The sequence below is a fragment of the Parus major genome, chromosome 1, assembly GCF_001522545.3.
Source record: "Parus major isolate Abel chromosome 1, Parus_major1.1, whole genome shotgun sequence".
NCBI classification, from domain to species: Eukaryota; Metazoa; Chordata; class Aves; order Passeriformes; family Paridae; genus Parus; species Parus major.
Genome location: NC_031768.1, coordinates 66,164,791 through 66,236,879, shown reverse-complemented (window position 1 = coordinate 66,236,879; position 72,089 = coordinate 66,164,791). Strand labels below are relative to the sequence as shown.

At 39.5% G+C, this 72,089-nt stretch overlaps 2 protein-coding genes across 3 annotated transcripts; one reads left to right on the top strand and one right to left on the bottom strand.

The window, feature by feature from the left end:
• The first annotated feature begins 29,580 nt into the window (after nucleotides 1–29,580).
• Nucleotides 29,581–37,795, top strand: RFC3 (replication factor C subunit 3). Of its 2 annotated transcripts, none has more exons than XM_015644109.3 (9): nucleotides 29,581–29,719; nucleotides 30,956–31,093; nucleotides 31,624–31,691; nucleotides 33,348–33,445; nucleotides 33,721–33,902; nucleotides 34,140–34,276; nucleotides 34,404–34,502; nucleotides 35,506–35,575; nucleotides 36,812–37,795. In XM_015644109.3, the coding sequence occupies exons 1-9, from the start codon at nucleotides 29,633–29,635 to the stop codon at nucleotides 37,001–37,003; spliced, it is 1,071 nt and encodes a 356-aa protein (XP_015499595.1). In that variant the 5' UTR covers nucleotides 29,581–29,632; the 3' UTR covers nucleotides 37,004–37,795. The 2 variants fall into 2 exon arrangements, with proteins under 2 accessions (XP_015499595.1, XP_015499605.1); XM_015644119.3 differs by lacking the exon at nucleotides 29,581–29,719 and adding an exon at nucleotides 29,835–30,001.
• Nucleotides 37,796–45,837: 8,042 nt separating this feature from the next.
• On the bottom strand, nucleotides 45,838–57,115 carry LOC117244349 (probable tRNA methyltransferase 9B; the record flags this gene model as incomplete). Its single annotated transcript, XM_033514082.1, is given in 4 exon segments — nucleotides 45,838–45,969; nucleotides 45,971–45,990; nucleotides 54,060–54,127; nucleotides 56,865–57,115. Coding segments are annotated over 4 exon segments (471 nt in total), but the record flags the coding sequence as incomplete, so codon positions are not given.
• Nucleotides 57,116–72,089: the final 14,974 nt, after the last annotated feature.

The following is a 72,089-nucleotide window of genomic DNA, read 5'->3' as shown; positions in this document are numbered from 1 at the left end:
CCCAGAGCTGGATGCAGCACTGCAAAGTGGAGTAGAGGGGCAGAATCCCCTTCCTCAACCTGCTGGCCAGGCTTCTTTTGGTGCAGCCCAGAACATGACTGGCATTCTGGGATGCAATCACACACTTTGCTGGCTCACACCCAGCCCCTCATTCCCCAGCACCCCCAAGTCCTTGACAGGGCTGTTCATCCCCATCCTGTGTTGGTACCAGTGGTTGCCCCAACCCAGGTGCAGCACCTTGCAGTTGGTCTTGTTGAGTCTCATGAGGTTCCCATGGGCTGCTTCTCCAGCTTATCCAGATCCCTCTGGATGGCATTCCATCCCTCAGGTGTGTCAACTGCACAACTCAGCTTGGTACCATCTGCAGATTGGCTGAAGGTACATTCAGGTCATTTGAGTATTCTTGTGCATGTTTATATGCTTGAATGCTCTACCCTTTTTTTATGAATTATAACCCTATCCTGAACTATGGCAGGATGCATTAAAATTCCTGATTTGAACTTAACACCCACATTGAACCACTTCCTTGCCAATATACTCTCAAATTTTGTTTCAACTCTATTTTTAATATTATTACTGCAGGCTGCTTTAGTCAATATAGTAGCATATATGGAATCCAATAAATTGTAAAATAGAATACACCTTGTCATTAACATTGTCCTAGCAAGTAGGGAACATATTGTTCTGCTCTTTCTAGTGTCCTCACGTAATAAAACCACAGAAAATACAAGCAATTTTTCCTTTAGCTAGAGAGAACATTTCAAGAGAAAATGGCAAATTCTGTCACATTGGTGTTAAAATCAGACTGTGGTGGTCATAAGAATAAGAAATTTTGTTGGGTGAAAGAGAGAAAAGATGCTTTGTTCTTAACATATCCCCTTCTATTTTCCACAATGCTGCAGCAAGCTCAAACTCTCTTTGTATTTCTTTGCAGCAAAGTTGTCAGTAATGGCTTCTGCAGAAAATTTTAACTGTAGAAGACTTGTACCAAACTTATACAAGTCAGTACTATTTTTATTTTCCATGCATGTGAATTACTGGTGCATGCAGTGGTGACAATAGCATTTCAACATGTGCCTCACTTCAGGAAAGCGACACAAAATACTCAATAAATATCTAAAAGTTGGGCACACAGAATTTGTTATAAAATACAGAGCACTAAGAGGATCACTCAACATAAAAAGAAAAAAAAAATTTTCAAAGAAAACCAGAAGTAACAAGCATGGGGTTTCTATATTCCAGTATGTAGCTTGAAACTGAAGACCAGTGGTCTTATTATAGTAGAGTTCAGAGCTCTCAGCAAAGTGTTTTCTCTTGTATTCTGAGAATAACACCTGTCAGACACAGCCTATTACTAGTAGTAAGAAGGATGTACAAAGAGGGGGTACTCAGAGAAATATGAAGTGAGAGATGTTCAGTTCTGACTCAGGTACACAATGACCAGAAATCACAGCAGCCTGCTCTGTAATCCAATTGCTCTTGTTAACTACAAGATTGCTGCATCCTCCAGTCTCCTGAAATAGCCTCTTACCAACTCATTATAATATGACCCATCTGCTAGATTTGTAGAAAAATGAGATATTCCATCATCTTTAAACACAGTCCTAGAGCCTCTGTCCATGTTTAATGCCTCTCTTGTTCTCTGAGATATTACCTTTGTGTGGTTTCTAGAGTCCTGGTACTAGGTCTGTATATACAGTAGCAAAGGACCTTTGAGATACCAGAAATTCTTTAATGTGTCATCCTTATAGCCAGGAAGTCCTTGGAGAAAAGACAATGGATAAGTGAGAAACACATGAAGTAAAATACAGAGTCCAGCTTGGGTAAAAAATGTGAATAGTCTGTTTTAAGTGTCATGTATCACACCAGTATGTGACAAGGCCAAAGTATTTCATTTAGGCGAGGAGTGGTGAGAGTGGTGAGCTCAGCTTTAAAAGGGGATGGACAGAGATAGCTAGATCCTTAGTCTATAGAAAATATCTTCTGGGCTTACTTCTTCTCCCACTGGAGAATTACAAACATGAAGGAAGCATTCAGCACAGATTTTATGACATCTGCTTCAGAGAATACCAAGAAGAGATCTCACTGTATCTCAACACATTCCCATCCTGCAAGTGTGCAGCATTTAACCTTTTCTTACACAGGGAAGCACATCCCTGGAGATGCTGTTCTCACCAAGAATCTCTTCTGGTATAAGCAGGTGTGCAACCACAGCAGTGCTGCTTAGCTCAGCTTGTCCTTCGTAGCAGAAGGTTGAGAGACAGCCTCAGGCACCTCAAGTGTTGGCTATTAAATAATTTGCCTTAAGTACAAGAGCACCACCTTGTGATCCCTGAATGCCAGCATGCCAGCTGGAGGAGCAGGATGGCAGCAGTGGGCTCCTGCCACTCCCAAAAGACTCCTCTGTCCGTGGGACAGCCGTCACCACGCAAACCTGGATGCGCTCCTGCTTCACTGCTTACTGCCTTAGCAATGTGAAAGACCACAGAGACAAACGTGGAGCAACTTACCACTGATATTTGATCTGAGAGAAGATGTTGTCCTGCTAACATTCCCTGGTGTGTGTGTGTCTGGGAGAAGAACAACTTCCAGTGCAAGCAATGTTACACATCCACCCAAAAGGATGTGTCAGTAGCAGTAATAAATCACCTGGCTGCAGCTACAGCCACCAACCAAATCCCCATACAGCACAACAGGATGCAAGATTTATTAAACTGGACTGCTGTAAACCAGGCAAAATCTTAGGCTATGGCAACAGATTTATTTTTCTGAGTTTTGTAGTGCTAACACTGGTTAGACAGCTCAGTCTTGCTCTGCATAGATGATCAGCCTTTGTTTTTTGCTCTGTCTTCAGTAGGACCATTAAAATGTCCAGACACAAGTTCCAGCTCTTAATGAAAAGACTTCAGACACAAAAGAAAGCTATTTTCCAATTTTTAGAAATCAGCACATTCACTCAGAGATGCCTTTCATGTTTTAGCTAAATTTCCATTGCTGTGGGGAATTTTAAAAAAGTTTGTACAAATTGAGGGTGTTTGGCAAATAAGGTGTAAAGGCCATATATAAAATGCAAAACAGTGCCTAGGTGTTTTCTGAAACAATATTCTGGGACAACAAAAATGTGGCCTCAGAATCATGTTTGCAAAAGAAAAGTTGGCAAAGCAAATCAAGAAGTCCTGAAATACTGTCCAGAAATTTTATATTTTTTAAAATATAGCTGTGGTCAAATCAATGAAAAGCACTTTTGAAGTGCTGAATTAATTTTAGTCCTATTCTGGTAATTATGTTAGGAAAATGAAGGAATGTAGAAAATCCAAAACATCACCTCCTACTCATTTGCATAGAAAAATTGGAAGCCATTTGAATCCTTGCCATATTATTGAAACAAGGTTTTTTTATAAATTCAAATAGTTAGGAAAGGATTACAAAAGCCTTGAGGTGCCTGTGGCATAGCTCAAGCAGAATTTAGATGCCTGCATTCAAGGGAGTGAGTCACAACAATTCTGCCTGTGGCAAGCATACCTGAAAGGCACCTAAGCTGTCATCAGTAAAGTTATTTAGGCACCTAAAGAACTTCTAATGTGTATTCCCAGAGGCCTTCTTATCTTGGATGAGATGAGTGTCTCAGCAGATATTTTGTTTCATGGTGGGTTTAAACATTCTCTAACTATTTGGTGGGCTGCCTAGAATCCTTTGTTTATTAGGGATGGTTGCACAACACCCAGCCTGTGCCAACACCACTGAGCTCAACACAAAGCAGGGAGTTCATGTGCCTGCTGCTATTCCAAAGTCATCCAAATGAACACCCCTGTGTCCATTATCTGCCCTGTGTGTAAGGTGAGGAACACACCATTGCTGTAGACATTGTCCTTTAGCACAATTATTCATACACAAGCAGCAACTGAGGTGGCTGCAGGTTTTCAGAGCCATAAGCCCCTCTCACTCAGCTGTCAAAAGGCATGGGATAGGGAGCTTCACTCATCTCTTGTTTCAGCATTTTCTCTGCATCCCTTTGCTTGGCACCCTGGCTGTTGTACATCCCACAGTCTGGTGCCTAACTCAGCTGTATAAGACAACCAAGGTGAATAACTCAGAACTGCAAATTTCTGCCTGAGGTGGCACTGGAAAGTCAGGTTGGATGTCATCATGCTGGGGACCCTGTGTATCTGGGCTTTTGATGACTTTTCATCCTAACATGTGTGAGTAAAAATCCAGATTCTGGCATCCACTTTTCCAGAAATGCTACATAAAGACAACACTGTCCTTGCACATTCATTCCCTGCGATAATTCCGGAGGCCTTACAGAGCATCTGTATGAATGGCATTTAGTGATCAAAGGAATAATCTGAAACTTTGAGTTATTACTATTTAAAAAAAAACCAAACAAAAACTGCTTTCGAAGGATACCCATTTTAAGACTAAAAGACCCTAAATGGAGCACCCTAGATCACAGCAATCTTACCAAGTATTCCTTCTGCTATACTGAAAAATGCCCTCATGAGTCTGAAATCATTACTGGGATGTTTTTAGGCACCAGACAGCGTGGCAATACTCTCTGTAAATAAGAAATGTTCTAATTATAGAGCAGCAATACAAGAACTGTAATGATGAGGACCAAACCTCGTATGTCAGTATCTCAGCACTGTGGCTGGGAAGGACCAAGGGGACTTGTCACTCTGCAGACCCACAGTGAGTTTTATAAGCAGCTGAAGGAGGGAAAGAATGGCCAGTTTGCATCTGTCATCTGACCACCTTAGGACTGATATTTTTTCCCTTTCAGAATTAAAATAACAGGCTCTAAAAAAATGTGACCAGAAATATGATTAAAAATAACACATCCATTACAGACATACTCAGAAACATGATTAAAAATAGCATATCCATAAAAAGCAGCTCTTAATGTTGTGAATAAATATGTTCACATCAGTTGGCAGAATTTTTTCTTTATATGAAAACACTTGAAAATTATTGTGCCCCAAAACATAAGCTATGGAAAATGCTCCTTTGTTTAGGGCAAGAAGAGAGACACAGTAAAATGAAGGTCATTATTTCATTAGTTATCTGTTATAATGATGCTGTTCCCTCTTCATACTTTTTCCCATTTGTTTTGGGGTATTTCCCTACAATGGGCCAACCTAGTACTATCAAAACCACCCCAGTGGCAGATGTCCAGCAGCCTATTCCACCTTCTCACAGAACCCACAGTCCTGACCACTTGCTGCTTGGGACAATCAGGCACCACCCCATCCTGAGAAGGGACTGTCACAGGCCCAGGGAGAGAGGTGGAAATTAAAGTTACAGCTAACAGAGCTTCCACAGGTACCTGAAATGCTGCACTCATTGTGGCTCTGTGTGTATTTACCTCCCCGTGGCAGCTCTTCGAGTTCTGAAGGTCACGAACACTCACAAATACTGAGCATTTAGTAGTAACAACCCACCAGAAATGTCAAAGCCAGGAAGTGAAATGCTACACCCACAATTCTCTATGCATTGTATTTCACTTTCACTAAAGCATAACAAAGCAAAGCAAATAGCCTCAGAAAAGTTCATTTAGCCAGTTAGAGAAAGATTTATTTTTTTTTACTATGATTCTGGCTTATGTATGTATCCATTTTCTCTGCCTGACCTTTTCCAGATCAGCTTCTGCTGCTCAGAAAATAGGCTGTCTTTTATTCATGCAGAGTTTCCACCCAACATCAAAGGGGTTTGCATGTGTGGATCAAGAGATCAAAGGTGCTGATTATCTCCCGAAATCTGCTTGGTTGTGCCATTCAAATTAATACACTAGTAAGAGCTTTGCTAGTTACTGTATTAAAGAGAATGCTGAGTTTGGGAAGTTTTGCTTGCAGGGTTTGTTGCCATTCACAGGTTTGAGACAAAGTCGGCTGCTAAGTATCCCTAATTTATCTTCTTTAGCAATTGGTGGTACATTTAACTTCTTTTTTAAAAAGTGAAATTGAGAACTAGGAAAAGTTTGCAGCCTGTAAACAGGCACTCTCAGTCTGTTGAGGCTCAAACAGATGCACAATTCATGAACCGAAAGTACATGATATAACAACTCAACCATTTATTGACTTGATGAAGCAAAGCTTGTTACTAACAATAGGCTATTCAGACCATCTCTCTATTCTGATAAACACACTAGGACAAGAAACGATTTGGAATTCTGGTTTTTGAAATACAGATGAACCCAGTTTAGCTCTTGTCATAGATGGAAAACAATTTCTGGTTTATTCTTCAGATAATTTTGAACTTAAAGTTGTTTTTAAAATACTTCTGCAGCTTTTCCTAGAGAAAGATATTCCAGTGATATGGAAAAACTTTACATTGGTTCATATTCTCCACGAGCTTGCTCATTTCAAGGTTATAACAAAGTTCATCCCAAAAATGATCTCAATAATTAATGGCAGTAAACATCTGTGTTCCTAATACATGGAATAGTTCATAATGTACATGACTCATATTTAATTCATTCAATCCAAGTCTTTGAATTATCAAATGGAAAACAAGGAGCTTGGAACAAAATTGGTGCAATGCTTTATGAAAAAATCAGCTTTGAAAAGCCGCAACATTCTGAATAATCTCACAATAATTTAAGATGGTCTGCAGCAACAACAAAAAACAGTAAATGGAGATCTTGTTGCAAATTGTGTTGCAATCCATGTCAGATTCTCAGTAGTGCTGGAAAAGGATGTATCTTTATATCTGAGAAACATGCATATTGAAAAGCAAACAGCTGGATGAAAACAAGTCCCAGTCAGTAGTGATACAAAGTTTAACCTCCTGGTTTCACTAGCAAAACTGGAAAACGTGCTGCAATCACTGCATCACAGCAGAACAATGCACTGAATGTACAGCAGTTTAAGACCTGCTATGGATGTAGTTTTTTAATGCAAAGCAGACACTAATTTTTTTTTGCATGATTAAGAGGTGTTTGGGGAAAGACACAGCTGCATAAATGAATAATATTCAGCCAAATGACTCAGGAGGTCACTGCTGCAGAAACATGTTTTTATTTGGGTGGGAAGCCATTATATATGGAAGCCCTTATAAAAAAGCATTGAGACTCTTGATTTCCATTTAATTTGACTATATAGACACTTTAAGTATCTCCAACAGGAAGGATTGGTGCATACCCATAGAAACCGTGATGTACTCCAGAGTGGAGAAAATTCTCTTGGGAAATCCCAGCACAAATTCACTTGAATAAATAAGCTTTCCCAGAGAATTATATCAAAGTTTTAAATTTGTTGGTAGTACAACTTAATTACAAGCCTCTAGATTATCCTTAAGTGGAAACTGCTTTTGTCCTTCATGTGGTACTTGGTTGATTTTTGATGACACATCCAAACAGACATGGAAACATGAGCATGAGTGTCAGGATGCATCTCTAATCCGGTGGGTTGGATGTCCTCTTGGAAATCTGCTGCCTTGGGTTCTCAGTAATGTTTCCATGTCAAATCATGTCATCAGGAGAGGAAGACTACTTTCTCCTTCCCTCTTGCCACATTCAGTGGCTGAGATACTAGTCCAGGGTATGGGAAGCTTTAACTTGGCCTTCACATCCAACATGAGCGGTATGTCAAAATCCTGGAAAACAAGTCCTGAAACCTTTGGGTTAATTCAGCCCAGCTGAGGTGATATGAACTGTTCCCATCCAATGAGGCTGGTTTCTTGGATTGCCCTGTAGAGGCAGGGCTGTGGGTCCCTGGCAAAGGGACCTCTTTGGTCCTAAGGCAAACTCTGGTTGCCAGAGTGGCACAGAGTGCACTCAGAGTGCAGAGAGAGCAGTGGCAGCATGTAGGTGGCCCGTGGGCTACACCACCCCTGTCACTGCCTCTGCCAGGCACTGAGGGTGCCTTGGGATCTCTGTTGTGGACAAAGCCTTGGCACTGAGTCCCTAGGAAGGTATGTTTGCAAGGACACAGGACTACAGTGCCAGGCTTGCTGCATACTTGCAGTGGTGTGGCTTTGGTAGAATATTTCCCTGCCTACCTGGAGACTGTGTTTGCGCAAGGGGTATCTGTTGGGAAACAAAAAGCCATGTACAGCTCAAGGCTCTTGGAAGTAGTCACCAAGAGCAGAAAAGCCATAGGTGCCTTGCTGTGCCTGCTGCTCTCACATCAAGGTCAGGCAGGAAGATTCCACTATCAGTCCTTAAGCAGGAACATGAAGAAGGTAGAAGCTCATCTCCTAGCAGAATGCTGGGGTTAGTTCTCTTACTTCCCAAGAGATCAACTCTGGAGATTATCTTCTCTACTGCTCTGGCTTTTTGATGTGGGATTGCAAAGATACCTCACATTAGCACTTTCGATGTACACATTGCTTTAAACACAGCATATTGTTTGTGAGATCTTGTAGTCAGACAGATTTTATTAAACAAAGAATGTAGCAATGCCATTATTTGTAACTGGATATTGCAAAGAGTATGTGGGTACCAAGGAGAACACATTTCTAATGCAGATCCTGTGCCAAATCATATAAGGTCATAAAATTCCCGAGAAGTATATTTTCAAATCATTATTGTTTTCTGCCTTCAACAGTTCATGAAAGCTCAAAAGAGCCAACTAAATTTCTTTTGAAAGGAATTACAAATTCTGAAAAATCAATAAATACAACTGTATTCCCAGCAGAACATTTTTATACTGTGCTAGACAAGGATGAAGATGCATTTCCTATAAACTTAGCTATGAAAAAGACAGCTCAGAGACTACAATTTAATTACTATGATATAACAAGACATCTGGGAAAATTGCTAGATTGGCAGATTTTGAAAGCATGTATAAAGTGATTTTACAGAAAAAAAAAAGTAGGAAAGGATTAATTTTTGTGTAGGGTATTTTTTTTTTACTATGGAAGTTTAGATGTTTATGTGGAATGGAAAGTTTGTTAATATTTTATAACAGGAAACAAAAAATATTTTAAACTAAATGACAGGTATAACTCAGTAGAAGTATGCTACTTCAGAAAAGCAGGCATGCTTTCATAGCTAAGTATTTGTTCTTCTTTTATTGTATGGATGACATTTATAGCAGATTCTATAGCACAGTGTTCGTTAACGTGAAGAACCAACAGTTGAAATTATCACTCTCTTATCCTTTGAAAAGTTTACTGAGGAGTGAATTTATCATCAATGACATTTCTGTATAAATAGCATTGCTAATTTTTCTAACCTAATCATATGTTCCATGTTCTCACAGCATTTATTTTATTATCAAAATAAGCAAAGTAATCATTGATCTTGTTTTCTCCTTGAATTCAGAACATCTTTTTTCTTTTCCACTGTGTTTCTAATGCTGGTGAAATTCCATTGAATTTATGGGCAGCTACTCCGCTATAAAACTGATATAGTAAAGTATTAAGCTTTTCTAATCTGCTTTTCTTTTATCACCTCAGATAAATAAGACTCTTTATAGAAATACTCTGTTTTTTTATGAAAACTCTCCCTTGTCTAGTTTGTTGTTCAGAAGCTTTAGTAGATGTTTATCCAAAATTGAACATAATGGTTGTTCCCTGCACACAGATAAATAAAATGTCACCAATTTCCTTTATCCTCAAAATTCACTTCTATTCCTCAAAATCTGCAGATACTTCTTGTCTTTACATCACACCCTAAAAGTAACTTTGGGAGATGTGTGTAATTGGTCAGTGTCACCAGCTCACCGTTCAAGAGCTGCCCAGGTCTTTGCAACACCAAAATCACAGACTTTAGTTATGAGAGGCCTCATCAGAGGCACCAGTATGAAACCAATTTAGATTTATTGCTCTAGGTACCAATAGGTCTTCAGCGCTTCGATTCATGAATGAAGTAGCAATAAAATCTGGCATTGAGAAGTACTCCAGGTTTGTTGATTTCCACATAATGATGCGGACAGGAGGACGGCACACACCTGAGGCCCATCAGTCCATGAGACAGTAAACTCCAATTCTCCATTCTTTGCACCATGATTTTTGGTGTCTGATGATCCAGAGAGATCTGCAGCCATCACCTGGACCACATCAACAAGGGAAGCTTGTTGAAGGAATGATTTTGCTTCCGCTTTAAAGTGAATACTATGTAATCTGGCAAAATCCCTCTATTGGTGTAATCAATAGCTGTGGAGAAATCAGAAATTATGACCTTTTGAACACAGTTGCAGCCAACAGACCTCAGTTAAAAATGTGATGCACAAGGAGCAACAGAGGCTTGTCAAAACCCCTGCAGATTCTTGACTCGGGGACAATCAAGATTGTGTGTGACATTGGCACACTGGGACCAAATCATGCTGGATTTCCTGTCCATCAGTGGCTTTTGTCCTCACACAAGCAGCATTCCTAAGCAGCCAGTCATGAAAACCTCCTAGCAGCATTGTGCCACCAAGGCAGCACAAAGTAGCTTGAGTGTCCTGCTGAGTGAGGCAGCCAAGCCCCTTGCCTGCCCAGACACAGTTTTGGAAGGATCTGATACATTCCGTACTCACATGATATTCATTACTGATTCTGAGCACAATATAGCAAGTGTTACTCCGTGCTAGGGTGACTACATGTCCTGTACTGAACATTGTGATAAACAGAGGGTTATAATAGCCCTTTGGCAAGAGCTTGTGTCTCTCTCAGTGACAGTATCACCATTAAAGCTACGCCTGTAGGCCTAATCTCTCTGGCTGCTCTTTTTAAGCCGGCAGTCTTTTCTGAAGTCCATTTCCCTTCCTTGCAATGTTATAATTTTTAACTGACAAAGGGTGAAAAGCTCAAACATTTGCAAACAAACGTGGTAAGACAGTCCCTACCCTGCAGATAGCACCATTTACTTTGGATATAGATAAATTAATTGCTTAATCTGAACTTTTGTCTCCTTTATCAAAACTTTACCCGCCCTGGTGCTCAGTCATCAGTGCCAGACCTGTGCCGTGGGAGCAGAACAAACCCCAGCCTGACCTGGGGCAGGGGAGGAGATCAGAGCAGTCCCAGCTCTGGTCAGGGTCTGACACACTGAAACTGCTTCTCACTCACCATCAGCCAAAATGAACTGCTCTATATACAAAATACTTGTTTTCTCAAAATCTGGCCATGCTGAACTGTTGATATGACCTTCTCTAAAGTAAATGGCTAAATAATTCAGACTTTGTAAGGAGCTGAGAGGGAAACACAGGTGAATCCCATTTTTTTAAACTTCCATATTAGTAAAGAAAGGCACTTTCAGAGAAAAATAAAATAAACCTCCTTACAACCTTGTCATTCGAATGCTTCTTTAGACAGCTGGCTTCCCTTTCAAACATGTTTTATAACAAAAGCAAATAAGCTCAAAAATTTTGATGGTAACCCATCCAAAGTGCTTGGAGTTTTTGACATGCTTTCACATGTACTTTTGGCTGCTATAAACAGCAGGTTAGTGTCAACGTGAGTTCCTCCTGTCTGTTGCCCTTCTGAGTCCCCAGGAGGCAAAAGCACTTCATGTTGGTCTTCCTGAAGGTCACATTTGCTCCTGCTCACACGTTCTGCAAACACAGAGCTCGGTTTCATATCAGTCAGGGCAGGGGCACTGGTAAATCATCAGAGGAGCTGTTATTACTCCAGCACTATTTTGAGATTCATTCTCTCTGTGTCCTGGCTAATCAAACTACGCACTAATTCTTTTCTGCTTTCAGCAACTGTGATCCCGTCTGGACTTCCCATATACTTGAAGGAGAATAAAATCAAATGTTATTTACGAGAAAGTTTGAATCCTTCTCCTGGACCCTGTGTGTTTGTGTAATGGTTTTTTCATGCTTTTTTCCTTCATGCCTTTGCCCTTTAATAATGTTCTACTTGCGACTGCACAAATAGGATGCTTTCACTGGGACTACACTGCTTGTCCAGAAGTTCAGAAGTTCAACCTTTCAAATGGTACATACAAAAGCAAGAAGCGGTGCAACCCACAGGTGCAGGTAGGAGCAGCTGAAATTTTAGGCATGCATAAGCTGAGGCCAGTGTTGGAGAGAATAGGTCCCACTCCTCACAGTAGCTGTACATTTACATACTCTGACAGGCTTCTGGCACTAGGCAGCTGAAAATGATGAGCTGTCTCAACAGATTAAAATTAAATTCTATTGAAGAAAACAACATACAAAAATTATGTTTCTGTATAATCTGTGTGATTAAATGTTACTTGTTTCAAAGCTAATGTTTCTGTCACTTTCAATTACAGCTTTTGGAAGCTTTATTCTGCATCATTTAATCTCTTTAAATAACTCTCCTGTTCAGCTTTGTCATAGGGATTGGCACACTTAGTATGAATATTGCACTGCTACTAACTCCTACAATAACATCTCTGACTCTGATATAGAATTACGTTAATCATATCTGCTCTCCCTATCATGTCTAGAAGTTGGAAAAAGGAACAAAAAATCAAATGGTGTCACATGCTGGACCTTTTTTACTGGTCAAATTATATTGAGCAGGCTCATGTCAAGTATCTGTGATCTTCAGATGATGATGTTACAATTTATAAACAGTGACAGACATTTCTTGTTGGGGAATGATTTTCAAAGCTTTTTTAAAAAAAAAATTAAAAAAAAAAGTTATTCTAAAAGCTGAAGGGTTGAACAATTTTCACTTGGTGTTGCCATTTCCAAATTTTGAGGCAAACACTGAAACTCAGTTAAATTTTAGTGAGGTTAAACAAATGACAACTTGTTCAACTAGTTTGAAACTCCTGGTGTAAATTAAGTTAGACAAAAATTCCTATATTTGTTGACAGAAGAACATTTGAATTAAAATCAATATAAAAACTCATCTCCATGTCTACGTTTGGCTGAATATTTTCTTTTATTTGTCTAAGGAAATTACGATTTATGTGCGAAAAGGAGGCTACATTTGCAATTAATGAGCAAATGGAAGAAAGCGGGGGAGGGAGCTTTGCTAGCAAAAAAAAATAAAAAAAGTTTTTCACCAAAGGCTGCTCTCCAAGGCGAGCTCTGCCACCTCGTGGGCTGCAGCCCTCTTACAGGGTAGTGCCCAGAGCTGGGGGCAGGAGAGCACAGTCGTATAGGAACACGTGGGTCTGTAAAAAAAACAAACAAACAAACGAGCCGGTATCTAAAATAAATTGTAGAAAATATTTCAATAACATCAGGGGTTCGAATCATAGTTATTAAATCAGTCTCTCACTGAAAAGGAAATTATGTCAACATGATAGCAAGGTATATTGGTGTATCTGATTTTTCCAACCATAATTCCTGGACTGTAGCTTTTAAAGCAGCATTAGATCTAGTGCAGATACTCGGTGTCAGTATTACTGGATCTATGCAAGTCCTGACTCCCTGCTGCTGTGCTCCAGGCAGGGGCCCTGGCACACTGGCTCACATGTACATCAATGCATGCAGACCCCAAAGCATCACAGGTTGCACCCTAGCAGACCCAGATATACCTCTTTTGTAGATGTTTGTTATTTTTTTCTAACAGAAGGTCACAGAACCATGCAAATCACTGGGGGTTTTTTTCAGTTTGCTGACCTAAACAGAAACCTGAATCAATTTACAAACAAACAAGGAAAATCGATTTTCTCTTGTGAAATGAGGAGCTGGAAAAATAGTTTGGATCAAACCACGAAACTTCTTTGACTGGAAAGAATAATCACTAAGCGGTTGAAAATATAAGCTGAGAACATTATTTAGTGGATGTTCCATTTCAGAACTGCTGTGCTGCTCTGACATTTCTTGCATTTTCAGGAAGCCATAAAATCAAGACAAAATAAGCAAATACTTTCAGTGGCCCCCAGTTTTAGCATGTTCCTTAATCAACAGCTGTACTCAAGGAGCACAGACAGCTTTGGTCTACGACTTGAGATCCTAATTGCGACCTTCCTAGCTATCAGCACCAAATGGGAAGGACTGGAGAAGTGTGGGGAGACCCCTTGTTGTACAGGGGTTTCATCAGTGTTACCTCAAACAACAATCTCATCTGGTGACATAAATATAGCTGTCACACTCACATATATGCTATTTTATATTATATTTCAGCCATGTGGACCCACCAACAGTTTGCAGGTAACCTATCACTAGAGGAAGAAACAGATTTTTGACGTTTAGTTTAACCATTTAAACTGAAAAGCCACGGGAAATAAGAAGAGGAGAATGTCCACGAAAACGCCACATTTACAGGGACTAATCTTTTTATTACAGAGTTTGACTATTACTGCCTACACAAATATGCTCAGCTCTCAAAGGAAGTTGTTCCTTTGTCATTTCTCTGTGACAAAATTAAAAAAAGAATGAACTGGAAGAAAATTCTTAGATATATCCATACAGCTTTGATCATTTAGGGGTCATTTCCAAAGTATGTTATGAACTTCAAACATCAGGTGCTTTTTGGAATTGTAACAACTTCTCATAAGACAAATCTCTGAATTTTGAGCACTTGACAAATGGCTAATGAAAACAAGGAACTAAAGGAGATGCATACATAATGTATTGCTTGATTTTGTTTCTCGAGTGGCCAAGCATATAGACAGTTGTGCCGGAATTACTGGATGTCACTGTAATAGAGTTAAAAATATAAGGGGGGGGGGAAAGTGTATTTCAACAGATGTTAAGCAATATACTTGGAATGACATTTATCTATTATATATTTTAAATGATAAATTAAATATATGAGGCATCAGAGATTCTAGGTGACTTTGCTATTATAGCTGCTTTAGCATTGAAGGCAGATAAAATACTTAAAGGGTAGCAGTACATAAGGAAGATGTGATTCTGCTTCATTTATTGATGAATCATACTTCCTTGATGGGGGCTAGAAATAAACCACACTTCTGTGATGATACAAAAGTAGGAAACTCTATTTCTACTAAATATTTTTCAATGAGCAGTGCTTTTTAAAATAAAATAGTTATATGAATTCTTGAGGTAATACAGATTTTCCTGTTAGCCGTAGGGAGTTTACATGACAGTTACATTTTTTTATTTTTATTTATTTTTATATTTTTATTTTTATAGTTTCATTTTTATAATGTTAATTTAATGGCGTGATTGATGAGATGGTTTTGAGGGTGAACAAGTCATGTAGGTAGCTTGGATAAGGAATGCAGATAAATGTTTACCATTAACCAGTTGGCAGCAAGAACAAATCTCTAAATGATGGAGCAGAAAGTTAAAGATCTCCTGTAGGAGCTGACAAAACCTCAGAATTTGATTTCAAGTGAAGAAAAAAAAAATCCTGAAGAAAGCCCTTTTCTTTCCTAGCACCACTAGCAGAGCATTTATTACATATAGGACAGTTATATTTTTAATAGGCACTACACATTGCATTTGTAGCCACAGAGAGTTAAACAAGAGACCTGCTGGCTCCCCAGATACATGGAAACAGCAGTCAATGGACTCCAGTTCTCTCTGCATTCTGTCAGCAGCTGTGTAACTCCTACCTTTCTCACTTCAGAAGGACTGGCTGCTCTAGGAAATATGAGGTGTCACTGAACCATTTAAAACATGGCCAGTATTCACCATCATAACATTCATATTGTAATGGGAGTATTTTAATCTTGGAAGCAGAAGCACAGCAAGGCAGATTATTTGCATCTTTTCAGGCTGGCTAGAACTGGGAGCAACCAAGATCAACATTACTCAAATTCAGCATCTCTCTGGTGGTTTTAAAAAGTACTTGATGGACCACTTCCCTTGGTTGTTGACAAGAATCGACATCATAGAACTGTTCCTGAATCATATCATGATTCATGATCCATGATTCATATAGTAAGTCTGATACGTTAGTCCAGAGAGAGGATAGCAGAGAAATACAGATAAAGGCCTCAAAGAACCCACAACATGCTGCCTTTTCTGATTGTAGAGAGGGTAGATTCTGTTTGGCTTGGGGATGTGGGGCAATGCTTGCAAAAGGTAAAGTCAGGACCAGAGAAATACACACAGCTGCAGACAGATTTGTATCACTTTACCTATGGGGAAATGGCCTGAACATTTAGGGCAGTGCAATAAAATGTCCTGTTCTGTACTATAGACAAGTACTTAAATTTTTGTTAACATTGGAATTCTGCCACAGTAGGAAGCTTCCATGCTGCACATTACTCTTGTGTCAGCCATGGTAATAAAACATCCACCTCCTGAAATTTTTTTATGAGCAATAATTTATTTTTACATTAAAAAAGCACTTTAGATTATTTTTAAACAAAAACAAACACGTGAGTATGAGTAACAGCAGCTATAGCAGAAGGATCTAATTTGTTTTTCTCATCCAGAACCCCATGAAGTGTCATTTTTCTTTTTCACATCCCTGTGCTGTTCAAAACACCAGTTTATAGAGCTTACAAATGCACTTTCCTTTGGAGTCTGGTATGTATTCTCCTGAGGGTCTCAGACAATTACAGTAAAAAATAGAAGCATCAATTGCAATATTTTTGCACAGCATGGTATTACTCCTGCTGAGGTTTTAATTTGCGTTGAGACTGCATACATCAGCAGATTTTCAAAATTACATTATGAACTGATATTTCATTCGACCTAAAATTCTGCTTAGTTTCTTGTTGTACCAAGGTTTCCCAGACACCAAAATCGGTGGGATTCCCAAGCTCACAGGCAAAGGAACTTTGGATTTGGGATTCAAGAGTAATTATGGAACCTTGCTAGACTGGGGAAGCAGCAAGGGGCTAAAAATCTTCCTCTTCACATCACACTACCACTACCAGCAGAAAGTGTTAGAGTTAGATACAAGACAATATTAAGTCCTGTCACAGAGGGGAAGAGAACAGGGATGGAAACTAGTTGAAGAAAGGGAAGAAAAAAAATCTTCAACCTATGTTTCTGTACATTGCCTTTGCTATCTTGTATAAGCCAGATTTTTCAAAGCCATCTCCTGTTCTCTGCAAAATCTGTGGGATTTTTACTCTACTTGCAGTGACATGAAGACTGTTTGAAACATCCTCCATTCTAATCAGTGGGAACACTTGAATTTACATAGATTTGAATTAGATTGCATATTTGCATTTGCTTTTAATATAATAAAGAATCCCCAGCTGAGAGAGCTGGGTTTGTTTAGTCTTGAGAAGAGGAGGCTCAGGAGGGACCTCATTGCTCTCTACAACTCCCTGAAAGGAGATTGTAGTGAAGTGGGGGCTGGTCTCTTGTACTACATCTGCAGTGAGAGAACCAGAGGAAATGGCCTAAAACTGAGACAGGGGAGGTTCAGATTAGATATTAGAAAAAATTTTTTGCTGTTAGGGTGGTCAGGCATTGGAGTAGTTTGCCCAAGGATGTGGTGGAGTCATTATCCCTGGATGGGTTAGAGGGGCATTTGGATCTGGCACTGGCCGATCTGGTTTAGTGGCTTAGGGGTTACAGTCATACTTCTGGCTAGACTGGATGATCTTATAGGTCTTGATGATTCTATGATTCTATAGTTCTATGTTATTAACTAAGACATTAAATAACACCGGCCCCGGAACAGAACCCTGAGGGACAACGCTGACATCCATCAGGACTCTGAGCCATTGATCACTACCCTCTGGATGTGACCTTTCAAACCATTCCTTATCCACTCAATAGCCCACCTACCAAATCCATCTCTCCATAATTTAGAGAGAAGGATGCTGTGGGTGGTGGTGTCATAAGCTTAAAAGAAGTTCAGATAGATAATATAATAATATAATATAATAATAAAAAAGCTCTCTCCTTGTGCACTGAAGTAGTCACTCCATTGGAGAAGGCCACTAGGTTGGTTAAGCAGAACTTGCCCTTGGTGAAGGCATGCTGGCTGTCTCAAATAACCTCCCTGTCCTCTGTGTACAGTTTGTGGAAGGATCTGTTCCATGACCTTCCCAGGCACAGAGGGGAGGCGGACATGTTGCTGGTTCACAGGGCCCTCCTTTCTAAACTTTTTAAAAATGGGTAAAATGTTTACTGTTTTCCAGTCACTGGGAATTTCATCTGACTGTCATGATTTCTCAGATATGATGGGGAGTGGCTTGGCAATTACATCAACCAATTCCCTCAGGATTCTGGGATGCAACTCAGCAGTTCCTACAGAATTATGAACCATCCTCATGGTGGTCATGAACATGATCTTCCCTTGCAGTCAGAAGCATTTTGCTCCCCCAAAACACAGTGTTTACACCTTTCATGATAGGCAAACATGATAACCATGACACTACAGAAACTCTTGCTCCAAATGAAATTCTGTCCAAATGAACCACTATGTAACAGAAGTTATTTTAAAATCCAGGATTTCCTCATATGACATATAAACATCATAGATGACATTCAACCAGATCAAGAATAAAGCAACATTTAAATGGAACACACTTTGGAAGAGAACATATAGTCAGTCCAAAGAGTAGATCTACATTAATTTAAAATGAAAAAAAAACCGAAAAAAAATCATCTTATTACTTCCTTAACTCTTATGTCCTGCTCAATATCTTAAAAATATTTATATAGAAACTTGTAACTTTTACAATTCTGACAAAGTTTAAATTTTGCTAATTACATCTGCTCTCCTCCTTGACCTAATCCTAATAAAGATGACTTAATTGCAGAATAACTTATTCTATCATGGCTGTGTATTTCTTACACAATACACAATATTCTACAATATAATTCCAAGGCTTAAAAAACCATAAGATTCTAAATTAGAAAGACAGCAGATCAACAGATAAAATTTTGTTTCAATCTCTGATCACTGTCTGATATTGCAAGATGAAGAAAAAGCCTTGTTCTTAACCACCCCCCTATTTATCAGTTACTGCATGGGAAGAATGAGTCTTTCAGATCTCTTTGGGCAATCTGCTTATTTGTTGATGTATAAGATCTAAATAGCTTTATTTTTTTGCTTTTTAATAAATTTAATGGGAAATAATTAAGTTTACATAAATAGTTAATCAAAAGTGTTTGACTGTTGGAAACAAAAAACCTTTGGACAATCCCTTTATTCTGAAGCCAAAATGACTGACAGCAGCATGTACAACAGGGGAACAGAATGCATGATGCTGTATTGATGAATGATGTCAAGAACCTGCACCATATGGCATTCAATGATAAACACAAGTTGCAAAACCAAAAGGGAGAAGAAAGCAATGACTCTTTACCTGAGGGTGCTTCTGTAACATTTAGCAGAACAGCTGGATTGCCCAAGAATGAATATTCCACTATATTAGTAAACATATTGCAAAGTTAGTAAGATTTTAAATCTAGTAAATTAAAGTTCCTTTGTGCATTATAGATAAAATCCTGAACCGATGGAAATCAACAGCAAAATAACTATTCCCTTCACTGTAATAAAAATCTTTCCAATTTCTAGATTGATTTAGTAATTAAAACTTTTAATAGTACCAGAAACTTAAATGGCATCATCTTTTAAATTTGCATATCTGACTTTTCTCAGGGGTTCTCTGACTACAGGTACAGGATTGACTTCACATGATCAGTGAAGCTGCCTTCTGAAGTCAGTGGAAGGTCTCAGAATTGTTTTGACAATCACCAATTTGATAAAAATTAGTTTCCTGAAATAATGGTATACCTCCTCGAAAAAGATGAAAACTTTAAATGTCTATTATAAATACATGAAAATCTCTATTAGAATCAGAAGCAAATTTTTTTGTATATTTAGTACAAGATTTAGATAAGGCACAGCATGCAAGATAAGCCCTTGATATGGTCCTGATTTTTTTTCATGTCTACATCTTTGTCCTTTTACACAAAAACATCTAGTGCCTATATAAGCTTGTGAATTCACACTTGTGTCTATGTGCAAATAAATTTTCCTGTGCTACTGCTATAACTCATTTACTCTTATTATGTTCTCTCCTTGTTGTTTATTAGCACCATTTGTTATGTCGCATTTAAAATTAGATTGGGAGATATTTGGGGGAGGAATCATTAGCAGGTTGCAATCAGAACTCTAATTATGCTGCTACTGGAGGGTGTTGAGGAACCCATAGCTGAGTGAACAGATGTACTCATTTTTAATAGGGGAAGTCATGTCATAGTAAATTACAGCTCCATTTTCTAGAATATGGGCCTATTGAAGGATTTGCAGGTAAAAAGTGGTAGCAGAGCTGAAATTGAAAAGTGGTGACATATCTGACACGCTAAGTGCAGACACTTCATGCTGCTGCTCAGACACTGCACACTGATGCAGAATGCAAATAGGTCCACAACTACTTCCACCAGCTACCAACAAAGCTTTAGAAAGGCAGACCCTCTGGAACAGATAAAGCAAGTGCTGACAGGAAAAGTTACAAGAGAAAGGAAGGGTTTATTGCCTGGCAGTGTTAAAGAATTAAAGCAGCTTTTTCTGGAGGCAAGACAATTTACTAGCAGAGGCACTAATGGCCTAAAAAGCCAAATTTCTGCTTCCTAGAAAAATAGTCTGCTCTGGCTGAGTGGAAGAATGACAGGAAAGTTATAGAAGAGCCTACTAAGCTAAGCAGGAAGCTTATGATGACAAAAGGCCCTAGGTCTGCAGGTGCTGAAAAAATACATGACTTGATCCTTTCTGGACTAAATCCCCACAGAAAGCAATGGAAAAATAATGAGCAGTCCGAGCAGCAGACTCTGTATTTCTTGAGTTCACCGGATGCATGCACAGTGACAGAGATGAGACTGAAGATAAATATGGGAGAGCAGTGCAGCTGGACCAGACAACTCCAGCTGAGTATCCTATCTCTGACAGCAGCCACAGAAGGTACACAGGACAGAGTATATAAGTGGGGCAAATATAGAGGGACAATTTCCCTGAACATTCTCCCAGACTTCAACAATGCTGCTAAGGGGCTCTCTGTGCCAGGTGTAGCTTCCACAAAGCCAGTAAACTTTGCAGCTTTTTCTTCTCTGCGTTTATGTGGGCCTAAACTTCTGTAAACTTTTAGCCTCCCCGGTATCCTGTGTCAAGGACATCTAAAGCATAACTATGACTTGTGAACAACCACAGTCCTCTTGTTTTGAACCTTTGAAAGTGCTACTTTGAGTTTGTGCCCCTTAGTTCCCAGAAGCAACATAAGCAGCTTGCTTGCTATGCTGATGGTTTTCCAGGAGGCCATCAGCAGGCTGACCAGTGAGTGCTGCTGGCTGCTAGGACCAGCTAGTCATACAAGGCTCATTTTCTTTTATTTTGGTAAATGATAAAGGCCAAAGAAAGTGTGTCATTCACATTCACCAAGACTAAGCATGTTCCTTGGCATCATTTTGTACCATTCTGATACTTCCTAAGCCAATGCCAAGGCACAGTCTAGAGCATGTGCTGTTTCTAACAGGCAGTATAGAGAGACTGCAGCCCGTTCAACTTCCTTCATACTATCCCCTCCTTCAGCTCCGCCCTAGCAGGCATTTCATGCCCCAAAAAGCCATATGCATTTATGTTATACCCCAGGATATATGTATGCTCACCTCATACTATGAAAACTTTGGTAGGATGAAAGATGTAAAATATTACTGTGTCCATTCATTCAATTCAGCATGTCCCATGGATGGGAACAAACATTTTGGTGTCTTCCTCCATAAGCTTTGGTGACAGCTCATCTAATTTCCTGAGTGTGGCCATTCTCTGCTTTCATTTACTACTACAGGTTTTTGTTGTGATTAGCAAGAAAAGGCCACTTGCACAAGTAGAACTGTACAAGTTTATGTAGCCTTCCAGGCATGGTCTGCAGGTAGTACGTTTAGAGCACTCCAGGGGAACCCATTGGCCAGAAATGGGTACAAAAAGATGTAGTGGCAGCCAAAAAGGAAAGATATGCTGATCTTGCTCTGTACTCTTTCCTATCAAGCTTATTAAATTATCCTAAAGGTACAGAGAATTTATCACAGTTTTGACCTCTGATACAGATGCCTAATTACCCATCACACAAGGATATTACAAATTGTAAAAGAAATGACACCTAAGTGCAGAGGACATACTAAAAAAAAAAAATGGGTTCCAGAAAGGAAAAATTTGTAAGAGGCAGAAAAAGTGACAGTCTGTGCTTTGAATGCTACTCACAGCCACAGCATCCCTATAAACAACTGACTTAAAGAACTGTTTCTAAGTTGGAAGGTTCCTCATTAGATAATTTAAAAAATATATAAATTGTTAGCCTATGCACTTTATTTCTCTGTCACAAACAGTGCGGTCACATATGTGCAGCTAGAAAATAATCCATAAATTTTAATAACTGCATCTCCAAAGCATGGACTTAATGGTTCTTCTGTAATTTTTCTCTAAAAAAGTCCTTTTTCTGTTTCTCTGTTTCTGCTGCATCTCTTCTGTATTTTTCTTTTTATTCTTGGATTTCTCAGTCTCCTTTGGACTGAATTCTTCTGGGATCCTCCCTCATGGGGAGCCCTGCTTATCTCAGTTCTTATGATTCGAAGAAAACTCCCAAGCTCGTTAGAATCTTGTTTCTCGTGTTTATTGAAGGATCCTTACAAAACTTAACAGGTCTCTCCAGGCAGGCTACACAAGGTTAATGTTTGCAATCTGATACATTTCTTTCTTCTAATGGTACAAACAAGGCCTTGTGGCACACTTTGTGTCTGATGCACAAAATGGCCCTGAAATACGCAGTTCTTTTATCTTTATACCTATTTTTACCCAAATAACAATGGACACATATTTTTTTTCTTTATGACCCAATGACCCATCACCTCTGTGATGCACTACGGCATTTCCTGTCCAATCACTTACTATTACCCAAAAACCTCCAGGAGAAGAACATGAAGAAGAAAGAAGAAGGGACAAGAGACAACACCCTAAATCCTCCGTCTTGTCTCCTGTTCTCTAAACTAACTTTTTCACCCAGTGATTAAAAAAACTTTCTAATCTACACCCTTACACTGTTAGCTTTTTCTATCTAACTTTAACATTTGTTTTCATGTATCACCATGAAAACATGCTCATGAATTTCATATTATATGAAATTCAGTGTTTTTCTGGATCTTACAACTAATTATCAGAAACAAGGGCACACACTCTGTATTCCAGACTCCAACATCTTCAAGGCCTGCATCATTGGTTTAAGCTGGTTCTTCCAGCTGAGAGACATCTGAGGCAAAACAAAGTAAGAGCACAGCTTTGTCATGAATACAGCAAATCATTCATATGAACTCAATTCTACTTGCACTAAAGCTTAAAAAGATGCTCTTCACACAGTTGAAAATGAGTTCACTGAAAGGAAGTGCAAATTCAGACTCATACCTGAAGAAGTGGAAGGACAAAATAGATTAAGAGAACGAAAGTAAAATATTTAATCTACTAGACTGCTCCTCAAGGTGTGCTTAGCATTTACAGCTGGGTTCTGCATTGCCAACTTTAAAAAACCCACCAATTTTAAAGTGTCTGTGTGTAAGAAATGTAAGGATGAGAGGAATGATCAGGAGACCTTATGATACTGTCCTTGTTTTTGTTTGACAGAAAGAAAAGCAGTAGTTTTGTCACTGTAGTGTTGTAATGCTGAAGAACAGAAAGTCAATCACTTAATCTCTGCTGGTAAAACCTTCCAGCACCAGGAGCTCTGGGACTGTGGTTCATTCCCACTCACATCAATAGCAATACAGCTGTATGAAGACCTATCAATACCAATAGCTTTTCATAGTGGGTATTGTTCTGTGGTAATTTTCTAAGACCTCAGCTAGGTAACAGTGTTATGTACACAAGTCTCCTGTTACCAAAGGTGGATAAATCTGTGGTAAATGTTTTTCAAACTAAATTTCTACTCCAGATTTCCTCTGTCGTTGTGTATTGGACATTTTAATGTATAAAATCAGGAAGTGTAGCATGATGTAGCTTGTTATGTTGTTATAGATGTGTTTATAACAGAAGCACATTTACAGTGAGGATGTGAGAATACACTGCTTTTAAGATTCCACCTACTGACACATGAACAGGGCTGGCCTCAGAAATAGCTAGTAAATCTGAATAAATCTCTGATGACTGACTGACATCAAAACAGAACTTGAAAGATTAGCAAAAAATTATGGAAACTGACATTGAACATAAGATGAAAGCTCTTCTGAAAACAGAGAGTCTCTGGAGAAAACTAGGAAATTCAAAAGCTTTGGTATGTCCATTGATTCAACAAAAATGTAATTACTCTACAAGGGAAAAGACAAATTAGGAGCAAGACTGCTGTGGCTTGAATAAAAGTGTAAATTGTTGATTTTATAGGAGATGAAATTATGATAGTCAAGATGTGAAATATTACTGTGTTCATAAAACAGAGCATGTACTATAGAACCTTTGAGTTTCAGTAAATGTATGAAAACCGTGATTAGGACAAACAATTTAGTGTGCCAGTGGCAGAGGATAGACACAGGTTTGGATAACATTGTTTTCTAGTAACTTACTTTATAGGAATTTAATAGAAATCTGATTTTTACATGCCACACTTACTGCCATCTCTGGAAATACACCAAGATGTGTTCAGAGGTGTCTTAATTTAATTTATTAGCATTCTGTGAATTCAAAGGAGTGGAGACACTTATCATCAAGAGAAAAACTTAAATTAAAAAACAAGTTGTGAAAAGTTAGAAATCCAGAAGAAACTTATTTCCCTGCTGCATTAGTAAGGATATAACAGGCAAAGGCATCTAGGATGCAATTTATTTCCTCTCTACTCATCTAATATTTTTCAAAAGTGCATTATCTGTCATTTTTTTCATCGTAAAAGTAACTCAGGTCAATAAAAAAAAATTCTAGCTCAAGTCCTGATGAGAATGGAAGCAAAACAAATAATCCTTAAATAATCCTTAGTCCACTGTCAGTGACATTTACCCTTTTCTAGAAAAAGACAAAAAAATCATTTGTCAACATTGTCACAAAACTGATTTCTAATTATAAGACATTTCTTTATAGAATTAAATATCTGACAGCATGTCACTCTTTAAAGATCTTATGGACTAGTTTCTATTAGGTACTTCTGTGTCTTATGTAGAATACACCCAGAAAAGAATGCTGAACATTTTTAACTTACTGAGTCATGTTCAGAAAACTTTGAGGAGACTTAAGTTCAAATCTGCAATCCTTAGTGGAGAAGAGCTTCCTTTCTGTTCCAGTTCAGTTATTGCGAAATGCAGGCTGGTGGAAACTGAAGAACATAAGAGTGTATTTTAGTCAGTGACCTTATAAATCTCTGGGGGAAAGACCCAAAATACATATGAAAATAGCCAGTGTTTTTTAACAACACCCTCAGTAGAAAAATGGGCATTTATTCGACATAGCTGAAGTTCATCTGAAGAATGGATCTGTAACTCAACATGTCCCCAGACACATGTTTGAATTTATGTTCAGGCTATTTAAACAATGTCAACAGCCTCCTAATGTTTTTCTATTATGATTAACTATGCTGCTGTAAATCTTGCTTTAAACATGTAGCTGGATAATTCTTGCTGTTGGGAAAAAAAACAGTCTTAGGTTTGCACAGCTATGCACAATTGAGGCCACAGAGGGCATAAGAATAGCAAGACATACCTCACCTTTTTTCTTTGCTTCTCTGGGTACATGAGAGACTAGGGGAGCTGAGCAGGGTCTGGTTCTTAGCAGAAGGATTTGGAACACAAGCAGTACCAATTATATCAGAACAAGTACCTTGGGTGGGTTTTTTTTAACACACCTACCTATTTTCACCTTTCCACATACTTATGAAAGGGCTTTTTTAAAATTTTTTCCAGATGGACAACTGTACAAAAGACTTTATGGTAATGACTGATGCACAGGATGTATCCTCTAATTAAATATTAACTCCATAGCCTTTTCCAGAATACAGTTTTAATGGTTGTAAACAAGTATCTTACACCTTTTTTTTGCTTCATCCTTGCATGAAAAACTTCTATATGGTTTTTATTAATTTAATTTTCAAGATTAAATAAAGGATTGTAAGATAAACCATCAGACTTTTGAAGAAAAAGGATTTCTTGGTTTTATTTCTCCTATAATGAAGCAGCTCCTTTGGTGCTGCCAATCTATATGATATAGGCTTATTTCAGATTTGTATTTGGCTATCATTAATCAACCATTAGTTGTTTTTTCCACTGTCATATTCAATCTGCATGACATCAGCATGTCACCAGTAGAACAGATGTCACTTTAGTATGGTCTTTTTTTAAATTAGTGATCTAGTCCTCTTTGACATACTATAATTTACTTGCAGCAATATAGGTGCTCTGATGAGGACAGGGACATAACCAAGAGTGACAGCCAACAGAGTGGCAGTGATCTGTTGAAATACTTGAGACTGAAAAGAAAAATCTATTTCAGTCAGATAAGCAGCCAGAAGGATCAAAGGATGCCAAGAAGTCTTCTGCTTGAAAAATACAAGCCATTGTACAGCAAAATGGTTCTTGGACCTTTTAATGGCTTACTTGGATTGCTAGCACAAATTATTCTGTAAATATATTTAGGAGGTCAGTGTAACAACTCTCTAATTTGTTCTAATGCTTCAATAATTGGTTTAAAGCTGGTTTAAAAATATACATATATATATATATATATATACGCACATACACATATATGTATTTAGACACGGGTCTTACAGTTTTGCTTCAATTTGGGTATAAGATGGAACTTCTCTTACAGTACCTGACATTGTGTCACTTTCTGATAATATAGTTGCTGGTAGTAAAAGACTCAAAATGCCATTTGTAGTTAAAATCTTTATTTTCAGATATATTGTCTAGTTTATTCATGCAGAGAAGTCATTTTACCTTTTGACCTTTCTGCTGGACTGAGCAAAATGAGTGAAGACATATTCTAAAAGTCTTTGTGTTTGAGTGAACTGTGATTGCAGGTGAAATTGCCAGTCTCCTGTATTATTCACTTTAATTTATTTGTAATACAGTTGGCCAAACTATTCCATTTTCGATAGTTATTTCATTTTGTTTAGATTTATAGTGAAGTTAAAAAATTAATGAAGCAGAAAATCAAAGCATTGTAGAGTATTTTAATCAGATATAAAGTACCAGAACTGCCATGCTTCATGCAGGCACAGGTTTTAATTTGGTAAGATTTTTACTTAACAGATTAATTTTGTTCATTTGCCTAATTACTTTCTATAGCACAAAATAACTGAAAGTTTAGGGTATAAGCCCATGCTTAAACACATTGCTGAGGTAGAGCACATTTTTCAAGATTTTCTTTGCAGGATAAGAAGAAATCTTATGGAATTTTAATAATAAATAGAGCTAATAATAAAAAGAGCCTAGGGCTCTTCAGACATGCTATGTCTTCTCTCCTTGATCTCTTCAGGAGCTGAAAGTATCTAAGACTACTGGATTCAATCCTATCTGTTTATGTCTCACCTCATGCAAAAAGGATTTGTTTCCACTGGTACTTTAAAAACATGAAATACCTGTCAGAGCACTTGCTTGGAGCTGCTATGAGTTAGCAAAAGCTCTCTGGGGGCTGGAAAAACCGGGTAGGTTATTAGGAGTTATCAAGAAGTTGCAATTAAGTGACACTGACAGACACAAGAAGAGCAGCAAATCATTCAGAAATTATTAAAGTCAGGCAAATGACCTAAGGATCTGGAAAAGCATAAAAAGGCAAGTGATAAATACAGCTAACCAAAGAGAATACCAAATGAATTAATGGCCAAATTCAGAGATTACTCTGAAGAGCAGGAGGTACAGAGCAGAGAGAGCAGACAGGCATGAGAAACTTTATAGACCCCAAAATATAAATGTAGCAAATGGCAGAGGGGAAGGACATCCTGTGGTGCTTGGTAAAAGATAAGGATTGCGTAGGATATTGATGCTGCAGCTTTCACAAACTCAGTCATGCACGAGGGCAGTGCGACAAAGAAGTACCAAGAGAATCACAGGATCAACTAAATTGAAAAAGACCTCTGAGATCACTGAGTACAACCTATTACCAAACACCCCCTTGTCCACCACACCACAGCACTGAGTGCCACATCCAGTCTTTCCCTACTACCTCCAGGGATGGTGACTCCACCACCTCTCTGGGTAGGCCATTTCAGTATCTAATCACCCTTTCTGTGAAGAATTTATTTGTAATGTCCAACCTAAACCTCCCCCGGTGCAGTTTAAAACTGTGTCCTCTTGTCCTGCTGCTGGATGCCCGGGAGAAGAGAGGCCAACTCCCACTTGGCTGCACTGTCCTGTCAGGCAGTTGTAGAATTTGCTAATTCATGGTAATCTGCAAATAAAACTGATTAACGAATGCCCATGAGAGCAAGTAATGTAACTATTTCAGACAAACAGGGAACATGGTATTGATGAAAAGTGCTCTACTACCTCGTGCCCCCAGCAGGTTTTTGTGATCTTCATGAGTAACTCGAATGTCTATGTTAGAGCAGCCATTGCTTGCATTATGCTTCCTGACTGTGTGAATAAGTGAGCACACAGACCTGATAAAATATGAACAGCTACATGAACATTTCATCTTCTTTTCATATCTTTTTTTCACAGAAATCATATAAGTAAAAAAAAAAAAATTGGCTGACATTTCAGACTATTCATGTGTATAGATATCCATGTCTCATTACTTCAAGGAATTCTACTTTCAAACAATATCACTTGTGCAGATGTTTCATTTATTAGGGCTACAAGACAAAGAGCTAAATGAGATGGTCTATTAGATACATGCTTTTTGTGTAATTCTCTGCACAGATATTCTATATATACACAAAGCCACACACACAGATGGAATCTGAAAATTCACTGTGCAATACATACATTATTGGTAACTCATTAATTTATAGTGAAGCTATACTTCACTATAAATACTTCTATAATACTATACTTTTATATATACTTTATACTATGCTAATATATATACACTTTTATATAATACTACATATACTTTTGAGAAAGGGTAGAAAATAATCCAAATCCTTCTGAAAGCTGATTCTTGTAATAAAACAAACTAAAGTAAAAGAACTGGCAGACGAAATATAGTTTTAAGGATAAAATGGCAAGATGAACATCATCAGTGGACATTATCAATAAAGTAACAGTGTTGACTCCACCAAATAACAATAAAACAAGCCTTTTTAAGCGTTATGGGCTTTTGGAGAATGCACATTCCAAATTACCGTCTGATTGTAAACTCCCTCGACCAAGTCTTTATAGTCTTAAATTGCTCCAGGGGAGGTTTACCTTGGACATTTCTTCATGGAAAGTATTTCTTGTTAGAAAGTGTGATTAGGCATTGGAATGGGCTGCCCAGGGAGGTGGTGGAGTCACTGTCCCTGCAGGTGTTTAAGGAAAGACTGGATGTGGCACTCAGTGCCACGGTCTGGCTGAGTTGATGGTGCGGGTCACAGGTTGGATCTCAGAGGTTTTTTCCACCCTAACTGATTCTGTGTTTCCTTGAAATGAGCCGCAAGAGGAACTATTTCAGATGGGGCTCGGAGGGCTCGCTCTCCCGCCGGGGAGCCAGACTGTTGGTTTGGGCGGGCGGGCAGCCTTAATCTCCTGCGCAGCGCTTGGCAAGGGGCTCCTTTGTCAAAGCCTCCAGGGAGCCCAGCGGCTGCGGCTGCCAAGGCCCAGAGGGTGTCTCTGTCCCTCCGGCAGGCGAAACCCTGCAGCTCCGGCGCGGATCCCCGCCTAGGCTGGGGCACGGCCACCGCGCTTCTCTGGGAGAGCCGCGGGGGCGGAGCTGCCGCCGGAGTTTGTCCCTCGGCGGCCGCCGTACGGAGCGCGCTTCCCGCTGCCGGCCCGCGGCTTTTTGGAGCACCATGAGCCTGTGGGCGGACAAGCACCGGCCCAGCGCCCTCGCCCGCCTCGACTTCCACCGCGAGCAGGCGGCACGGCTCCGCAACCTGGTCAGTGAGACACGGGCTCTGCTGTGCCCGGCGCCGCCGCGCTCCGGCGGCCTCCCCGCCGGACTCTGCCCGGTGCCCCGGCGGCCTCCAGGCCCCTCGGTCCCCTCCTCCCCGCAGCGAGAATCTCCCCGGAGTCGGCATTGCGCCTGAATAAGGGTGAAAGCTTTACTGTGCGGGTGACTGGAGCACTGGAACAGTTTGCCCAGAGTGGCTGTGAAGTCTCCATCACTGGAGATAGTCGGGAACCGTCTGGATGCAGTCCTGGACCCTGTGCTCTTGGAGGTTGGACACTGTGATCTGTTCCAACCTGTCCCATGCTGTAACTGGGATTCCTTCCGGGCCCCTAGCGCTGCTCCTGTGGGGCCGGGGTCGGGAGCTTTTCCACCGTGCAGGCCCTGGCTTTCCGATGAGCGGGAAGGTGTCCCGGCATCGCGCCCTGCTTGGGAGCGCGGCCTTAATGCCGAGGGAAAGGTTGCGAGGGAATCAGTGGCTCGACTCATTCAGAAGTGGTGTGCGCATTTTCTTCCTGCTGGTTTTAGTGTCCCTGAGAACAGGGCTTGGCTTGGTGGCCTAATGTTAGCAGAAAGTTTTGAGGCGAGCAGCTGGGAATGAAAGTCAGGACTGCTTCCCCTGCCAGATGTGCCCAGTAGCACATTCACATGAGTGATACCTGACTAATGTAAGTGCTTTCTCTGGGGTGTGGTCAGATATGCTCCAAGTCATGCTTTTTTAGCTTTTCAGGAAATAAACGAAACGTATATATACACACACACACACACACACACACACGTGTATATATATATATGTACACACATATAGCTGTATACACACACATATATACACATACATACGTGTATATCATAACTGTATATATCAACATTTGCTTTAAACTTTGTTTCGAACCTTTTTTCTGTATGTTTCTCACAGCTGTCACTCTGGTAACCGTGGGAAGCATATAAATGTTGGAGTGGGGTTTTGGGGGTTTGTTTTGTTGTTGGTTTGCTTGGGGTATTTTTTGAGCACTGAGGTGTTTGAAGTTAAAGGAGTTGTGCATGGCCTTCAGACAAATACGATGTTCTCTAGGAAATGTTGCTGCAGGGAAGGATTTCACAGAAGTTTTACTTCTATGAGCTGTAAAAGTAATTTAATGTAAACTTGAATGAGAATGGAAGGATAAATGATCTTACAAGGAAAATACTGTGGTAGCTAACTGATCTTGTTTTTTTTTTTGTTCAGGTTCAGTGTGGTGACTTTCCTCATCTGTTGGTGTATGGACCATCAGGAGCTGGGAAAAAAACAAGAATAATGTGTTTGTTAAGGGAATTATATGGTGCAGGAGTGGAGAAACTGAGGATTGAGCATCAAAGTATAACGGTAAAAAAATAACTTTCCCAACTGCTGTGAAGTAAAGTGAAAATAAACATTTCCGTTGTGAAGTCTTTGTATTTATTTGAGTTTTAAAAATTAATTTTTTATTTTGCACTCAGTATCTTCAACCTTTTTTATGTAATTAATTATACCAGTTTGGTTACATGAACAAATTATTTTCCAGATGTTCTTTAGGTCTTCAAGATGTGAGGTTCTCTCTTGTTTTCTTTGCTTGGTTGGCTGTTCTTGTGGTGTGGGGTTTTTGTTCAGAGTGGGGTTTTTTTATGTATTGTTTGCAGTTCAGTTTGGACAGTAACATCTCTCCTGTTGCTATTTTACAGGCTGGATTATTTGTCAGTATCCTTTTTTTTTTTTTCTATGGAGGTGGGGCTGGGACCATAGGAGATAAACAAGTCTGTGTCTTGGGGGTTCTTTGATCTCTGAGACTCTTGGTTTGGCTGTGACTTAGCCAAGTATAAGCTGTAAGAGATTTTTAGAACACTTTCTGAAACTTAATGTGCTTATTTTCTATATAGGCACCGTCTAAGAAGAAGATTGAAATTAGCACCATTGCAAGTAATTATCACCTTGAAGTTAACCCAAGGTAAGTGTGCAGTAAAAATGCCTCACTTTAAAGGTAAGCCACTGGCTGTGTTGTGAGTGCCTTTAGCCTGAGTGTGTGAGGGACTGGTTGCCGGATTTATTGCCTGAGCAAGTTAGGGAATGGTCTGTGGGTTTGGTCTGCAGATGAGAACAGGGAGAGGATTTTTAATTGAGCTGCTCTAAATGAACAAAATTTGGATTGCTGCATACTAAAACCAGAAATGTTCTGTTTAACTGGCTACATAAGCTGGCTACATCGTGCTGATGTTGAGGACTGAGTAACAGAAACAATTCTGAATTGACAAATTTCACCATTTCAGTTGAAATTGAGAACTTCTACTGGACCTAATACCTCGATATTGTTAGTTCTCTCACAAATACAAAAATTAAGGAATTTGAAAGAAAAAAGGATTACCCTGTAACTCTCCAAATAAAGTGTTTAGAGCATGGGAAAGACCACCACAAAATAATGTGGACCCTGTCTTGAGTGAGGTCATATATTGATTTACACAACAGAAGCTCTGATGGGAGCTATCTACATCTTCTTTGGCAATTTTGAAATTGCTGGCAATAGTTCAGAGACCCGAAGCAAATATTTGTATTTATCTGAAACCCCAAAATGTTGCTTTAAATCACAATGAGTGAATGTCGTTGTGTACTGGGAGGTGTTGGTTCCATAATGCATTGCTCATGCTGCCTTGGGTTTTAAAAGTTATTCTACTGTGCCAGATCTCCTTTAAAAACTCATTCTTCAGCTAATCTGTTTATTGATTAGTGAGTATCAGCTGGTGTTCTAATACTGGCACAATTAATTATCAGTTAATTACCAATAAAAGCTGAGGCTTTTTGGTAATCACTGTTTTGAATGTATCATTTTGGTGATATCAGATGTGTGACCATTCAATCCAGCTCTGATAACTTGATACTAGTAGCACTTTTCCTGTTACTCTGTATAGAGTACTTAGAGCTTGAAATATATAATAATTACATTTCAATTTAAATACAAAAATGCTAAGTTTTGATTAAGCATCAATATCCTGATTCATAGGCTTTCAGTGAATGAGCAATTGTCATGTTCATGTCTGACCAGACAGTAAACCTTTGTGCTGTGCAATGGCCTGTGAAGTTTGACTGAATTATAACAGTGGTGAAGTCATGTGCATCTTGAGTAAAATGGAAAGGGGTGAATGGCTAACAGGGAGAGGAAGTGAATTTCTGGGAAGGACTCTGCAGAATAAAACCCTGCATTTCTATCAGTCCTTTGAGTCAGGCATCCTATTATGTGGTTAGGTTTAATTGTTCTTCCCATAATGAGTAAAAAGGTTCACATTGTGTGTCCTTTTTCAAACTGTAGGTAACAAAAGCTTTGATTTCTCATCTGGAGAAAATAAGTTCAATTTTAATGTGTTAATTAACAGTGGTTTTACTATATTGGGATACAGTGCTACTAATCCAGTTGTGCCTGCATAAGATTTGAGATGTTTTTATTATAGAGGAGGTAACTTTCAACAAAGTATATGGGTATTGGTTTAATTCTAACTCAGCAGCTTCTGAATTCTTTTGGCTTTCTTGCTAATTTAGTTGACTTTAGAAGGATGTATTTTATATGCAATATAAAGTTGTTTTAAAACAAGATTTATTCAAACTCCTGGTGCAGTGATGCGGGAAACAATGACCGTGTGGTAATTCAGGAGCTCTTGAAGACGGTGGCACAGTCCCAACAGCTTGAGACAAGTACTCAACGAGATTTTAAAGGTGAGTAAAACAGTTAAAACCAGTCAAAATATGTTTTAAACATGGGGAGATTTCAGTTCAGTCTTTTGTTTATGCATGTATATTGCATGAAGATTGTACAGTCAAAAAGGCACACAAGTAATCTTAATCTTTATTTTCCTGCCTGTGGAGCCATGCTGATTTCTTCTGTGTGATATCACTTACTTTGGTACTATTGCTTGTATGTCAAAACTATTTTTTTCTTAGAAAGATTTGATATTAATACAGAACCCCACCATGTTTAATCCTTTTTTCAGTGGTGCTGTTAACAGAAGTTGACAAACTTACTAAAGATGCTCAGCATGCTTTGCGAAGAACAATGGAGAAGTACATGGCAACCTGCAGGTTGATCCTGTGCTGCAACTCAATGTCAAAAATTATCGGACCCATTCAAAGCAGATGCCTGGCTGTACGAGTGCCTGCTCCCAGCATTGAAGATGTACGTTGAAACAGAAGTGAAAATAAGTTACTTTAAAATTGTTATTAGATAAGTTCTTGCTGTGGACTTAAATTTTATTTTCACGTAGTTACCTCATTTTCCTTTGTCTTGGATGGTTTGCCTAGCATGGTTTATGAAAGACTGGTCCACCTCTGGTCCAGAAATCTTTCTAACAGGAGAATCTGTAGGTGCTGAACAGTTTGCTAAGTGTTGCACTCCCTGCTGTTTTCTGTCTAGATCTGCCATGTCTTGTCCAGTGTGTGTAAGAAAGAAGGCCTGACTCTGCCTCAGGAATTGGCTCAAAGGATTGCTGAGAAATCTGGCAGGAATCTTCGGAAAGCATTACTCATGTGTGAGTCCTGCAGAGTACAACAGTAAGTCATTGCAAAAATTATTGTAAATGGTACTGTCAGACACATAAATGATCTTGCTTCTAAGGCCTTGTTAAAATAGGCAACGATTTTCTTTGATTGTAATTTCTAAAAATATATTATGTTGTAGGTATCCTTTTACTGCTGATCAAGACATTCCTGAGATGGACTGGGAAGTTTATTTGAGAGAAACTGCAAATGCTATTGTTGGTCAACAGACACCACAAAGGTAGGTGAATGCACTTGTTAAGAGCTATAAATGATGTTTTCCATGTGCTGTGGAACCTAAAAAAAAGAGTTGAATTCAAAAATGTGGCATCTCCAGTTATGTGTAGTTTTCTGTATTTCTACTGGTTCTTTGCAGCCAGAGGAGCTGAGCTTTACAATTGCTAGAGAAAGCTGAATGAGTATCAGGAAATGAAGAGCTGTTGCTTTTCCCTGTAAAAGCTTAATAATCTAAAGTGACCATAGGCTCAGTTGCATGTTGTGTTTCCTGGTTTGTTTGGTTGTTTTTTGGTGTGAGTGTGGTGGGTGGGTGTGGTTTTTCTGGTTTATTTGTTTTACTTAAAGCTCCTCTTTGACCATCTTTAGCATAAAGCACCTGTGTAAGAGAGTGGGAAATGAGAAATTGTTTCTTTTTTTGAGCACATCAGGAGATGACGCCTGTATCAATCTCATTGTCATATCCAAAACCTGATCCTTTTAAACTGTTTTATGTATTACTTGCATGAGATGTCGCTTAGTTTAAATGCTTGTAGCATCTGCCCTCCTGTTATCAAAATTGGAGCATTGGCTAATTGTGTCAATTCTGCCACCTAATTGTCTTACCCCTTCTTATAAACAATGAAGACAGAAAAACAGCATAAAGGAGCTCTCTGGCTCTAGTAAATTGCGTCTCCTCACTAGTCTTAAGCATGAATAACTTAGATATGAAGAAGAATTAAAGGGAAACAATCCTGACACAAATTACAATAGCCTTGTAGCTTCTAGATTAACTGAGACCATTGTAACTAGAGAATGTGTCATTTATCTTTTGAATAAAAGGTGATATGCAGCCTTTGAATTGAACTTGACTTATGCAGTGCTTATTTTAAAATAACACCCAAAACCAAAAGCAGAAAAGAAACTTTGCTTGGATTGCTTCTTTTCCTGCATTGTATTTCACTAGTTGTGAAGGACATTAGTATGCTTTGGGATCATAATTCTCATATTTTGTGGTGTCTTTCCAACAGGCTTTTAGAAGTCCGTGGACGGCTTTATGAACTCCTGACACACTGCATCCCTCCTGAGATTATAATGAAGGTAATTTAACTATCTAGCTCTTACTGCGTTATAAATTTTAATACTGTGACAGTCTCAACTAAAGCTTTTTTAAAAAAATACACCAAAACACCATAAATCATCCAAATATTGATGAAAAGTTATGTCCTTTCCAAACAGACTAAAACTTGTTCAGTGGTCAAAGAAAAACGTCATCATAGCTGAGTAAAAACAAAGGAGGACATTCTTAGTTGCCTTGACTTCTCAGGGCAGTTGCTATATTAAAGCAAGTTGATCATAGTGGTCTTTCACAGCCTTAATGATTATATGACTGTATGGGCTAATCTTGATATGATTGGTTTTCTTTTATAAAGTTTTGTTGCTGTAAGTTCAATATTTGTTATGTCTTTGTGGAGAGGTGTGCTGAAGGATGCTAGACCAGCAGGACTGTTCAAAGACAGATGTTACCTTGGAAGGAAAAAAGCAAGTGGGATATGCCTGTTTTTATCTTAAGCAGGATGAAAGGATGCTGAAGGCAGCTAGAGTAGAGGAAAAGATCAAAAATAATGTTTGCAACCTAGTAATGTTCGACATAATTTCTTTTCACATTAACAAATTTTTGCTTTCTGATGGTTTTGGTATTTAGATGTTTCTTTAACTGTCCTTTCTTACAGTAGGTTAGTGGTTCCTACATTGCTGTGTTTGAGAGGAAAAAGGTGCACATTCTCTACCCACTCCCTCTTCAAAACTTGAAATGGTCTAGAGATACTTCTCACTTAATCCTGGCTGTTCTAGTTGAGATGCATTTGCAATGTTTTTGTTGCTGTCTCTAAAATAATGCATTTTGGGGTTTTGTAATGACTGAAGTATTGCAGTCAAGTTGTCTTGTGTGTCTGCACATAAATATGTTCATAAATACAGACAGAGACACATTCTAAATAACCCTTTTCTTGTGTTTTATTAAAGTTGTTTCTCTTAGTGTGCTTGATGCTGTCAAGATAGAAGTAAGTAGTTTTAATGCACTTGCACTTTCTGTCTCAGTAAGAATTTTCCTTTGGCCATGTGCCTACATGCAGTAGAGGTTATAGTATTTGGAGATGAGGTTAATTAATTTTCTTTTAGTAAGGCATAAATTATTCCAGTAAAGGAATATCTTTTCCATTGGATTAATGAGTGAACTGTTGGTTAATGCTTGGCTATTTTTAGAGAACCAAGGTTATCTTCTTAACAAAAAATATCTAATTTTTCAAATACTGCCCTGTTTTTTTTCCATTTTAGGGCCTCCTGACAGAACTTCTAAATAATTGTGATGGACAGCTGAAAGGAGAAGTTGCACAGATGGCGGCCTTCTATGAACACCGCTTGCAACTGGGCAGCAAAGCCATTTATCATCTAGAAGCATTTGTTGCAAAGTTTATGGCAATTTACAAGAAGTTCATGGAGGATGGGCTGGATGACATGATGTTCTAACTGATACCCAAAGTCATATACAGAATGTTGCATCAAGATACCAGTGATGTTGCAAATGTCTACTTGTCAATGCTTGATTACGTGTGAGTCTAGTTCCAAGTCAAATATTTTTATTTTGCTATCTAATAGAACAATATTTGGTCAGCTTTAGAAACCAGATGGATTGTTTGACAGCCACAAATCCATCTTTAGATCCATACAAAATGCATTGGCCTTTCAGAAAGATGACACATGGCCTTGGAAAATGTGTAAGATCAGAGCTGCTTTGCGGTATTAGTAAGCTGACATTAAGGAGAGAGAACACAGGTGCTGTGTGCTTGTTTTTTTGTTTTTTTTATCACAGATGGGCAAGGCTGAAGGAAAAAGATTTTTTTTCATGTTCTTCCAAGTTCCACCTTGAACATGTATGTTCTGCCTGCTGATCTTAGTGTTTGGCTTCTTTTTTTAGCCTCAGTGTTTTCTGTGGTGTGCTAGCACCAAATGTTTTCTTTCTTGTTCCTTTGTAAGCAGTTGCATTGAAATTGTGGAGGCACAGTACTTTGGTGTTGCTTGTAAATCACATGGAACACCTTTTTTAGAAGGATTATACCTTCATAAAGCAAGTCCACTTGCTGTCTGACACTCTGGGGTTTACCTCAACCTACATAATGCTGTTCAGGTAAACGTTATTTCTATTTTTTTAATGAAAGGCAAAGTTTCAGCTTTCAACAAATATCTTTCACTTCTTACACTGATTTGTGACATTTTTAAAATGGCTTAATAAATTGTAGATAATATGAACAAAATGCTGAATTGATGTTTTACACTGTCTGTGACTGTCTAGGTGCATTCATCTGCTTTGATGTAGACATCTTTCAGAAAGGTGTGATATCCCACACACACTGTAAGACTGAAGGGAGCCACTGAAGTGTAAAAAAATCCATATAAATACAAGCAACAAGAAAAAGTGAAAAAACAACCTCCCAAAATAATAATAATAATAGAAAACAAACAATACATGTGCTGCAAGTCTTTCACATGTTATGTCGGTGTACCATGATACTCTAAGAATCACAGAATTCATGTGCTTTATTACTTCACCATGCTAATTTAGGCTATTAATAGACAATATTTAAAGCTTAATTAAATAATGCTGCTTTTCTCAAGGACTTAAGGGTTCCATGTGGGGTGTTAATGCACAGCTTGCATTCAGATTTGTTCTCAGTAAGATGGTGCTGACCTGTTTCCTGTTCAACTGGGCTCCTGAAGAAGTAGAAGATGAGTTTTTTCCTTCCATATGCTTGTCACCCAAATCCACAGCACTGGTAACTTGTCATATTGTGAATGTCTTCAGTGTCAAAAGATTCTGGAGCAACATTAAATTAGTCAGTGATAGTGGAAAGGAATACTTAAATTCATTACAAAGTAGAGCATAACTTTGTAATGGAGGGGGAATAATTACTGAACATAAAAACTGCCCTGCTCTGTCCCTTGCCTTATCAGATTTTTAAAAGCTGAACAGTTTTAGGATTTCCCTACTACTAAAGCATAATGTGTGATAAAGTAAAAGTGTTAGCTCAAAGGATGATGAAACACTTCGCCCTCCCCCAAAAAAACAGCCCCAAAACCTTATGTGGGAGAAGAGGAATGTATGTAGGGGGTTGCAAAATGCACAGGGGCAGTGTTGCTTTGGAGGGTGGGGAGGCAGGAGCTGCATTGGAGGTTTGTTGGGGCAGAGGAGCAACTCTTTCAAAAGGCCCCAGCAGCTTTGTCTGAGTCAGAAACCCCAGTATGAATCTCTGTAGGTATTCTTGCTGCTTCTTACTGAAGTTTCATTTTTATCCTTTCCTACCTGGGATGATTCAAGTGTAGTCAAGGATGGAAAAGGTATAATAGCAGGATTCCTGTGAGAGAAAATGGCTATCGTTCTTCCTGGGAGCCAGCATTTCCCCCTGCTGCTCTTTCTGTTTCATGTCTTCCAGTCTAGAACACAAATTTAAACACAGGGGCACAGTATCTTGTAAGTCTCTGCACATGTCTTTCCTTGCTAGTAATTTTTCAGGAAATTTTGACTTAGTATCCATAACAGGCTTCAGGGGAAGTTGTCATGCCACCAAGCCTGTCAAAGTTCAAGTTCTGGATATTGCTCTGTCATGTGGTTTAGTTATAGTTTGTCCTGTGAGGTGCACAGAGTTGGACTTGATGATCCTTAGGAGTGACTTCCGCCCTGTGAGATTCTGTGATGATGATCAGTAAGTGTTGTGCTTTCTGGGAATGTTTTAGAGGTTCACTGCCGTAGATATTGCTTCCCTTCCCTTAGGGGTAGTTGCAGCTCTTGCTTAAAGGCAGTGTGATGCAGAACTGAAGTGCTGGGCTCTGCTGCAGGGAGCAGGGACCCTTGAGCTCATGCAGGTGGCTGTCAGAAATAAAACGGAGTTTTCTGCCATTTTTTCCTCCTCTGGGGGCTCCTATTCAGATCCTTTCACCAAAAATACAGAATGTTAGCCTGGCAAGCGAGCGTCTCCTGGGGTGGGCACAGCTGCCTCTCCAGCCTGGAACAGAATCACAGAATGATTTAGGTTGGAAAAGACCTCTAAGATCGAGTCCAACTGAGCCTGCACACAGACGGCCCAGCAACAGTGCTGTGCTGGGCCTACACTGGGCACAGCACACCTGCTTCTCAGATCAAGGGGAAGAGGAAGTGCAGATAGACTCCTGAACACGGACTAGCACAGGACCAACCTCTAGATGATCCATTTCTTCAGCTGATTTCATCTTTTGAGACCTGCTTAGAATTGCATGCTGAGAGGATTACCCTCGCTTTCATCCAGCGACACCTCCTGCTAGGTGGAAATGAAAACTCCAAGCTGCTCCCTCCCACGTGGGACTTAAGCACTGAAGGTGTCTGAGGGGTTGCAGAGGAGTCAGCTTCATGCTAGCACAGAAAGTCAGAGGGGAAACCGGTTTAAAAAAAAGGATCAAGAAATTATAGGCAGCAACTACTTTATTTGAAACTTTCTCTGCTCTGCAGAGATCAGCTGTGCAAAGGGTGAATGGTACATTCATACTTTATTCCCCATCTCTGAAGTCCAAGTGTTAACTTCTGTGAGGAATGTTATTGAAAAAATTTGACCTCTATTGTTGAATGTACCCTGAAGGCTAATCAGTAGTCCCTCATGCAAGGTGGATGTCAGGAACAAGTTACATTTCACAAAATGGGTACGATTAAAAATAATTTGCCATTAACTCAAACACGTTGAGAAAGTGACTCAATTTTCTGTCATCAAAATGGAAATTATTCTCTCTCCAAATTAACCAGGATCCCTGGTTCCTACTCTAGGTTTTCACTTTTTTCTTTCCTTTTTAAAGTCATGGATGCTTTGCTTGTTTGCAAATTGACCCCAGTAACAGTTAAACATTCCTATAACAAGTTGTTGTCTTCTACAGTTGCATACAGTGTGTGTGCTGAACTTCTGGAAGAAATTGTATGCTCTGTTTCTGTAATCCTGGAGTTAGTAAATTGTGTCCCAATCACTTGAGCCTTACCTGGTGTTTTGGTGGAGGTGGGTTTGGCACCTCATAAACAGGAGTGAGGCACTGCCTATTACAAGAATGTGGTTTCACCACTGATACCACTGGTCCATCTGTGTTTCTCCTGGTAGCCACCACCTCTGTCCTGGCACTTTCTTGGAGCTATCTCCAATTCTGTCCCAAGACATGGAGTAAGTGTAGGTATTTTTTGTAAGTTTTAACCTCTTTGCAAGCCACTGTGTACAGTTATAAAGAATAAAGTTTGGGCATGGGGAAGTTGAAGACTGGGAGCTGGAGACTTACTGTGCTGCTCTCTCTCAGCTGACTTCATATGTCCCCAAATAATTTTACTTGGTTTTCCCTGGGACAATCTACTTTGCTGTATGAAATATGATGCTTTTAGTTGGGAGTCTGTGACAGCGAGTGAATGGCACCATTTCAGTATAGCTAAATGTTGCCAGTGTGGGCTTTCATTGCAAGCAAGCTGGTGTTCTTTTTTTAAAACTTGTGATAGTATGTTCATGTCAAATGATTTTTGTGCCAAAGTATAAAGGCAACACTTAGCTCACTCCTGGTCACAACGAGATATGAAAGGCATGCTAGTAAAGCATGTGTTTTGAGAAATCCATGGAATATTTCCTGTGCTTTTTACCACTCAGAATCCTTCTGCAAAATGTTATTTCAGTCCTGAGTGAGGAGGAAGGAAAGAAAATCTGGAGCCCCATCAAAGAGAAGAAGGAAAGAATCAGAATGACAAAGCAGGCAAGGACAGATCCTGAGGGAAGACAGGTACACTCATTAATTGTATTTACATTTCAAAGACGAGTCACCTGCAGTGTTCTCAATCATACCCTATACTTATATTCCTTGCCACACACCATGAATAATAAATGCACTTTTGAAGATAGAGTAACTGACCAAATAGGTTTCTTCCAGTTTTAATTTTGTGGATGATCTTAATTTGGGAGGTCAGTACAAATGCCTGTGGTAAGTGACAATTTTAGGCCAGTAATTGCTAATTAAGACAGAAAGCAAGATGCTGGCTAAGGCACTTTCAAATACATCACAGATAACCTTGCAGGAGCTGATTAACTCAAACAGAAAACCTCCTTAGATGATAGCTACCAAATGATACTTGGAACAATTTTTAAAATTCAAAAGGATGAGGGAAAAGGATTTATGAAACTCTTGAATACATTTTTTTTCTGGAGAAAGAATTTTGATAATAAGTGGGGTTATCTGTTTTCCAATTAGCAAACAATTAGAAGAAAGACATTTACCCAGCGGGCAAACATCTTTTATGATAGACTCATACTCATCAAACCTGTTGATGCTGAAGGAGGATAAACATTGCTGTACTCACAGTGTCTCAGTGAAGTGAGCAGCACTGCCTGCTGTTCCTGTGCCACTTTTGTATGGGCTGGGTGGGGCTCACTGTGACAGTGCTTAATGTGGCAAGCACAGAACAGAGGACCCCACACTGTGCCTGTGATCCTGGGGTAGCTGTGGACAATTTTCCAGAGCTACACAAAAGAAATTAGGAACAGCACAGCAACCATCTGTGGAAAAAACACAAATCTCCAACGTCAAGGAATTTTTTGGGACCTCCAAATCAGAAAAAGTGAGAAGATGTTGGTGTCTGTAAAGGGGATCCTCATTGACAGATCAGAGTTAGTGTCAGACATTGGGAGCTTTTCTGAAAGTGTCCATTGGACAGGTGAGGCCTGAAATGACCATAAATTCAGAGTGGTGGATGTTGTAAAGTAAAGCAGAGATAAGACAAAAAGCAGCAACCTTTCTATTAATCAGGGTTGTGTTGTCAGCACTGCCTGGTGAAAAGGTGGAGGGGATGCTGATTCTGAGTGTTTAAGGCTGAACTCCTCTCCATACCCCTCCCACAAGCAATGGAAAGAGATGAACAGGTGCTGAACATGAGTTTGCTAGTCCAAACAAGTCTTCAAGGTATATTCCATTGTTCATCCTCTAAAGGAACTATGCCTTCCATTAACTCCACGGGCAATAAAGGAGTACAAAACCCCCCTGGCACAGGGTACTGCTTACCCTGCAGACTGGGGAAGCAGACTGTGTTGAAGAAGTTTAATGCGCTCAGTCCTGATTTTGCCACTGGCATCCTAATCGAAACAAGCATTTAGAGTAGAGCTTATGGCTTTATAACATTTCTGACATACATAAATGTGAAGATTTATTAATGCATGATCTTTTCAAACAAATACATATTTTTATTTTTTTTCCACTTTGAGGTCTGTGTCTGGGAGCAGCTTCTTTTGCAGGAGCCTGAATTAAGTTTGATCCCAAGAAGCCCAGGGGCAGTCACTGTGAGTGCAAGGCATCCCATGTTGAAGCAGGTCTAACCCATCCCTTAGGCAGAGCTTCCCTACAGAGGAAGTGTCCCTCTTTGCAGTTCGTTTTATTCAAAACAAAGACATTAACTCCTTGTTTGAGGTGAAAATTGCTCTTAGAGCTTCTATCAGTTTGGAGAGATTAAAAATCCTTCCAGCTACTCTAGTATTGTCCCTGTGATATGGATCTTGTTTCGAAATAGATCAGGTAGACGTGGGTATCAGCATTAGGAGAATTGCACATGAGGGAGGGACTGGAGATGATGAGCACCTTTCACTAAAGGAATGCTGGAAGAAGCTAAAACCTTCCAACAGGACTAGTCAGGTTCAGTTAAAATACCTGTGTTACTCCAGGAAAAAAACTAAATATCAGGTGTGATTGAGGACAAGGACTGGCAGCTACCATTTTTCTTTTGCACTGTGTGGGTAAACAGCCTGTTGAACCAGGGGAGCAGATACGATGCAGGGGCTCAGGGCTGCTTTGGGCAACCTGAAGATGCACTGAAAAATACAGAGATGCTGTCAGGGAACGGTGTTAATAATGCTGAGGTTCAATCCCTGTACAGACCACTAATTTAAGAGCTGGACTGGGTTGTCCTTGTATGCAATGAAGGGAATGGTGTCATCAGGGCTGAATGACAGCAACATTTTGTGGCTGAAAATTATTTTCTCCATTTGCACAATGATGCTAACATTTAGGGGGAACAAAGGAACACTGCAGAGGCAATCATTACTGATGGAGCACACTGATTAGCCTATCTAGCTTTTGCACCTGAGAATACAAGATGTACTGTGATTGTACCACCGTGGAAGGAAGTAAAGGAAATGTGATTACAGACATTATATCCAAATTGAATTAGAGCTGCATTAAAAACCAGAGATTACTGAACTTTTTCATGCTAGGTCTGAAAACATGATATACATCTGCTACTGACAGGCACGTAAAGAACATGCAGGGGCTTATTTCTCAGAAAACAAATTTGATCTCTCACTTGCTGCTTCACAAATAAATGGTAACCAAAGCAGGAAGTAAAATTATGGACACAGATTAATAAATAAATGTCAGCAAAGCAGCTGTGTTGTTTGGTATTTTTGTTTGTTTTGCTTCCAAATATTTACTTTACATTGCAACCTTCAACAGTAAATTGTTACAGTTTCTTTATCTATTAAAATCAGGTAATGAATCTGATCTTCTTTGAAAAGGTGAATCTGCAGATAAAAGCACTATGTTAATAAATATTTTCTCAGTTGACTAGTGGTTGCTGGAACACATTTCTGTGCTGTGCTCATTCACTGTAGAGATTTAAATGAGTACTAAATCCTTCTGACTTCTAATTTTATTGGTGGAGCAAAAGAAGAATCATTAAAATACGAAGCCACTTTTTTAAATGGTGTTTTTGAGGGGGCATACAGGGAGGCAAATATCTCTTTGCTTCCTTGGCTGTGGCTGCTACGAGGCTGTGAAAATATCTCTGGAATCTGACAGTGTCATGAATTACTGCCTCTGCCATGAGGGCTCTGTACATCAAGTAATTCCCATAAAAGCCAGTCTGTCTCATATGACTGGAAACATCATATGGGGTGACAAAGTGGAACTGCAATAAAATGGTGTATCTTTCAATTACTTCCCACGTTATGTTACATCAAGTGGCAGAGTACAATAAGTTTTAAAATAAAAATTTGACATGAATGATTATATAGTAATAAATGAACAACAAAGACTTTTAATGCACGCATAAAAAATAATCCAGCAATCACCTTCCAACTGTATTTTATCTATTTTCAAGCAACAAAACACAGCTGGCAGCTGTTTATGAAAAGGGATCAGTGTGCTAAAGTGTGCTCAGTATAAAATAATAACTCTAGGAAAAATTTCAATAAAGATTTATTTTAAGAAAAAAATCAAAGAAAATGAAGTCACAGAACCTGAGAGTTTCAAAGCAGTTTCTTCCTCATACATGCCCTCCTCACCAAAACAAACCTAAGGCTATAAAAATTTCAGGAATGGTTTTCAAAGGCACTGAACTTTCAAAAGAAAGAAAACCTCTAAGTATTCCCTGTGCATTTCAATAAGGGAATTTTTCCTAGAACTTCCACACTTTAGTGTTTTCTGTGATCATGCACCAGCTGGTGTGGTCAAAGTACAAATGAGTAATGCATAGGTCAGGAATATGGTGCTCTATCAGCTTGGCCAGTTTCTTGTCTTTGAAAACGTGGCAGTACCTCAGTCAGGCCCCAGCAGGACCTGTTTGCTGTTGGCTATGCATGGTCAGGGCACTCTCAGTGCCCACCCTGCTTTTGCTCTGAGCTTTTGTTCTGAGCCAGAAAGCCCCTTAGTTTGGGTGATGGTCTATTTTAAGTTGTTGTCTGACAGCTAATTCTTTCTGACATGAAATCAGGTCAGGTAAATACACTCTGCTGCAATCACAATGGCTACCTGCAGCCATTAGGGAGCTGTACAGATGCTTGCCCTAATTCTGAATAGCAGCTTCTGAAAGCCTTTGAGCTGCTGTGGTGGCACGGGCAGCACAGGTTTAACAGCCACTTCAAAAGTTGTTGTATTTTAAAAATCAGTTTGCAACATAAAAAAAGTGAGAAGCACTTTTCAGAAAGCCATGCTCTCTGTTTTTTTTCAACTTTTTCTCCCCTTTTTAATTCATTCAGCTCAACACTGTAATTGCCACAACTAACGAGCTCTTCTTGGTGCCATTGATCGCCCAAATCTAATACTCAGTCAAGTGATCTTGAGAACAGAGACCATCTCAGAGATTTCTCTGACACTGTGCACAGTGCTTTTTTCTCCCCTCTGCAGGATGAGCTCCTTGCTGTCCTGCATAGCTCTGAAGTCCCATCCAACTTATGACAGGGCTGTTTCAAAGCCAGCTCTTTGTCCCTGTGAAGAATTGATTTCTGTACTCCACGTGAGCAAGGCTCACCTGAGGAGCAGGAAGGAGGTGAAGGTTTCTAAGGAACAAAGTTGTCTTGCTTTTCAAATCTTCCCCATTTTTGCTCCATTGCCCACACATATATCATTATCTGGCCTCCTACTCTCAAGATGTGAGCCATCTCTTTTATCACTTGCATGCACCTCTCTCCAAGTTGAAAAATGGTGCATCACTAGAACAGAACAGATAAGGTGAATAAGTATCCCTTGAGGTGCTAATGAATACAGAGTGCAGGGACAGGGACTGGCTCTGACACACTGGAAGCCGATGGTTTGCACCACAGGAATACATAATTTATCTTCTGTTGTGCTACCTGTGGTTGTACTACCTTTATCATCTCTGACATTGTGCTAACTTTAACTCTAAAGAGTCCCTGCCACACTGATGTATTTTAAAAATACAGCAGAATTTAGAAATGTTGAAACAATGTCTGTCAGGCTGGCAATAGCAAAATGGTCTTTCTTCAATGAATGGCTACCACCTGGTCAGCAGCAAAGCAACCTGGAATGCGGAATCAACATATTGGTGAAAGACACTTGGTCTACTTCTTCCCAGTAACAAATATATATAATTGTCAGAAATAATTAAATAATCTCACTCCTGTGTGATACCCACTTCCAGGCAAACAAACATGCGAGATGTGGAGAACACCTCATCAGTAGGATGGTGAAATTCAAGCAATACAATTCCCCTTAAGCCAGAACCCAGTTTAAATTTCACTTTCAATATAAATTTTTGCATCAGAAAGGACAATTGGTCTCAGATTTTGGCAGGAATGTGGAGAATGGCAGTGCTTCGGGTTAGCTCCTTCTCTCAGGCTGAGCAGCTTTGGAGCAATTCACAACAAACATCGAGGTTGATTAGGTCTTGGTGCACAGCAGGGACTCCAGCAAAGGTTCTGCTACATCAAGAGAATGTTAAATCCTGTAATAGTGCTGGAAAGGAAAGGGCACACATTAAAGACACTGAAAACAAAAAGCAATGGCATTAATGATAATTATCCAACCTTCTATTTCTCTCAGTGAAAATGCCCTGTGCTAGATCAAGCAGACATTTCTACACATAGCACTTCAGGTTAAAATGACAAGCCACCTTTTGGTAAAGCTTTCCAAAAGATGGCTTCCACAGAGAAATAACATGTCTTTCAAGGAAAAATAAATAAAGTGCAGGCTTGATTCTTTCTAGAAACATAAGTACAGAAAATGCTAGCAGAAGCTCTGTATGTGTAGCCTTTAAGTGCCTGTCAGTGTAGCCATTCACCATAGATCCATTTTGCCTCAGAAAAAGACACTTTACAATTAAAAGAATAACAGCATGGTGTCCAGCTGTCATAGGAAAACACTGCAATGAATGATGCATTCAGAGTCTCAGTGGCAATGTGAGGATCAAAAGGCAAGCTTTGAAGAAATAGGATGTTTTAACATTCAATTATTCCACTGCTCTGCCTGTAGGTTTCCCTTTTCTGAGATCAACAGAAATCAATTCTGAAAGCTTAGGTCTTCTAGAAGTAGGTGATATGTTGATACTGAAATATTACGGCCTTTGTAATTAAAAATGCATCAAGTATTTTTAAGGGAATTACAGTTTATTAATACAGTCTCACACTGAACACAGTTTTAGTGTTGTCAAGATAAGTTTGTCAGATAACTTTAAAAGGTGTGGGTGTTGTATTCCATTTAAAAAATGCATAAAGCTAGGAAACAGAGCATTTGCATGGGGCAACATCACCCTATCCAGAAATCACAGATTATCATGTGAATTACTGCACATGACTGTTTTTAATCAAAGCCAAGCCTATGGGACAGCAAGAGAACCATGAAGTCACATTCGCTTAAAGCAAGAAGCTCACAAAAAAAAAAAAGCTTTTTCTTTTCATTGACATCAAAGTCATTGTCTATTGAAATTGTTTAAACTGAACAAGTTGCACTGTGCAGTATAGGTGCTGCTTCAGAGATGGAGCTGAGCTGTCAGTGAGGCACAAACACTGAGGCCTGACTGCAGCCCAGCTTCCCGGAGCCTGAGCCTGCTTCCCTTCCCTCCAGTGAAAACAGTTCTGTCTGCTTCTCCTGCAACTCCTCTCATACTGATGAGTCAGTGGCACTAGAGAGAATATTTTGTGGAATCATAGGATAGTTTGGGTTGGAAGGAACCTGAAGATCACCTACTTCCAATCCCCCCACCAAGAACAGGGACACCCTCCACTAGACCAGGTTGCTCAGAGCCCCACCTGACCTGGCCTTGAACACTTCCAGGGAGAAGACATACAGAACTTCTCTGGACAGCCTGTTCCTGTGCCTCACCACCCTCATCATAAAACATTTGTTCCTATTATCTACTATAAATAAATTTTAGAAGTCCTTCTCCATCTTTTTAACAAGTCCCCTTTAATTGCTGAAAGTCTGCAAGGTCTTTCTGATTCTTCAGTCGTACCCCTAGCAATCTTTCACCATCAGTTCAGCATATTTCAAGGTGATTTTCCACCATCCAAGCACTATAAAACAAGGGTCCAGATGCTTGAAAGTTCATTTATTATAGTGAATGGTACTTTAAATCAAAAGCAGATTTGTCCTAGATTGCAATAAATATATAAACTTGCAGGTGGTGAAAACAATATCAGGACAGAGGAAACTTATTCTGGGTCAGAGCAAATATCTCTCCAGCATGGTGCTATGGCAGCAGCCAGCACCAGAGGTACAGGAAAAAAAGAAGGGAAGAAGAATAATGCTGTGTCCCCTTGCCTCCTGTGGCTGGCAGCCTAAGAGCTGTATCTGATAGCCAGGGATGGATCTGCCCTCCATGGATACTTTCTTGAACTCACTTGTACTTCTGATTACACAAATTCACACGTCAAACTAAGTTGCAATTTAATTACATATTTATTTTTTTTTCTGTTTTAAATCTCTCCATGTGGTTCTTCTGTTGCAGTAAAGCACAGAAATTACTCCTTATTCACTAATTTAATACAGTTTGTGGATCCCAGGATGCTATCTCCCCCAGGAGCAGTATGAATGATATACTTCCTTTAAGACACTTTTGTGATGACATTCTATATAATTAGGTAAAGAGCCATAGCTCATTAATCTGTCCTCATACATAATCAGTTTGCACCTTTGATCATTATAAAGACTTCTGCTGGTTCACCTGTATCCTTCTAGAGATGAGGAAAACCTGAATTTCATGAAGTATTCAAGATATGGATGCATCAAGTATTTATCTTCTACCACTCCTCTGCATTTTAATTTTTGTTCTTTGAATAGTTTTTTGGCCAGGTTTGAACACTCATCTAATATTTTCAAGGCAATGAAAATGTGTCTTATGATGATTTCAATAGCTTTCCTGAGCAAGAACAGAGGGTATCTGTGTGCCGGTACCCTTATTTTTTCTATGAGCATAACCTGTCAGTTATCCACAAATACTTTCCTGAGATTTTGCACCCACTCATTAGCTTCATGTAAGAATTTTTCTTGCAACTCCTTGCAGCCAGTAATCCTGAATAAGTCTGTGTCAACAGCAAGTTTTATCACTGGCCTAGGAATTCCCTTTGTATTTATAAATTGGTATCTTTTGAAGAGCAGCCTTCGCAAGGTGCCGTACACATACTCTGAGCATTCAGCATTGAGTCTTCCACCCCTTTCACACTCCTCTACCAGCATTTTGCCCTTCTGGGTTTCCCTTCTTCCTTAAGAGTTTCTTCTTTTCTGGTAGTAAACTTTTATGCAGTGAATTTTTTTCAAGCATTTTCTAGCAGGTAGTTTGATTTCAGTCCCATTAAATTTAGTGAGAGGATGTGGTTCTTGCACAATTACTTATTGATGCACTGTTTCAGACTAATAAGAGTTTTTCCCCTTTGGGGGGTTCTCAGATTAATCTTTTCAAGAGTCTTTGTGCCCCTGTTGTACCATTTACACAACCTACATATGGAAAATTGTGGTTTCTCAATATTGTGTTTTCTGCCCCCACCGCCCCTGTAGTCTCTTTTAATAATCTGTGGTCATTTTCTCTAAGTTTATCAAAGAGTTGGTGATACATCCTTATTATTACACTGTTTCTACCTATTGTTTTTTCTTCTATAAATTTATGCTCGTGCTAGTTTTTCCACAGAGCAGTATTTAGATCTTTTAGATGTTAGGCCAGCCTTGTAACGAAAGGTAGAAAAACCCCTTAGGGCTTTGATGAACATTGTACCATTATCATACTAAGCAAAATCATGCCATGGTGATGAGGACAAGCAGGACCACTTTAAATTTTTCAAACATCCAAACTAGCCATTGAAAAAAAACTTTTGCTTGGGTTGAGCACAAGTGATTGACCAAAACTACTGACAGCTCTGCAGCAGCAAAGCCTTGTTTCATGGATTATTGGTTGTTTTAAATCAAGCATCCTTTTCATTTGGCAATACATTCCTCTACCCTACCAAAAAATCAATCCAAATTAATTTGATGTCATGTACTGCTCATTCCCACCACTTTTTTTTAAATTCAAGACTGAAAGTTTTTCCATAGCTGAAAAATACATAATGCAATTTTATATTTTAAATGAAGAAGGTGAGGAGGAAAGAACATTTCAAAGAGTCTTCTTTTCTTCATTTCACAATAATATAATTAATTGCTCCTTCTCTTAATTGAATACTGTGACTAATCTTACTAAAAGGGATTATTTAGAATGAGCAGACATTGCTAGATATATTTTTGAGTCATTCAGCTGTCTTCAGAGAAAAATCTGAAAGCACAAACAACTTTTCTGAATTTTTCACAAGTCACTTTCAAAATTAATATTTTAGGTCAGTGATTCAATTTAAACCTTTTTAAATGGCAAAAAAAAGATCTGTGTAATCAGAAATTGCTTTTCTCTGTTAAATTTCTTTATTGAAGTTAAATCCCTTTGGAGACATTTGAAAAGTATTTAAGGATCACAGAATTTTTATCTCAGAGACTCTTTTGTATATACTATATATACACTTCAGATGCCGCTTTATCTCTGTCAGCTGTAATAATGGGAACAATTGGAACATATATAAAGACATGGTTCTAAGCTAAACATTATTTTAGTCTCTCCATTATGGTGATATCAAAAATAAAAAGGGGAGGAAAAATACTAATATACCAAAGAATTATTTTAAATCATTATGGAATAAACTTCAAACAGTGTTTCCATAAAAAAAAACTTTTTACTTTTGAAAACAGAACTCAATTACTTAGCGTGGAAATTTTTTTCATTCTTTTATTTTTTGCACATTTATGGTTAATATGAGGAAAGAAGGCTGCTGCCTTTATAAAACCCACCATAATCGTGAAATTTAATTAACTAATTAAAGTCTTGATTCAGGAATCATATGCTTTTTTCAAGCATTTGAATAGGTATGCTGTTTCAGCTGGATTACTTCTGTGTGTATTAAAGATGATTCTGATATGTTTGTCACAGCAGCATAAAAGTGGGGACACTAAAACCAGCAAAAGAAAATAATAAAATAAGGTCATGTGAAGCAGTCTTCATCAAGCCATCCCTCTCCCCTGCTTTGTGTCATCCTCGGGGTGCCTACCCTGGATTACTTCTTCCCTCTTCCCCACCCGGAGCAGTGTGGCCTTCCCTGGAGCTGCTGGCCCAGTCTCACCAGCTGCAGCACCAGGGGTTCACCCGGCTGGGCTCCCAGGGATGGCTCTGTCTGCCTTCAAGCACCATTTAATCTTGCTTATGTACTTTATATGAGTTGTCATTGTGAAGAGAGAAAATAACGCAGGCAGCTGCTGTCTCTCCTTCCCTCACAGGTGTGCTGGTGTGTGCTGGTCTGCAGGGTTAGGCTCTTTTTCCACCTCCTTTGGATTATTTGGCTGCAGGTTTCAAGGGTTGATGGTGGTGGTTTCCCCAGCAGTGCAGACGAGTGTTGAAGGACTGCTGCCCATCCCCGAGGAGTGGAAATGTGGGTTTGAAACCCCTCCAGCTGTGGAAGGAGGTGAATCAAACTCTTCTGCTTTCTGGGTCTTCTGCTTCCTGAGGACTTGTCTGTACTAAAAAAGAAAAAAAAGCAAAGTCTCTGTAACAGTCTGTTAGACACCAACCCCAAAGATACCTTGGTGCTAAGGACCTTTATTTAGTAAAGAAGGTATGAATGTGCACCCAAGTCAGGTGCCTGGACACTGTTCTGGATCCATTCTGGATCACAATGTCTTATTCAGTAGGACAACAAGCTTTTGGCAGTACAGTGTGAAAATCCCGTGCTAGGGAACCCTGCTCTTAGGTGACAGCACAATCCTAACAAAACTGTGATGTGGAAGCTGCTCAGCCATCCCTCCTTCCACAACCACAGCCGTGGTGCTCTGCACCCCGAGAGAGCAGAGGAAAACAGCTCTACACTTGTGCAGCTGCTGAGAAGTTGTCACCTCTTTTATTGACACCCAGCAGCTGGCCAAGACCTTGCAGCCAGGTAACGCTGTTAAGAACATGTAGGTGAGATTTAACACAGATATACTGTCAACATGGTGACAGTGATAAGGCCACAGATTGTGGTCTAAAATAAATTAGTCCATTAAAAAGTGATAAACAGGCTGCTGGCTGTTACTGTGAAAATTAAACTAAATATAAGGGTGTGTTTGGAGCTTGCACCAGTTCTGCACTCCAGTAACTTGGAGCAGCAGATGTGAACCATACGGAAAAGAGTTCCTTCTGCTGTAATGTTTGTTTTTCTAAGTAAAAAAAAAAACCAAACAAACTAAAAAAAACCCCAAAACCAACAGAGTCTAGTTTTTTGAACTGGACCTGAACACATCCTGAGATAACTGTATCATACACTGGAAATTAACTTAGGATATTTTTTATAAATCAGTTATAACCAGCATGACAATATCAATGCAAGAAACACAGAGCTCCTGATTTGGTTGAAATAGAAATCCTTGCTGTGGGTGATAATTGCTTAAACAGGCAACACTGTCAGCTGAATGAGTCCAGAGAAAAAACCTGTGGAAATGACAGAAAAGCCTGCAGCTCCTATTGAGCTTCTTTGCATCTCTAAGAGTTTGTGATTACTAGCTTGAAAATACTGCATTATTCACTTTAAATAAAAAACTAACATTGGTGAGGCCAAAGCTGAAATCAGTGCTGGCAGATGTCTCAGAAACAGCGGAGGTACTCTGTGGGTCACCTCATCAAAACCAGAAAATCCCACAATGGGTGGTATTTCTCTTGTGTCTCTGAGACCTCTTGTGATATTCACATTTTGTTAATATTTTGCACATCTGACTTCCACCAGGGAGGAGAGCTCACTGCTGTGAGAGGAGCTGCATTAACATCAGGCAGCGACTGGTTATAGGAGAGTCAATGGATTTTTCTCAAAAAGCTCAGATGGGCTTTACAATAGATGCAGAAAAATAGAGGTTATTAATTTTCTGTCTCCATGGAAGACTTAAACACTTGGCCCAAATGTGACCCAATTTCCTCCAACCTGCTCTTAAAATCCTCTTAATATCTGAGGTAAATAACCTTTGCTGCGGGGTAAGATGATTATATTTTTTTTCTTCCTATTTCAAACAAAGAACAGCTTTCTCTAAAGGTCATTTAAGTATTTGAAGACTATTATGTTTCCTTCAGTCTTTTATTTTTTTCTCTTTCTTGACTAACCAAATCCAATTCCTTCAGCTTCTTCTAATAATTTAGATTTTTCTAAACATCGTTATTTGAAATGTCTCAATACAGATTGCAAACTTTCTAAGGAATAGTCCCCAAAAGCAGATAGGATATTCCACCTAAGATCTCAAACACACCAAGCATAGGAGAGTGACTCAGTTTTCTGCCTTCCATGAAGCTGTTCTGTCACCATCCCAATGCAGGTGTTCACGTGACTCCGTAGCAGCATGACAGTATTTGCACATTTTTGGCCTGTGGTCCATCTTGCCTGGTCCTTATTTCTCATTTTGTGCACTGAATGTTTCCTTGCTGAGCATAGTGTGTCTCTTTCAATGGTTTCTGTGTGACTTCTTGATTCCAGAGAACCCTCCATTATTTGCCTTTGTCAAATCCCACCTTGCAAAAGAATCCCAGCTCCTCCTCTATAGGAACCGTTCACAAATTGTGCAAAATGCGCTCTAGCAGCCATCAAAGTTATTAATTAAAATTTTGCGTAGAAATAGATGTAGGGTGCTCCGAAGAGCATGCCCTTTTTCAAATGCCTACTGTGTGGAGAGTGAACCACTGATTCATTTTGAGAATGATTTTTTTTCCCAAATTCTTAGCTCCATTTACTTATTTTACTTGTGTTGATGCAAGAGTCAGGACGCATCATGTCTTTTCCTGCTCCCCTGTCTATTGGGATGATTAGCCTGTCAAAAACAGAAAACAGATTGACTTGCTCTTGACAAACCCATATTGGCTGATTCTCCTTACATTAGTATTCTGTATGTTTAAACAAGGTAGACTTAAATAATTTATTCTATTTAAATTAGATTATTTAAATTATTTATTCTACTATCCTTGCATAAGTCAGAGTTAACCTGGCTTCCCCTTAATCCTTTCTCTCTCTTTTAGAAACAAATATTATATTTGCTTTTCTTCACTTGCTGGAGATCTTAAATATGATCTGCTAGCTCACAGTAGTTGAAGATTAATTTCATGATTTCCTAGCAATTTGTGTAACCAAGTTTATATAAATATTCTTTAAGACATTCTTTCCTTTTATATAATCCAAACGCTTGTTCTCTCATTAAAAGTCTCCTAACTTGTTGGTGACTGTTAATAATTTTTTGTAAAGACCAAAGAAAAATGCAGGTTTCCCTCTCATCTCTTATTTGCTCTTCTTTCTTTTTTTGTTTTCCTCTTGCTATGTATACATTCATAAACTCTAAAGATCCCTTCACTTTTTCTGATAAATTACCATGAGACTAAAAGTTCACAGATTAAAGCAAAATTAGTTTTCATATTTTGGTATTAACACTGAGGAAAGCCATTTGATGCTCTTCACACCAGGAACCCTTTTTCCCACTGAGCTAAGAGTCTGATCAGATCTTTCGGTAATATAAAATAACTTTGCTCACTTGAGTATCTGGCACTTAATTGGAGGGGAAAATATGATGTCTTCACCTTTGCATTTGCAGGAAAGAAGTTTCATATCTATATTACCAGAAAAAGCTGCTTCTTATCCCTTGCCCATCTCTGACTACAAGAACTCAGTATAGACAAGACTTTATTAAGTCAGACCATGATTTTTCCATATAAAGGAAAAAAAATTGCACATTAACAGAGGTAAAGCCATGATAAAACAAGTCAGTCCTGTATTATGATTTGGAACAATTCCTTGGCCAAAGGGAAAACAAGAGTGCCAATCCTCTTTCCATTACTGAAAGTGGCAAAAATCCTACTAATTTCAATAATTCAGCAATGGCTTCATCATGATAATGATAAAAAAATCTATCAGTATATGGTAAAGGGGATGATTTCTGTTTTTTGGTGATATTCTCAAATAAATTGAATACTCACTGGGAAAGTGAGTATGATTCTGTCTTAAGGCAGTGAAAACATTGTGGAATGAATTGCATATACTCACAGTGCAAACTGTCTCTTGAAAACAAGTTAAGCATTTCAAAGCAGCATATTTTAAACTTTTTCTGATATATCATGTCTATATTTGTTTCTTGTGAGGTTACTCCATGGAGCTGGCCAAAAATAATTCATTACATATGCATATGCAGTAGGTGAAAAGTACAAGTTAAAATCATCAAGTTAGGCCAAATCCTCTGATTTCCTTTAGACTGTTCAGAAGCATTCCTGGGGCACAGACTTTACACTTTTTGAACATGGCTGCATACCCTTATCAACAAATCTGGCTTGTCCTTCACTTACTTACCCTAGATTTCCAGAAAATGCCAAAATCACCTTTGGACACAAGATGATCCATCTGGGAAAAGGATGTGAAAACCCAGTAATAAGGACTATTAGCTATTGGTCATGTTTCTTATATCATGAGACTGAAGAACTTTCAGGTGGTGTAACTGAGCCTGGTTCCCAGCCCTGTGACAAAGCCAGATTTCCAGATGGATTTGAACTTGAAATATAAAGTCTTTCAGGGCTTAAAGGAAGATCACCTGAGACATGGAAAATAGGATGTGCCAAGATATTCACTAACTTCAAGAGAGGAGAGACATTAACATTTAGCTTTGATGTAACAAAGCTTGGAGACCTTCACCTTCCTTTGGTTGAGAAAAGGAAAATCAAGTTTGCTGAGTGCTGTAATTTGTTTTATTTGCAGTAGTTTAACTTTTAATCAATATAAGCTTAATACCAAACTTTTAAAAGGTGGTTGAGTAATTCCAAGGCTCCTAAAACAAAAGAACTCTCAAAATGTAAAAGAGAAAAAAGCAGAGATTAACGCTACCATTTGGTGTTTGCTTTAAATGTGGCCAAAGGCAGGTAGCATCTACACTGTTAAATTTGGATGAAAAGGGAAACTAATGAAAAGGAGAAAAATCTGACAAGAAATGAAATTTGAGGTTACTCAGTGAACATTTTGATGTGGCAGTGCCGAAGTGAGCATTTCTGCTTGATTTTTGTCAGCTCCTTGTTCTTTCTCTACATTATGCCCTGTTTTGCTGAAACAGGTCTCTCTGCAGAAAAGGAACAGGTAACTGATTTGGCCAAAAACAACCTTTCTTTTTGCTGGGTTACTTTCCAGCCATATCATTGGCTTCTTCTTCATAAACACAAAAATGATTGTGCTGGCTGACAAACCATGGAGCATGGGAGTTAAATCCAATTTTTGGGAAGGTTCAGAAGGACATAATATTGAGCTTTGAATATGTTAAGTGTTCCTAAACAAGCTTCTTTGTTATATCTTCTTCCTGACAGAGACAACATTTCAAATTTCTGCCATGTGATAAGGCACAAACAAATCTTGCCTCTTCTATTTTTCACATTGTAGTTTAGTTGTGCTTGGGCTAGAAAAAAACTTCACATCTGTGTGACTTACGCATTTTGTAGTTTTTTACTGCGCTTGCAATAATACACATTTCTTGTGCTAGTACAGATTTACCTGGTCTACACAACCCAGAATATTCTGCTGGTCACTGAAAAAATCCCAAATCTAGAAAAGACAGAATTGCCAGCCTAAACAGTTTAGACTCTTTACAAGTCTGTCCTGTAGCCACTGGCTGCACATAGAACTTGCCAGCAGTGGACAGGACAGTGTTGAAGCTCTCAATACCACAAGGCAGACGTGAGCTGTGGCAAACCACTGCTTCATGGCCTCCAGTTTGAGCCAATTCCACTGATGGGGAACAGCAGTCACAACCCAGTTTATCAGCTTGAGAGCTGATGTGAAGTTATTTGCCATTTCTCCAGCCTGAAGGGGTAATGAGGAGGAGAAAGGAAGGACATTCAGTGTCTGTACAAAAGAAAATGTATTCCTGACATATGCCATGATGTATACCCTTGACTGGCCTAGCTTGAAATTCTCCACCCATTTTAAAGGAGAGACAATTGCAAAGTGGAATCCAGGTTATTTTTTACCCTCACAGTACAATGAGCACAGACTGCTGTCTCCCGCCTAGCAGGCTCTCTGCTGTGTGACGGGAGGTGCTCAAGTGAGATCGCTGCAGAAGGCCATTTACCTTGGCCTGCCCAGCACGTATGAAATCAAAAATATTTATGGTAATGACACTACTGCAGTTCTGCTTGTAATAGACTCAAAATGCTAAGTGAAGGCATCATGTAGTGGGAGCACAGCACTGAATTATTCCTGTGTATTGAAATGCTGATAGACAAACTAGGCTGCTAAGTAATTAAGTCACTATTAGACCAAACCATTAAATCCATTGTCTGCTATTCTAACTGCTGCTAATTGCTGTCACCATGACAACAGGAGAGTTTCTTTATCTGGTATCTCCATGTATTTTCCTTTTCATAATGGAGCCTGCCACATGGAAATTGACATCTTCCCAACTTGAAATACTTGTGTTGAAATAAAGGCAGACATCTTTAGATAAGAACAACTTTAATGTCAGCAGTAAAGTGGATGTTATCTAAATTTTTCATAATTTCTTTGCAGAATTATCTGGATCTTTACACAAAGTGCATTTTAGAATAGATTATTAATTTAAAAAGCTTTCCTTCTCACTTGCATGATAAAATTTATGGTTCATCTTAAAATCAGGAAAGTAAATGCATCAGCTTAATATAATACTCTGTACCTTGTGCAGATTTTAGTTCACATCCTGTTTATGGTTACACTTGCACCAATATTAACCTTGGTCAGAGTCCAGATTTTATCTCTAAATTTTTTTTACAAAAGGAAAATAGTTATTTAGGAGCCTTTCAAATATTTAAATCCTATATTTAGGTGATAGCAATCCCATAGCACCTGTTCTGAAATCCTGTGTATTTCCCTCCCAGTCCCATCAATCTGTTATTCCATTTGAATGGGAGAGGAACCACTGCCGAGCTGCAAATAGAAGCCTGCTCTGAGCTGCTTGTCTAATATTAACTGCTGATGCCACCTCCTAAGAATGAAGGAAGGATATCCAGAGAAAAGCTGGAACTCTCTCAGTCCTTCCCATGTCTTGCTTCAGCACCAGCTGAGAAGAGGTGCTGTGAAACAGTGCCAACACTTGGCTAAAATTAGACTCTGTTTTCCAAGGAGAAAGGATAGAAAGAGGACTACCTGGGAGCTCTATCTGGAAAAAGAACTTCAGGACTTTTTCTGTGCTTGTCTTTTGAAGGCATAGGCTCTTGTATAAACTGAGCAAGAGCTACTAAAGGATTCCCTCTAATCTGACGCCAGAAGCTGCTTCCCAGGGCTGGAGGGCAGAGGATCCCTGTCCAGTGCCATGGCACCACTCTTGGCAATTGTGTTTCCTCTGAAAACTGTCTCTGTCCGTGGACACCACAAAAATTTGGCAACAGCCTGAGTTTAAATTACAGCAATCAAGAAGTTGAAAGCCTGTGACATTGGTAAAAATTCAATGTGATGGTTCTCTGTGTTTTATTTGTGCATATGGTAAACATTGTGAAATCTGCCAAGATCTAGTACAAATATGCTTCCCAATATTGGGGCTGTGATAAACTGGGAAAAGTGCATGGTAAAGTTTGAGTGACACCCAAAAAGTGTCCTAGAGAAAGGGAAGGGAGAAAAACATGCATTGTATCTCTTGTTACCAAAGTACATTTCCTTAACTTACGCAGTATGTCACTGTTTATTTAGGAGATAGTATTTCCAAATATTATGTTGCCATTAAAGGGAAATTACTGAGGCTTTTAAAGGAAGAAAGGCCATCTGTTCTACATTTTTGTACAATGTGTTGTTTTCGCATATATATCTGAAAGGAATCTTATGACTTTTAACACAGTATGTATTAACTCATATTGTACTTAGAAGCTGTTAGCTTTTGCTTCGTGAAGTCTTCCAAAGCTTTTAAGTCCACTCTTGAAAAAGATATTTTCTGACAAGTCCATTGTTTATAGACAAATCTTTAAAAATGGCAGCTGAAAATGATGGTAAATACCAAAAGAATCTCACAGTCTGAAACAAGAGCTCCAAGACATGTCATTTGTCCTCTGTTTCATTCAGCACCCAGGAATATCCATCTCTACAGACTTTCTACTGCAAATTCATTGACACCGCGTGTTACTAGGGACAAAAATCTTTCTAACTTTCCAAGCATCCATTTTTTTCTGCTGTTCTGGGTTGGCATGGTGTACAGGTATTGGCAATGTCCCCAGGAAAACCCGGTGATACTGAGCATAGCTGATTGCATCCTAAGCCATTTTCAGTTCAATGTAAAGTTTTGTACAGACAAGCTGTAAAATTGTGATCCTTATTGAACATATACTGGCCATGTCAGGATTTAATTAAATTATCAAAGATTTGGGCCACCGAGACACACTGTACCCACTCCACTAGCATGATTCTAACAATTCTATGCAGAATAAATTCTCTGAGGCAAAAATATTGATGGCAGAGCCTCACCCAAGATCCCCGCACTGTACACTGGCCATTAATCAGACTCCTGATACAGTCTTTATCTGGTCCTTGTTTTCAAACCCATGCACATTTTTAATCTCATCAACTCAAAAGACTACTGTTCTGCATTTCCCTAGGCAATTACATCACAGAGAAACACTGGAGCAAACTAAGCCCAAATTCAATCTTGCAGCAACAGCAAGAAACTTAAGTCTAGAGGAGGTTTGGTTATGTCATTTATTTATCTGAAAAGCCGTGCTAGGATTAAATCTTGTAGCCCTTGGTGTCTTCTGTCACATCAGATATTCAGTCAGCATCACTGGGAAATTGCCTAGATCAAAGTGATGACAAGTATTGGAGTGGGATGAAGAAATTCTTTGGAAGTTCATCACTGTTCTCTTTGTCGTATGTGTTCCTAAATAGCAGCCACTCTAGAAACACAGATAATTAAAAAAAAAAGAAGATAGTGTAGATGAGTTGCCCTGGTTTAGTCTCTCCTGCAGAGTAATGCATATATTTTTAGCTTCTAGTGAGGTTTAAAGCCATCACCTTGCAAGCACTTACACAGGTGCTTAACTCTGTGTGTGCAAACAATACCGCCGACCGACTCCAGTGGGGATATTCCAGGCACAGAGTTCACGACATGCATCAGTGAGTACAAAACCGGCTCTCTGAGGCAGAAGGATTTTTTTTTTATTGTTCTTCATTATAACCCAGCTCTGCTGTAGAAGCAGGTTTTTTAAAAATGCCTTCAGAAAGACCCTGGTTGAAATAGCTGAAGTGCACTACTGGGGATTGTTTCAAGAGGAAGCTGATGTACTATCAAATATACGGGGAAAGGCAGAAGGAGGCTAGAGAAGGAAAAGGAAATTGCTCTTTGGAAAAGCTGCAGCATCATTTCAAAGCTTTGCTATTGCTTCATTTGACAAGGGGAAATAATAACTGGTGAATTGATGTAAGATCACAGGAGTGAAGAGCACAGAGCTGTTTAACTCTAGCACAAACTCAGGGTAGCTCTCTTGGGCTGAAGGACAGCCTGGGATTTGCTATTACCTTGGTACTTAACTACCAGGAAAAGAAAGAAGGTGCATATCAAAGCACCTAGCAAGAGAAACCACACAGCAAGACACCCTTTCAAATTAAGGCACAAAAATGTCTAAATGTAAGAAACCCATCATAAGCTGTGCATAATGCAGTGTCTTCTCTGCAAAGGGAGAGAAACATGTTGCAGCAGCTATGATTCCCACCTAGAATTACAAAAAATACCGTCTCTTTTGTTTCAAAAGGGTAGCTCCAAGAGTGGGGTAAGTGCTCTAGACTCTCTGAAAACTAGCAGTCCGGTTCTGAAAGGCACTATTAAAATAAATTTTCCATAAGTTTCTTTTAAGTAACCCTTCTGGGAGAGGCTGGAGGGAAAGAACCATCAGGTTGATTCCCAGCAGCCACCAGAAGTCCTGCTGTGGACATTTCTGCCTGGAGAGCCTCAGTGGATGTCCATCTCCCACACTTACCACACTATAAACCACAAAATGCTCAACAGCTCTCCAATCAATGCTTTTAATACCACAGGAAACCTATATAAAATATAGTGCACCAGAGGAGGAGAGATGTTTGAGGGCACAGACACTGAGATTAGTAAGTAAAAAATTTTCTGACAATCTTAGGAAGCTGGTTATGACCCACATCACAGAAAGAAGGAAAAAAACCAAAACCAACATCGAAAAACAAACAGGGATGTCCACCAATCTCTCCTGGGGGAAAATAATTTCTAGGGGATTGACTCAGGTTCAAACACATGATTTATACATACTAGTCTGAACCTCAAAGACTTTCAGTTTCTCTATCATCCCCAACATTCTTTCTCTAGTCACAGGAAAAGCCATAAAACAATCTGTAAATCAAGCTCTGCTTCAGGACAAAGGATGTTTCCTGCCCAATAAAAAATCAGGTATTTGCTGCTGCAAATGTCACACAATGGCATTTTACATTGATGTTGTTTGCTTACTTGCATAACCAAGGCTTTGGGGAATGAAGATATTTTTTTTGAGCACATTCTCCCCTACCTTTATGTGAATTTAAAAAGAAAAGCAAATCTGTTCATCCAGGGCTGACTGGAAAGCAAAGAGGTACAGAGCAGCAGTTCATTCTTACTGCCTGTCACCTAATCTTCTGCTAAATTCGACACAACTTGATTGAAATTAAATTAGAGTTTAACAGCCATTGAAAACTTCTGAGTTCATAAATGATTATTAACCTCCTGAGCACTGTGAAGGCTATGACTGTTCAAGTGGGATGTGAGGCTGTGCCTGATGCTTCTGAGAGCCCTTACATCTCACAGCATTGCTCCCCAGGGGGAACCACAGGCTGGCGGTGGAGGGAGATCTGGCTCCCACATCCAGAACAGGAGCTCATCCTCTGGCTGTGGCATGGTAGCTTCTGCTGTGTTCTTAATGCCTTAAATTTATCTTAGAATTTTGAAATAAATTATTTGTAACTGTTCTGGTTTTGGCTGCTAGAGTTAATTTTCTTCCTAGTAGCTGATATCTTGTTGTGTTTTTGATTTAGTATGACAGTAACATTGATGTGTTACTTGACAGGGATGTGTTACTTGTTCCTGAGCAGTGCTCACTCTGCCTTAAAGACTTCTCAGTTTCCCATGCTCTGCTGGAGAGCAGGTACACAAGAAGCTGGGAGGAAACATGGCCAGGGCATCTGACCTGAACTGGCCAAAGGGATATTCCATGCTGTGGAATGCCATGTCCAGTGTGTAAACTGTGGGGAGCTGATTGCTGCCTGGGGACAGGCTGGCATCAGGTATCAAGTGATGCCTTACTTGTGTTTCTTGGGTTTGATTCCTTCCTCTACTACTACTAGTATTACTTCTATTAATATTATTAATATAAAAATGTCCATATTTAAACTGTTCCTTTATCAATCTATGAGTTTTCTTGTTTTCACCCTTCCAGTTCTCTTCCCCCCGTCCTGCTGGTGGAGAGGAATGAGGGACTGGCTGTGTGGTATTTAGTTGCTGCCTGGGATTAAACCATAACAGGGAGAAGAATAGGCTTTCTAATTCTAAATAATGTTATTCTTTGGGTAACACCCAATGATGTCAATTTAACTCAGCAGCTTTGTGGTTCAACCTAATAGGAGAGAATAAACTGAATTGGTAATAAGCTTGCTTTTGACATCCATCTTCTAGAAGGATGTGTCATCAGAAAGCTCCCAGCTGGAATGAGTAATTCCTGATTTAAAAGAAAAGCCTATTCTTCCCCTCTGCCCCTGAGCACTTGCAGCTGTGGGGGCAGCCACAGGACCAGACTGCCTGGAGCAGCACAGTGGCTCTTGCCAAACTCTCACCAAATCTGCCAAGGCCCCTTTGACCCCTCCAGGGCTCCATGCACACGGGGTATGCCATGGAAAAGCTGTCAGGAACACAGGGAAAATGATTCAGAGTTGTGTCCCAGCACCACTGAGTCTTCCCTGATGCCAGCCAGAGAGACAAAACTGGAGCTGCCAAGCTGAGCTGGGCTTCTTCAGAGACATGATTAGCTGAAGTCTTACAGCAATTAGTGCCAGCAAATGACATAACAGCTGCCCTATTATAGCAGAGACTCCAAAACAGTGACTCCAGGACCACACTGTTTCCAACACCTGTGAAAGAGATGATGATGCTTTACTCTCCTCAGTTAAATGTGTATTTTTCTGATGATACATTTGGAAAACCTGCTTAATCCTTCTCCCTCTCTGTGCCCCCTGCACCATCAGCATTCCCATCTTATACACAGACATCGCATTACAGCTGCACTGAAATAGCTTGCCTGTGAAGCACTAAACCTTTGTGTGAAACACAGCAAATATTCATCTGGACCTTGTTAGAGTCCCTTCAGAGACCTTCACCGAGTTTGTTCTTCCACCAGCAGCTGCAGCCACCACAGGAATGCTCTGCCAGTCAGACTATCAGCCTTTACCCCTGCCAAGCAGATAAGAGGAGAACAAGAGAAGAAAAAACAGCCTTAAAGCCCTTGAAGGACCGTTCCCATGAGGTGTCAGAATCTGGGGAAGGACTTATTATCAGAAAGGGAAATGCAATATGGGGCACAGAATTGCTACAAGAAAAAAGAGAAACGATAGTACTAGATGGGACAAAAGTGATAAAAGGGAATTTTATAAATAACAAAGATGGAAAATGAAGGACAAGGATGTAAATGAAAAAGAGAAGAGCAAAACTGAGAAAAAGAAAAGGGGATAAAAAAGCAATGATAGGTAGAATAACTTCAGGTTAGTATTTCAATTAATTTGCTTTGGTGCATTCTGTGCACAGGCACAGCACCACACTTTGACAGTTAATCAGCTATTTGTGGATTCCTCATAATGCCCTATTAATATTCGTGCAGGGTGGTGAAACCTTTCTACAGCCTCCCAGTTTCTGCAGCATGTCACACTGGCGTTATCCTCACCCTTTTAAACAGCTGAGAGGCAGCAGATCTGCATCTTTTCCACATTCCTAAAGCCACCATTTGGTGCATGCCCTTCCAAATCCCCCACATGCTGCAAGTGCAGCTGGGGAGGTGGCTACATGCAGAAGAGAAGCAGGAAAGAGGAACTAGAAGGGGAGGATGGGATCTGTGAAACTGAACCAGTGCTCACTCAGAAAAACTACAACTTTTGGAAGACCTGACACAGGGACATGTTCACTTAATTCAGATAATTAACCCTGAAGGGCAGCCTCACTCACTGCCAATATCCATTACAGCTTCCAATACTGCAGGAGTGGGCAAGGAGAGAAGCTGACCTGAACAGCCCCAATGTATTTTGGAAGGAAAATGAGGGCAAAGTTAACTCCAGAGGGAAGATGGTGGTGCTTAATGGGTATTGTCATAGAAAGCTGGATTGTGAAGGCTGATCCATAGTCCTGCATTCTGAAATGCAACCTGGAAGCAGGGTTGGAAGCTATGGGAAAGCTTTTTAGCCCTTAAGACTAGAGAAAGTGCTGAATTTTAGAGACCTGAGCTACACACTGATGCCCTTTGTGACTTTCACAATGTGAAATTTGGTCACAATGTAGAAACTAATTTTACCAATATTTCTGTAATGAAGGTAAAATCTGTTGAGGGAATTTGGGACACTGGATACCTGAGTATTGAGTTAAATATTAACTTATGCTGTTAAAACCAATGCAATCTAGGGAGTCACCATCCCTGGTGGTATTTAAAAGACAATGTAGATGTGGCACTTGGGGACATGGTTTGGTGGTGGATTTAATAGTTGAACTCAATGACCTTAGAGGTCTTTTCCAATCTAAAAAGTGAAAGATTCTATAAATGTCAGTGCTAGATTCTTGGAATTCTGCTTTGTTTTCATGCTGTCTGCGCTATCCTGACCTCAGGCATTACCAGTCATAAGATTTCCCTCTATGCTCTTGATGCCTTCATGGACAGACAGATGTCTTCCTGCTCACTTGCCCATACCACAGTGGTCCAGTTTGCTGTTCCCAGCCCTTTGGAGGTGTAGCACTACAACAGATCTTTTCTTAGGAACCCCTTGCAAGTATCTAAATAAGCACAATGCATGAAAGAACAACATCCACTTCAGAGTAAAGGAGGAAAGAAGCAAATCCAGAGCCTGAAAAATAAAAAAAAGCAGGCAGATTTTCTTAGTCCTAATATGGAAAGAAAATTGACTCCACAGTATTTGAACACCTGCTGGTGGAGTGGAGGTGTCACCTCCAGAAGCTTGGGTGCTGTGCCAGTCACAGCTTACTCTCCTCAGCTGCATTTGTGACACAAAATTCACATCTTGCCCAATTCACTGGACATCTGAGGAGAATTTTTATAAACACATGTTGGCAACAGCTATGGGTAATAAACTAAGTTTGCACCACCATCACAGCTCCCTCTTTCTGACATGGAGCTGTCATTGGAAGGGGGCCTTAAACAAGAAAACTTCCCTTGGAGATGCATCTGTGCATCCCTTAGAATGCTGATGCTGCCCAGACAGCATCACCCTAAAGGGGCTGAAGAAAATTCCCCCAGATAAGATTGACTCTGCAAACTCTGCAGTGTCTAAAAACAGATACATGTGAAAACAAAGGCAAATATATAGCTTACTTATGGTGCCAAGTGTATATGTGAAGCCATAAAATCATTGCACTTGATGGTTTTCTCCTATCTAAGAGTAAAGCATGCCTGAGAGAGTGAAACAGTAATTGGATTAAACTGGATTGAATGTCTTAGTGCTACTTTATGCCATTACAAAACTGACATGATTATACAAATGGAAAGCATAAAATTGGAAGTATTAACCTGAAGTTCTTGTACATTTAGTACTCGATTCTTCCTGCTCCAGCGACCTTGAAAAAAATACATATTTCTGTAAGTTTCATTATGGCTGAACCTTCCCCACCAAGCTTGAGATACTAAGAAGGGGCTGTACCTAGGAACAAAGAGGAGGAAAGATTTCTAGCACTCTGCTTAAGGTTTTATGATTTCAATTTCTATTAATAAAGCTAATATTTACACTCAGAATTCCAACCTTGAAGAAGTGAATTATGTTCAGAAAAATAACAGTTTATAAAAAAGTCCATAACCGATGAACTGCACTTTAATTTTCAATGTTTTATTTAAGGAGTTATTTAAGGGGAAGAAAATAATAAGAGAAGCCTCTGGCCACTGAAGATCTGAATCATTTTATAGATGTAGATGCAAGTAGTCAGCGGAACAAAACAGTACATGACACCATTTCACAGTTCAGGGACTGCTAGAAACAAAGACATCATGTGAAATAATTTTCAATATATATCTTTCTGTATAATAACAAAACACCAAAACAACAAAGAAACAAAGCAACAAAGAAACAAAGCAACAAAGAAACTAAGAAAAAAACTAAAGGCAAAAATCAGATAGTCGAGAAATCACACATTGACCACAGCTCAGTGAGCTGGTTGTTGCAATGAGAATTCCTAGAGAAAGCTTGATTATCTATGCTATTTTCAGAGAAAAATATGGTTTCAACACTTCTTTTTGAAAAAAACTTAGATAATTTCCTGTATACAAACCAGTACTAGGCTTCCTGAGTGCAAACGCAGCCGCATGCAAAGAAAAGAGATGAAACAACATGAACAGGCAGCTAAATACATGGAAATTAACCAGACACCAGGTATTTTTCCATAGCAGAATATCAGTCATGTATTCTTCATATAAACAAGTCAGAATAAATTGCTTACACGTTGTAAATCTGTAAGTCTGATTGTCTGTTCAAAGTCGGTAATTATGTGCTTGAAAATACACCTGTTTGTACTACCCAAATTCCAACACTTTCCAGTCTGGGTTAACAGGCAAGGAAAGTTCTTACCCTGCTCTTTTCCATCCTGACAGACCCTTCAGTTACAGTAAGGATCTCAAATAAATATGGATTTTATAGAAGATCTGATGAGGGTATCAATAGACTTGCTTAAATTTTAATGGGATTCCTTGGCGGCTTTAGGTTAATGGTTGGACTTGATGATCTTGGAAGTCTTTTCCAACCCAAATGATTCTGAATCTGATACAGAATCCAACATGGGTACATATTCCATGGGAAAATTTTGCCAAGACATTACTGAAGTATCACATCTCCAAACTTTCACCTCTTGCTTCGGAGTAGGAAGATGATGCTGTAGAAGAGTGGGACTGGAAGCCTGTCCAGCTCCTAGAAATCCCCGTGAGACACATGGTCCTTCATACAGATCCTGGTGCACAAGGTTCTGGTAGAATGTGGGCAGTACAGCTATATTTGTGAGATTCCCTAGTTACACAGCAGTATACTCTTTAACTCTTCCTTCTCCTCCCCATCTTGGGATCAAGACAGTGCAAAAGTTGGATTAAAAGGTTAAATCATATGAGAATAGCTCAAGCATTTTCACTAACATAGTTTACCATGAGCTAGGCAAGAAAATACTGCCAGTTTCCCGTGTGGGTGACTTTCCCAGATCTCCCTGTGACAGGTTTCACTTCCTTCATGTGCAGAATCACAGCCTTCCCTTCTTAATACTACTACATCCTTGCTCTCTTTATATATGAATATAAAGCTATAAATGAGCACTGCCATCTGTGACTGGTAATCCTTTCTTGCATGCATCCGGTATCCCCTTACAAATCTGTGTTTTTCACATAGAAGCAATCTATAGTAGCACTGGTCATCTGCACTCAAACACATGTCATCTGATCCCTGTTTATTTAATGAAGAGCTTGTATTGGAAACGGCTGGCAGTAATTCAACAGTGAAGGACTGTGGATTTAAGCATTATGGATTTACGTAAGTGGAGAGAAAACCAATCTAGTTCATGCTTAAATGATTGTGTTAGTCCTGCCAATTGAGCTGGGGGGAAGCTCTCTCCTTGCAACTCCCCTGCTCAGCCTGTGGGATATTTGCCACGAGGGAAAATGGGAGCTCTTTGTATTGTATTCCCTTCTGAAGACAAAAGAGCAGAGGAAATGAAATAGAAATAAGCTTATCTACATTAAAACTTTAGTATTGTAAACAAGGCATCTTATAATAAACTGGATGAAGCTGCACAATTTTAGCCAAATGGAATTGTGTGCTTAATTTTGTTACTGATAGCTGCAGTTTTGTCACTGTAATAGTTAATTTCTTAACTTCTGATTTACAATCATTTAACAGGCTTCTCCTTTCCTCACCTCTATTCCTACTTTCTTTTAATTGCAGAGCCCCCCAAAAAAAGAGAAAAAGAAACATCAAAGCAGGTATGGAGGCATCATCAGGTCCTGAAGCAAAAACCCAATCACCTGATTTTGCATTAATTTGGAGCGTCATTAAAACATCACATCCATTTAGAAATGGTACAGCTTCCCAGCTTAGAGGAACCATTCTGAATCCCCCGAAACATCTCTCCCAAACCTTGCATCTTCTGCACTATCAGGGCATGCCAAAAACATACCTCTGAGAAGGCAGCCAAAAACACCAAAATGACAGGATGACTATGAGGCAACAGGTGAGACAGTGAGAGAAAATTGCATAAATACAGCAACAACATTCACAGATGACACATTCACAGATGTTTTGGAAGAGATGGGCAATCTAATGGGTTAAAGAAGCAGTTGTCCAACATATTAGGGCCCCTGTGAAAAAAAAAAACAAAAAGTGTGTTAAAATTTGGATTCTACAGTTATCCTGAAGAAGATACATTTGTGTGAGTGGATGCAGTGTGGGGAGAGCTGTGCATCAACCCAGAACTGTGGTCAGGCAGGTTTTGAATGTCGTCTAAAGATGGAGACTCCACAATTTCTCTGGGCAACTTCTAGTATTCATCACTTTTACAGTAAAAAAATGTTTCTTGTGGTCAAGTAGATTTTTTAAGAAGTGTCTGATGCCCATCTTTTATTTAAATACACTAATAAAATCTCCCTCTGAACTGAAAGAACACATGGAAGCATTGTCAGAGTGTGTAGTCACAGAAGCATCACCCAGGAGTCAGGAAAGTTCTAAAGCCATGGGCCTGTGGGCAACCTGCTCCAAGAGAAGCTTAGCCCAAAGTAGCAGGGACACAAGCCAGACTGCCACTGGACCTATGGGTCAGGAACTACTCCTGTGACCTCTTTCTTTTGGCATGACAAACATAAACTTCAGGTTTATATCTGTTTACCCACACTGGGTAGCTCTCAGCTCACCCCTGTGCTCTGGCTGGTTTTCTCTGTCTTACTGCTATAAAGAGGAGGCCCATAATGAAGGCAGTAAAGAGTAGTGTTGGCCTAGGGGCTAGGGGTAGGTACCTCACCTTTTAATTAGCAGTATGGATGCAATTGAATTTTCAAAAGGCCTGGTGTTTTCACACAGGATATCCTACTAACTTAATAGCAGACACTGTAGAGCCGAGAGGCTGAGTGGAGCCATCATCTCTTTGATGAAGTGTTCTGGGCAGTGCTGTAATTGCTCTGCTGAAGTTGGGAACTGAAATATCATATTGTCCTGAGGTCTGCTCGGGAGGAGAGTCTGCAGTGTGGATCCTTGGGTGATGGAGACTCAGATTTCCTTCTGGCTACACTTTCTTTCCACTCAGACAGACAAATACTGGATTTAAGCAGAATGGAGGTGTCCATTACAGAAGTGTATCAAGCTATGCAATATTAATGGAATTAATTAATTAATTAATGGAAGGAATCCACAGACTCTGTACAGTCAGTGGAAAGACAAAGGCACTGAATTTAAATAGGAAAAACCAGTTTTCTCCACTAACGCTGAACTGTGCAGCTCCTGATCCACTCCCCCTTCCTTCCAGCTCTCTCCAGCTCTGAGCAGTAATGTGGAAGTCTGGTTGGTGTACCAGTGTACCAGCTAAGCGGGAAGGATTTCATTGTAAACAACTGCAGCCCACTGAATTGTGTACATCCAACCTCACTGAAGCTGGTGAGGGTTTCCACAATGAATTCCAGCTGCAGCCTCCCTTTGCTGGTTTTACAATGCTCAGTTCATCAAATTTACAGGGGCAATATATACAACCTGTTCTGCTCTCAGAGATAGCTGTGGGATTGCAGTGAGGCCTCTGATAATGCTAATTTTTTTTCCTGGATTTAATACTTGAGGGAAGAATAAGGAAAGAAAAAAGCAGGAGACAGTGCAAAATAGCTTCCTGCCTCACAGAAGGGATCATGAGAATTTAAACTAAAGTATCCCAAGTAGGATTTACTAAACAGCCCCTGGCTACAGAACTTCCTCTCCTGCAGCTGCTTTCAATAATAAAGCTTCAATGCCTATTGTTTTTTTTCCTTACTTACAAACAATTCCAAATGGTTGATTTAATTATGCTGAATACAAAGCTGCGATGTCTCAGGCCAGAATTGCTTCTGACAGTAGAGCAGTTGCAAGGCCCCAGTCTCACAGACCTCCAGAATTTAACCTGTTTGCAAAGAGTAGTTTGCACAGCCCCCAGTTCTTCTTTCTGGGATGAAACCAGACAAAATAATGTTCACCTTTCTTTCCAAAGAAGATAAAATTTTAAAAACCTTTTGGAAATCGAAAGCACGGGAGCTCTTGTCTGCTACCTCATGTAACAGAAAGAATGGCAGCTTGTTTGCTATTTCCTTCTAATTTCAGAACAAAATAAACCCCTCTACAACTGACTTAAGACCAAAAAAGGGAAGAGTTGTGCATAAATCCTGAATTATTATCTTAAGCCAAACCAAACCAACATGATATAGAGAGAAGAGGCAAGATGAAAGGGAATCCATAAAACTTTCAAAGCAGTTTGGAGCCACTTGTGAGCTAAGGTTTGATCTGTGTTGTGATAATGTAGTGCCTAAGTAACTCCTCCAATGACATCAACAGAATTGCTCTGGCTTTATACCAGCATGGCTGGATTCACAACCTGGCACTGAATGCATTTGTAATTAAACCAATACACTTGCCATAACTCCCCAGGTTTATAGATGTTCTAAAATTGTTCAGTGAGTGCCAGTTATATCCAGGATATGGATATAGTAAAAGATATTAGCTAAAATGGTCTAGGCTAAATCTTAAACTGGTGGAACTCTACCAATAACTGACTGATGAGACCTGTGCATCCGTGTGTGTTGTTACATATGAGTCAGGGCAAGATGGATCTGAACAGTGATCTCAGATTGCCAAAGTATTAAAAAAACCATAGTGAGAGCAGTGAAAATTAAATGTGAGGTCAGCACAGACTCAGACCTGGGACTGTGAATATCCCAGCAAATCCTATCCTCTGGCATGCAATTCAGGCTAAGCCTAACGTAAAGACCATGCTTTGCTCAGTGAGCTTATGGGATTGTTTTCAGCAGAAGCCAGGGCTTGATTCAGGGTGTCCCTTCTCTTCTGCTGAGGGCTCTGTAATTCTCAGCCAAGAAACTGACTGAATTCCAGTCCATGAAAGCCTCAATGTGTGAGAGATTTGGAGCTCATGCAATATAAAGGAGCCCTGGCCCTGGCTGCTGTTGTGGAGAAATGGTGGAAGTGAAATGAGATATCAAGGCAAATGAAAAGCAGGATAAAATGGGGGAGAGGGAATTGTGGGAAATCAGAGCTCTGTTTTCTGCATCACAATAGGAAGAAATAAATCCACTATTTGTATTTCTTAAAGGACCTGGCCTATCAGTAGTATGTCAGCTTTCCAAAATCTCTAGGCAGCCCAGGAAGAGTCAGACTCTCCAGCTATTGCCTGAAGAGTACTCCATGTCTTTATCTCATTATTTTTCACCCAAAACCATTCCAACAGGTACGTTCCATATCATCACCTGTTGACTCTTCACTCTATACTGCCCCATTTGGCTGAGTTCAACCAGACGTGGTCGTTCATTCCATAAGGACTCACTTTGGGAGCA

What these genes read in the sequence shown, in the direction of transcription:
- RFC3 (XM_015644109.3), top strand. Translation starts at nt 29,633, where the DNA reads ATGAGCCTGTGGGCGGACAAGCACCGGCCCAGCGCCCTCGCCCGCCTC. An exon ending in CACCTTGAAGTTAACCCAAG is followed by an intron (nt 31,692 to 33,347) that starts GTAAGTGTGCAG and finishes CTCCTGGTGCAG; the next exon opens with TGATGCGGGAAACAATGACC. An exon ending in TACTCAACGAGATTTTAAAG is followed by an intron (nt 33,446 to 33,720) that starts GTGAGTAAAACA and finishes TCCTTTTTTCAG; the next exon opens with TGGTGCTGTTAACAGAAGTT.